The sequence below is a fragment of the Tachyglossus aculeatus genome, chromosome 15 (assembly GCF_015852505.1).
Source record: "Tachyglossus aculeatus isolate mTacAcu1 chromosome 15, mTacAcu1.pri, whole genome shotgun sequence".
NCBI lineage: Eukaryota > Metazoa > Chordata > Mammalia > Monotremata > Tachyglossidae > Tachyglossus > Tachyglossus aculeatus.
The window spans coordinates 7,840,056-7,912,144 of record NC_052080.1 but is presented as its reverse complement, the minus strand read 5'-3'; the positions used below and the strand labels follow the sequence as shown (position 1 = coordinate 7,912,144).

Here is a 72,089-nt window from a genome sequence, read left to right as displayed (position 1 = left end):
GAGAAAACGCACTGTTCAGGATATACTGGTTTTTTGAACTGGAACTCCAGGCCCCTGATCCTCCCAGGTATAGAAGACCTGACTTCTGAGCGAGGCTGAAAAAACTTAAGTTTCCATGCAGGGCTGAAAAATCACAAGATGGGGTCTGATCTGCAAGTTCTTTGAAGCTGGTCTTTCACTCCCAGACCAACTCCGTTCCCATCCCACATTCCAAATGAAAAGATGTCCCCTGTATCCCTCAACTTTTCCAAGACCAGATTTCTCCCCACTTTCTGGACACAAAGTTTCAGTTTGCTATCAGTTTCATTCTCAAAGAAGACTCCGCCATCTCTGGAAGTCCGGTGATTTTTTTTCCTAAATAAACCTGGTGTTTTCTTTTTCAATGAAACACTTGCTGCCTTTCTTCCACCTTCAGCTCAAAACAGTTCTACTTTCCTCTTCTGGGCCCAAAACACTAAATTTTACCTATCAAAGTCCATGATAAGTCTGTAGGAGCAGAGAGGATTTTTTTTTTTTTGGCGTGTGTGTATTTCTTAAATGCTTACTATGTGCGGGCACTGTAATAATAATGATGGCATTTATTAAGTGCTTAGTATGTGCACTGCTTTGCACATAGTAAGCGCTTAACAAATACCATCATTATTATTATTATTATTATTATTATTATTATGTGCAAAGCACTGTACTAAATGCTGGGGAAGGTACAGAGTTGGACACAATCCATATCCCACATGGGGCTCACAGTCTCAATCCCCATTCTACAGATGAGGTAGCTGAGGCATAGACAAATTAAGTGACTTGCTCAAGGTCACACAGCAGACAAATGGCAGAGCTGGAGTTAGAAACCAGTGCTCTGTCCACTGAGACACAGTGAAGATCCTAATAATAATAGTTCATAATAGTTAATAGTTCATAATAGTTCATAATCATAATAGTTAATATTAATTAAGGACGACTGTGTGCCCAGCACTGTATGAATGGAGCCTTATGGATCTTGTGGGACGCCCACTGAATATTCAGATGGTCAGTGGTCTAAGTTTGAGAAGACCTTCAGTAGAAGCCAAAGGAAATACCCTAGATACATTAAAGGATTTTTCTGTACCTGAAGGAGGAAGCTCGTGTGTGTTCACTGGTAGAATAGGTTACTATTTCAGTGAATTATGTTTACCTGAGGAATAATGTTTGTCTGAAACTGAAGAGAGATAACAGAAAGAATTTTTTTGACTCCTAAGATTCTGAACAACTGCATGGGCCTGAATTTGAATATAGTGTAAAGCACTGATATTTCCATTAATCATGTCCCTTTCCTACCTTGGCCATTTGAATGGGCCTTTGGAAATGACTTCTTTCCAGTTAAAGTGGTTTATCTGAAAGTGCGCTGAGCAGTTCTGAGGAAAGACATCAAAAATTGGAGACTCTCTCCCTCTTTTTTATTGCCCGTGCTCACATTCAAGCCCAGAGGAAGATTCAGAGCCTTACTATATAGGGTTTCATCTCAAAATATCTGAAAATGGAACAGAGTCGCAATTTCCTGCATCCACACAATAGGTCGAACAAATCCACTCAAACGAAAATTCTGCCACTTGTGCTAATGAGGATCAACCAGGAGGGGAACCCGGAGCCTGGTATCATTAACTGTGGTATTTTATTAAGTGCTTACTATGTGTAGAGTACTGAACTAAGCGCTTAGTACAGTGCTCTGCGCACAGTAAGCACTCAATAAATACGATTGAATGAATGAATGAACTAAGCACTTGGGAGAGTAGGATACAAAGTTATGAACCAATTACTGCCTCTTCTTCTCCAGCCTTTTACCACGGCCTCGGTTACCCATTCAACTTTAAGTCTCAAAATGAAGACCGACAAGGTCATACCTCTGCCGAGACCAAGGGGCTTCATGGCCCAATTAGAGCTCAGATTTGCTTGGATAGACAATTCCCTATTGACTTTGAGACCAAAGGACTTGTTCTTGAACAAAGGAGTATTCTCAAGACTTTTAAAAGGTACTTAGGCAATGTAGATTTTTTTTTATGGTATTTGTTACTAAGTGCCAGGTTGGACTCATTCCCTGTCCTAAATGGGGCTCACAGTCTTAATCCCCATTTTGTAGATGAGGTAACTGTGGCTCAGAGAAGTTAAGTGACTTGCCCAAGGTCACACAGCAGACAAGTGGTGGCGGTGGGATTAGAACCCAAGTCCTTCTGAATCCCAGGCCTGTTCTCTATTCACTAGGCAATGCTGCTGTTTGGGGAGTATAATGCATTAAATGCTAAATATTAGAATCCTTAAATCTATCCCCATATTACCCGGATTTCCCTGTCCTGCTCCAAGTGGATAAACAAGAGCATGCTGTTCTTGGATTTACCTTCGTATCTCTCCAATATTGACCAAACCTATTATAGGCCATAGTTCAATTACTCAGGATTGAACATAAATTAACTAGGGTATTCTAGGGAGATAGAAACTGAAGGACCATTTATAGCTTAGTTAATTGAGCTAGGCCTTTAAACTGCAGGACCTCACTATACCTTTTTTTATGAGCCTGAAGGCTCACATTTTTCCTTTTCATAAAGGGATACGGGAGCGCTTGGTAACTCTTGGACATTCTGTACTTCCGCATCTCTCAGAAGCACTCTCTTTGGTCAACAATATGCTTCAGGATGCATGCAATCTGCTTCATGATTCACTCTCAGCTACTTCACTTCGGCAGTGAATGTTTGTTCTGTGCTAGTTAAAAATAGCTTCTCTTTCTGACAGCGTATTGCTAAATAATCCCTCTCAATGAACAGCTCAGGTCCCTCTAAAATGCCTCTCTCCAGGGTGGCCTTTTCAGACACGGTCTGCCGGGGTTCACTGACGCTGTACCTGAAGCTTGAGGCATTGGATGGGGCATCGAATCAGTATGGCCCAGTGCCCGGTAACCTTGCCAACACGTTTTGGAAAAGGGGCTGCCCAGGCGAAAGGACGCGGTGACAACATTCAACGCTATGTAAGGTCCCTGAGGGCAGGCGACATGTGTCATACTTCTGATGTGTTTCATTCTCGCCTAGAAAGCTCAGTTCGCTGTTAATAATTGTAGTATTTGTGTTAAGTGCTTACTATGTGCCAGGCACTGTACTAAGCACTGGGGTGGATACAAGCAAACTGGGTTGGTCACAGTCCCTGTCCCAGTGGGGCTCACAGTCTTAATCCCCATTTTCCAAATGAGGTAACTGAGGCCCAAAGAAGTGAAGTGACTTACCCAAGGTCACACAGCAGACAAGCGGCTGAGCTGGGATTAGAGCCCATGACTTTCTGACTCCCAAGCCCGGGCTCTAGCCCCTAGGCTTGTGTGCCCTCAGCAGGCACACACAAGATGACAATGCATGAGTGAAGAACCTGAGAATTATACAGGGTGGCACCAAACCATGGTTGTCTTCAGACTAATTGCCGGTCTATAAAGCTCGGGAATCCTTAGAAGCCACTCAAAATCACCAGCGAGTCTCCCTGGCGCTTGGTTCCAGAACACAGTCATCAGTGGAATCTGGGGATAATGTTGATGTTACGGTGTTGACAGCACTGACATTACAGATAGATAGGACAGATAGATAGAAACCAACTGATTATTTCAAAGGAAATAATGGAAGGTGCAAATAATGAAACCAGCCCTAGGTTTTGTCCAGAGCTGAATTTGGGATTATTATCAGGCACCGAAGCAGTGAGGCGATGGAGCTCAGTGGCCTGAATGAAGGTGCAAATAACGAAACCAGCCCTAGGTTTTTTCCAGAGCTGAATTTGGGATTATTATCAGGCACCGAAGCAGTGAGGCGATGGAGCTCAGTGGCCTGAATGAAGGGCAGAGGCCTGGAATAAGAAGTGGTCTAGCCTGGCTACAGGTGAAGGAGACAGAGGTTGAGGCAGATGGACAACTAAAGCAGTGTGGCTCAGTGGAAAGAGCCCGGGCTTTGGAGTCAGAGGTCATGGGTTCAAATCCCAGCTCCGCCTCTTGTCAGCTGTGTGACTTTGGGCAAGTCACTTAACTTATCCGGGCCTCAGTTACCTCAACTGTAAAATGGGGATGAAGACTGTGAGCCCCCCGGGGGACAACCTGATCACCTTGTAACCTCCCCAGAGCTTAGAACAGTGCTTTGCACATAGTAAGCGCTTAATAAATGCCATTATTATTATTATTATTATTATTCTCTAGGCCTCAGTTACCTCATCTGTAAAATGGGGATTAAGACTGTGAGCCCCCAGTGGAACAACCTCATCACCTTGTAAACTCCCCAGCACTTGGAACAGTGCTTTGCACATAGTAAGCGCTTAATAAATGCTATTATTTTTATTATTAAAGAAGATTCTCGACATGCTGATGGGGACTCGGAATAGGTAACTAGGATTTAGCAGATGGGTTAGACTCGAGAAAACCTCAATCATCTGCCCTCCAAAACAGTACTTTTATAGGGCTGCACGGAGAACTGCCCGAAGGTGGGAAGTCTGCCCTATGTTGGGTGTGTTCTATAATGGCTGGGTGCTTTTTGTGTACATATTATACGGAACCATTGGGTAGCCAGCAAGTTAAATTCCCACCCCACCCCAACTTTTTTTTTTTATTAGTTTTGTTAAGTGCTTACTATAAGCCTGACACTGGACTAGGTTCTGGGGGTAGAGACAAGCAAACCACGTTGGACGAAGTTCATGTCCCACACGGGGCTCACAGTCTTAATCCCCACTTTACAGATGAGGTAACTGACACACTGAAAAATTAAGTGATTTGCCCAAGATCACACAGCAAATAAGTGGTAGAGCAGGGATTAGAACCCAAGTCCTTTAGCCCCTCTGCTGGGTCTGGGGAAAACTTGGGAGGAGATTCCACTGCCCTCCCTTCCCCATTCCCATATCCTCCAAAACCTCAAGACTTTTGGGGTCTTGCATGGCCTGTGTTGCAAGGTAGCCACACGGCAGAGAAGAACTAGAACCACCCACGGCAGGACAAGATTTGTTTCGTTTCAAAGGCACTTGGGGTCGATTTAGAATTGGGGCAGCAGGAACAGGCACAGGCTCTAAGTTTCATAGCCTGGCTCACACTGGCAGATCCATGGGAACAGACATTTGGAGTAGTAAAAGCAGTGGATGGGGCAATTAAGAATGGGACAGGAGGAGGAGAGCATTGGACGAGTAAAGAAAAAGCTGGATTAACAGAGTGACAGAATGAACAACAGCGGGCTTGTCTATGACAGCAAATAAGATTCACCCATTAGGTGCAGAAACTAGGCTTCATACCCCAGAAAATAATGAGACGTTACTTGTTCCCTTCCATTTTATCCTTTGGCAGGGAACGTATTTATGGATATTGTACTCTCCGAAGCGCTTACCAGAGGTGCTCTGCACGAGTAAGCACTCAAAAATATGACTAATTGATTAATATCCCTTGTTTTGTTGAAAAATATCTGGTACCTAGCTTCTGATGAATAAATTACTGCGAATTCTTCCCCACAACTTATTTTTCAGGTGATTGGTAGGTAAATGCTTAAGATAAACAGTTCAGCCTGAATTTGAAATCATTTAGCTCCTGAGTATTCTTAATTCATTTAGAACAGGGTTCCCAATACCAAAAAACACAAGACGGAAGAAGTCAATGAACAGTAGTCCTACCAGAAAACTCTAGGTGAGACATCTGCCTGTTAATTAGTCTTTCCTGTTTCTCTAAATAAAACATTTTTTGAGGCCAAATAAAAGAGTGTGTTTGGTTTGGTTTTTTGTGTATGTTTTGTGTATGTTTGGTTTTGTTCTCTGTCTCCCCCTTTTAGACCGTGAGCCCACTGTTGGGTAGGGACTGTCTCTATATGTTTCCAATTTGTACTTCCCAAGCGCTTAGTACAATGCTCTGCACATAGTAAGCACTCCATAAATACGATTGATGATGATGATGATGAAGAGTGGAGAAACAGTCTTTCCCTGACAGTTAAAGAAGTGTTCTCAGTGCCTCAATAACAGTTAAATAACAATGAAAAGTTGTACTATTTTTCAAAGACAAATTCCTCCCAAGCAAAATCAGAGACATAGTTTTGTTCATATCCTAAAACATCACACCCCTTTTCACCTCTTTTCACTATCAAAGCCCCTTTCATGTATATTAGAATATGGTCAATTTCCAAAGTTACCTAGAAGGGCACAGATCACTTTAGATATATTTACAATCGAGCAGTGAGCGTCAAACTAGAGCCTCAGATTACTTTCAAAAGGTTAAACATACAACTGAACACAGATTGACTCAAGTGTCCTATATGTGTCTACTGTTAGTTGGAGACAATAGGGAGAGTTTTAATGATCACAGAAACGAGTGAAAATTTGGGCCACTGGAAAAAAGGCTTTTCAGACAGGTACCAACAAATTAACCAGTGTGTTTTGGGGCCTGGAATAAAAATTAATTTAGAAAAATGCTGTTGCACTTTTATGCTTCATTAACCTAAAAGGGCATGACATAAGGCGAGTCTGACAGGCTACTTAACAAGCCTGTATAAAATGAATGCAAAAGCCACAAGGTAAATAGAAGGTAATTATCTCTCTTAACTAGTTTTCCTGTTAACCATTTACAATTCGTTTCCTCTAAGGAGGATGAGTCATTCTCCAGTGTGGTTTACCAGCACAATACTCTCTGTAATCACCTTTTTCACTGAACACTCCTTTCACCTGATTGGGCAAAGTTGAAACCAACCACAGGCTGACATGTGGCACCATAAAGAGCCACCAGTGTCATTAACAAACCTAAGAGGCTAAATAAAAGAGTGGAGAAACAGTGCCAGAGAGGCAGGACACTGAAATAAGTATGTTTCTTTAGATGCAGAAATAAAATTCCCACCGTCATCCACTTTGAATTTTAAAAGCTCCATAAAGACCATATTGTAGGGAGGAAAGCACTTTTCAGGGGGCTTGCTTAGGACATGATATTCATGCCAAATCGTCCGGACGTAGGACTGGTGCATGCTGTCATAACACACTGGGCCGATAACAACATCTGCACAAACCACAAGCAGCCTTTCATATCACACACTATTGTCTCCAAAAGGTCTACATAAAAATGAGCGTAACAGGCTTAATAGTCAAACTTCCAATAACGATGCTGTATCCCTTCCGACATATACTGCCAGAGTACACAGGCACATGACCATGACAAGCAGTGTGGCCTAGTGGATAGAGCACGGCCTGGGTGTCAGAAGGACCTGGGTTCTAATACGCTGTGTGACCGTGGGCAAGTCACTTCCCTTCTCTGGGCCTTAGTTACCTCGAGAAATAATAACAATTTTGGTATTTGTTAAGCGCTTACTATGTGCACAGTCTTTTAGACTGTGAGCCCACTGTTGGGTAGGGACTGTCTCTATATGTTGCCAATTTGTACTTCCCAAGAGCTTAGTACAGTGCTCTGCACATAGTAAGCGCTCAATAAATACGATTGATGATGATGATGATGCAAAGCACTAATCTAAGCAATGGGGAGGATACCAGGTTATCAGGTTGTCCCAGGCGGGGCTCACAATCTTAATCCCCATTTTACAGATGAGGTAACTGAGGCACAGAGAAGTAAAGTGACTTGCCCAAAGTCACACAGCTGACAAGCGGCAGAGCCAGGATTTGAACCCATGACCTCTGACTCCCAAGCCCATGCTCTTAACACTGAGCCACGCTGCTTTTCATCTGACAAATGGGGATTAAGTCTGAGAGCCCTACATGGGAAAGGAACTGCATCCAAACCAATTACCTTGTTTCTACCCCAATGCTTAGAACAGTGCTTGGCACATAGTAAGTACATAACAAATACCAAAAGTATTTTTATTATTACCAGCGTTTCTGCGGTGAATATATAAATTTACAATGAAGAGGGAAAGTATTTTGAGTCCCCTCCTCCTTTTTCCTAATTGGAGGTGTGCTATGCTCTCTGACATTTACAAGAAAAATGGTTTTCTGGAATCCAAAAAGTGATTTCTTTTCCAGAAAATGCTGACATCTGTTTTGCAGTTAGCATGAGCTAGGGAGCAGCATCTGCCATCCATTAGAAAGTATGCACTGATCTGAAGACTGAAGGATCTTTGCTGCAATGAAGGTGAAGTTCATCTGAATTTTGTATTCTCCTCATTCTCACAGAAAAGAGGGGAGGAGTAAAAGAAAAATAAACTACATATGAACCCATTCTTCATCTCTCCAGTCAGTTAAAAGCAAATGTCACAAGAGAAATAAAATCTGTAGGGTTGGTAATTATGGCGCAGTCTTTGAAGTCCTAGGGCAATTCTCTAGGGTTCCATATGTTGAAGAATAGTCTGTGCAGATGTCTAAGCATCAACGATTTGCTTTGCTTTCAGATGACTTGAAGGAGTGCGTTTGGCACTTAGTCGGTTTTCATGGTTTTGACAGTGGTGGTGACTTCCGCAAAAGTCAGAGGTAAGGCAACTCTCTTTTCAAGACCTTGTTTGTTATTTTGACTCTTGTTTCCAATTTTCTAAAATAAATAGAAAATTGAAAACAAAAAGACCACAGACCGATTTGATCTTTCAGGGAGTTATTGTTTGACGGTCACACCTGATGACTGGGATTTTAAAAGTCCATCACACTGCCTCATTTCTCATATTTCAAAGGAGCCCGAGGGCTATAGAAATACACAGAAGAACAATAATAGTGCCCAATCGTGGATGCTAATTTCCAGGTTTTTAGGCTGATTCTCTAATGGCTGAGAGTAATGACAGAAAAGGCAAACTATGCATCGAAATCTTTTGGAACACTTTTTAAAAAAATCACACCCAATCGACACTCTGAGCCATGAATAATGAAATATGATTTCATCAAGTTATGGCAGAAAACATAATTTGCAAAGTGAATTTTTCCACTGAATGTCATCTCTTTTTAGAGAATGGATGGTTTAAAATATTGCTAATGGGAAATATTCAAACTGGTTCATTTCTATTTTAGACCAGAGTGCTAGAAATCGTCACACACTCAATTCTTCAAAAAATGGTTAATGCATATTTTAAAACAAGCAAAAAAAAAAAATCAGCAATGGTCGGTGTGTTAAACTCAAACACTTGTCAGGTGTTTCTTGCCCACCCGCATTTTAATAAACTCAAGTTTAAAGACAGGACCTTACAATGTTCTTGTAAAGTCAACTACACTATTACTCATGAGCTTGCTTAAAGACAACATCATTCCTGAGACAGGCCTCTTTCCCAACCCCGCTACTGCAAGAAGCGGAAATTTGGATGGAAATCATAATAATAACAACACAATAATAACAATAATATTTGTTAAGTGCCTACCAAAGGCCAAGCACTGGTGGATGCAAAATAATCAGGTTGGACACAGTCCCTGTCCCACATAGGACTCACAGCCTAAGGGAGAGAGAGAGAAAAGGTGTTGAATCCCTATTTTACAGATGAGGGAACTGAGACACAGAAAACTGGAGTGACGTGCCCATGGTCACATAGCCAGAAAGTGGCAGACACAAGATAAGGAGCACGGCTCAGTGGAAAGAGCCTGGGCTTTGGAGTCGGAGGTCGTGCGTTCAAATCCTGGTTCCACCACTTCTCAGCTGTGTGGCTTTGGGCAAGTCACTTAACTTCTCTGGGCCTCAGTTACCTCATCTGTAAAATGGGGATTAAGACTGTGAGCCCCCCGTGGGACAACCTGAGCTCCTTGTAACCTCCCCAGTGCTTAGAACAGTGCTTTGCACATGGTAAGCGCTTAACAAATGCCATCATCATTATTATTATAAGGACCCATATCCTCTGATTTCCAGACCCTTGTTCTTTCCACTAGTTCATGGTGTTTTCCAGACGGCATGCTGCATGCATACACTTAAATTCAACGTCAGCCTGGACATTAAATTAGAGGCAGTTTGGCTTAGGTGAAAGTGGATGAGACTAGTTGTCAGGAGACTGCTTCTAATCCCAGCTCTGCCAATGACCTTGGACAAGTCAACAGCTCAGAGCTTCGGTTTCACCTTCTACAAGATAAGTCTCCTGCTCTCCTTACATCAAATTGGGACCACTATATCCTCCTCCGAACTTCACGCCTAACTCGGTTCTTAATACTACGATATAATAATTAAGCATTTTGTCCTTTTGCATTACCTTCCCAGAACTGCCCTCTCTCTGGCAAAGTTTGCACCATTCATCCATCACAGACTAAGACACTCTCCTTGGCCCCTCGAAACTAAGTCTTTAGTCTTACATGGGAGGACGCTGATTAAATTATGCTCTCTCCATCTTCAAAGCCCTTCTAAATCACATCTCCTTCAGCAATCCCCAAGCTTTACACACCCCATAGCCCATGAGCACTGCCTCTCCATCTTCGTGTGTCACCTTAGTATTTACAACCTCCTGTGGCTCTTACTCTATTACTGCACTCTTCTAAGTGCTTAGTACAATGCTCCACATACAGTACGCACTCAATAAATACTGTCGAATGACTTGGCAGTATTGAAATGAACAGAGATAATGACTTCCATTATGGTGGTGTAGCTGCTAGCTAGGTATACAGTAGAAGCAGTTTGGTCTATTGGAAAGAACACAGGCTAGGAGTCAGGGGACCTGGGTTCTAAACCTGGCTCCACCACTTGCCTGCTGTGGGACCTTGGACAAGTCATTTAACTTCTCTGTGACTCAGTTTTCTCATCTAATGGGGATTAGATACCTGTTTTCCCTTCCATTTAGAAGGTGAGCCCCATGTGGGACTGCATCCAACTCGATTTGCTCGTAACCACCCCAGTGCTTAGTATAGTGAATGGCATATAGTAAGTATTTAACAAATAACATGTTTTAAAAAAATTAAAGTAGTTCAATTTGCTGTGGAAATCTTACAGGGTTTTTTATCATTAAAAGCACAAATTGGAGGAGAAAAGAGGAATGCTTACAATATACAAACACAGAAGTTTATAAGTAACAGACAGTTCTTGACTCAAGACATCTTGAGTTAAGAGGATGGGCACTTACGGTCTTCATAAATTTAAATCCTGTTTCAGTTTTACAACTCATCGGCTTCACTTTACAACACCAGCCTCCCGTAGAGCCCTAGGTCCAGGAGAGCGGCCAGAGGGAGGAAGTCACAGGAAAATGAGAAACTATTTTCACAGCTGGGATTTGGAGAGAGGAAGAAGGGCACGGAATAGAAGAGGTCAGGAGATGGGGAGGTGAAGGGATATCTGATCACGAGGTGGGCCCACCAGGGAGGGTCAACGGGTCCATCTTCCTTCCGAGGAAGGATGGTCAGTGACAATGTAAAATATATTTATGTAGCTATATTTCTCCACTCAGGTTAATTTTATATATAATTAATTTCCATGTATCCACAAAGACAAACAGAAATATTTAAGAGACCAATTAATTCACCTCTTGTTCACCCACTTGCCTTTCATCTACTTCATCTACATCTACTTTTCTTCACTGAAGGTCCTTCTGTGGGTCCAAAGGAAAGAACGCTGCTCTAGGAATCAAGATGTTCTAGTTCTGGTTTTACCATCAGCTGATGAATGTGGTCAAGACCTCACATGAACCTCGTAATGTGCTGCACTCCTGTTTGTCTACTTGCTTTTTGCACTTCTTTTCTCAGCAGGAACATGACTGTCCACATCAGTTACAATTTCCGATTCAGATGGTTAGGAACAGTTAAGGATCTCCTGTTCTTGATGTCCACTCTGACAATACAATTATTCAGGAAGGAATTCTGCAGGTAGCAAATTCCTCTTGCCTGCTCCCTACTTGCTTATCTCACCTCTTGACCTCATTACTTCTACTACTACTACTATCAAGAGTGCTGGCGGTGGAAGGAAAAAGAAACAAAACTCATTGCCAACAATTTCATCTTCGAATTTCTGTCTTATCAGTTAACACTGCCACCCTGAATATTTGGATCCACTAGAGTATTTAGAATCAACTTAGAATAATAAGAAAAGACTTACTGGAATTTTTCTATGTTTCTACCGTACTACAACTAAAGTTTTTCTATTGTGCTGTGCAAAAGTTCAAATAATTACTTCAAATGTCACCAATTACATTTTCTAAATACATGGGTTCTCCAGCACTCGGGGATTTAAGTAAAGAGTAAAAATGACCTGCAGGCTCACCATCATCAAATCTGTACAAAGAAGCATGACTTCTAGTAACTCATGAATTCCTGTTTCTCCTATTCCTTCAAATAATCAGGATTTGACAGTGTGGAATTGCTCAAAAGACAGCACAAATATATAATGCTTGATATAACTCTGAATTTATCAAGAGAAGGGGGATTGATTATCCGAATAAGGGGAGAGTGAGAAAGTTAGGTCTCTTCATCATCATCTAAAATATTTACAGGATGCCACTGATGCAAAAAAACTCAGTCCTAGGCACTTGGGGATTTCTAAGAAAGACATTCTCCGCCAAAAACGAGTTCCCAGTTCAAGAAGGAGAGAGGAGAGAGAAGAACAAATAACAATAGAATGTCTCAACGTTGAACAAGTGTCTCCGTATGGATAATTCAGAGTGGCATAATTTAGTAAGCAGAACGGTGAACAGAGTAACAAGTGGGGCCAAAGACTCAAATAAGTGGGCCTGCTCACATACAGGCCAGTGGGTGGGCTTCCAGCCACCTTGGGACCTGGGCCTACCTGGGTCACCTAGCAGGGCAAAGTCAAGGCAGAGGCATTGACCGATCGGAATTATTTTGATAGGTTATCAAAATAATAGTTATCCTGTCACACTTTCTCAGATGGACAGGAGTCCACAGACACATTCCAGGCACAAATGTCCTTTGCGGATAAATCCTTGGGCGTCTACCTCCCCCCTCCTGCTGGAATTCCGCTCATGTCCTGTGCTCTTCAACAACCTTCACGGGCAATATGCTGAATATTTTCAGACGGCACAACCCAGCTGAATACTTGAGAATTAAAATAAGGGAGAGGTAGAACTAGGAATGGAAAACAGCAGAGGTTTTATAACAATTCTCAGTTTCATGAAGAAGGCTGGGACTGAAATTACCATCAAGCCTCCTCCCTCAAAAGGAGAGTTATGTTGTTGAAGAACAAGAGTGGATTACTCAATGTTTTATTTTGCTGGAATAAGAGCCCACTGCAAGTGAACATTTTTGAACAAGAGCTCATTTTGGGAAGAAAACAAAATCGCTTGTAAGCTCCCTTTGGTCTAGTTTGAGAAAAAGCACATCCCTCCAAGTTATTGTTTCACAACGTGCAGTTCTTTATTACCCTAGACGCCTACACAGGATATTTTTAAACCTTGAGAATTACATCTAGCACCAGGAAAAAGGGATCCACATTTGCTTTCCCAGGCCTCTTTCAAAGGAGCTTGAGAGCAAAGCAGACCTGCCAGGTAATCCTCTGGAGTCAGCTCCACCCTTAGGGGTGACTTTGCACCACAGTGGTCGATCTGTTGTGGCTTGACAGTTTCGAAGGGTCTGTTCATTTTGTCTCATGTCATAATTTGTTCAGCCCATTTATCCAGGGACAAACAGCCAGATGGTTAATTCCCTTTTTAAAAAAAACTACGCTGAACAAAAAAAAAACCCCAAAAACAAAACAAAACAAAAATCCCATAGCCCTGAAAAGGGAGCGGGGGAGACGCCATGGAAGCTGTGCTTCTCACACAGCAGGCTGAGTCGCTGGGCAGGAGTTGGGATTGTTGACCCAGTGAATGTGTCCAAAGATCCCTTTCAGCAACACAAAACTTGCAGTTGCTCCATTAACATATCAGAAGTGAAACCGTGGTGGGAAATGTTGCCGGCAACAAAGGACGTGACTCGGTGGCATTGTCTGATTGGAGCTCATGGACGCAGAAAAAATGATAATTGGCCAGGAGCAACCCAGTGACAGACAGATGTTGACATTTTTTCTTGGGTGACCAACGTCTTTAAACCACCCCCCCCCACACACACACACACACTGCTGCCTCCACCCTCAAGCCTGTCCATCTCAGTATAAAATGATTTTATGGCATGAGATTTCAAATTTAGATGTGAAGAGTAAAAGCCTCGCTCCTTATACAAATGGTGGTTTCAGATTTCACTTGAAACAGTTTTAAATGATCTGTAGACACAGAAATTCTGAACCTTAAAACTGAGCACAGTATTAAGAAATTTGAAAATCAGGGTCCGGCCTTTCCACACATTTAGAGTTGTTCAATACTTATTTGCAATACAATGAACACTTGCACTATATCTTCCAGGGACTCAACGAGTTTTATATTCAATGGTGGAAACTGCTTTGCATTATTTGTGTACTATCTCAGTACACAGTATTTTTGTTGGGCCAATATTTTTGGTATCATAACCTATTGGCAAGCAAATTCAAAGTCTCCTAATGCATATTCACCCATTTCTACAGTTAAAGAATCCAGTAAACCTGTATTTGAAACACCAAGCACAGTTTTGATAGTGTGAAAGAGTAAGAGAGGAATTAGAATTTTCTAACCCATGGAACCTTTAAAAAAGGTATTAATCTGGTGTCAAAATGGGGATGAAACTTCATAAAATCAGTCGTGCTAAACACAGACCCTCAATGATCAATTTCAGCTGAAGTTGAATGTTGTAACTGGATTTTTTTATACCTGAGATTTTTTAAATACACCCTTGATCAACTCCTACATCTAATCAAAATAGCTTAATAGCAAGATAATTTATCTGTATTTTTGTATTTAAAAGAATATAGCTATATGCATATATTTATCCAAAAAGGCTCCAAAGAATTTAGATTATATGTGATTGAACACTGGACACCAAAAAGTGAGTGATAATGTTTTTCATTTGATGATGCTGATTCTTAGGAGCCCCATATGCCATTCACCTGTTTACCTACCGAAGAAAATGTACAAGCCTCAATAAATCAGAGCACAGTTGAACCTGGACATTGAAATGTTCTCTAGGATAGCGATTTTTGATCCTACAGATCTGAAAAAAAGATAAAGGCAACTTGCCACTCACTCTTTCCGTTTCAGCTTGGCCCAGGATTGGCAGTATCCCAGCTGCTTCGGGGTCTCTGTCACTGTCAATTTCATCTGTCACCAAATTCGAAAGTTGTCAGGTCTGGATCCCAGGGGTACAAAGGGTGCAGGCTGTCCACCTAGGTAAACAGAATTCAAAGCTGAAATGGCCTTCTAATATCCCTGCCAGGAGCCTAAATGTCTCCAGGTTGTATACGAGTATAATAATAATAATAATAGTATTTGTTAAGTGTTTACTATGTGCAAAGCACTGTTCTAGGCGCTGGGGGAATACAGGGTGATCAGGTTGTCCCACATGGGGTTCACAGTCTTCATCCCCATTTGACAGATGAGGGAACTGAGGCACAGAGAAGTTAAGTGACGTGGATTTGAACCCACGACTTCTGACTCCAAAGCCCGTGCCCTTTCCACTGAACCCGCTGTTTCTCTGTATGACAGAGTATCTGTCTTACAGATTCAAGAAACATGTTATTGGTGGTAAGACTGTGCATGTGAGCGGTAATGTAGATGTAACCAAAAAGATCTATACAATCAATTCTCCAAAAGCACAGAGGGTTGCATACTGGAAGAGCACTGTGTTAAGCAGCTGACAGTGTAGTACACAAACTCAGACCAACTCTACACGCATGCGCATAACTGTGACTTCCAACATCACAATGCATTCTATTCAGACCCACTGCATGTTGTTGGAAGAACATTCCCTGATTCCCTAACCATGATGGCTCCAGAGTGCACAGTGATAGCATGTACTAAGGGAAAACTGGTGGCACCTGATTGCTCCAGGATGCCCATAAAGATTGTCTTCTATTGCGCTACTGCATTTATCATCTGCAGTGCCAGGAGCTCTTTCACGTCTCCGTCTTGCAACTGGGACCTCTCCAAAGTCTCCGCTTTGAAAAATACCACCCATTCCTAGTCTTCCTGTACATATTTATTACATATGTACACATTGTACATATTTATTACTCTATTTATTTATTTATTTTACTTGTACAATAAATATGTACACATTGTACACATTTATTACTCTATTTATTTATTTATTTTACTTGTACATATCTATTCTATTTATTTTATTTTGTTAGTATGTTTGGTTTTGTTCTCTGTCTCCCCCTTTTAGACTGTGAGCCCACTGTCAGGTAGGGACTGTCTCTATGTGTTGCCAATTTGTACTTCCCAAGCGCTTAGTACAGTGCTCTGCACATAGTAAGTGCTCAATACGATTGATTGATTGATTGATTCCTGCTCCTACTGTCTCTGAGGAGTCCTCCAGTTGTGTCACATAATTGTAGGTTTCGTCAGTCCTCCTACCTTATAGGAGCTCACCACAGAGCACCTGGGGTCTTCATTCTCTTCACGGCTGCTGACCGTTCAACGAAACTGTGTTGCTGGGAGGGTCAGTTAGATGCTGGTATAGTACCGTGATTCAGAGCCTCCAGTAGCCACTACAAATGAGTCTGCCCAAAGATCCTGAAACACAAAAGAGAGAGTGCTCTTATAGCATTCAAATCATGCGTGCCTATTAGTAATCGGGTCAAAACTGATGCTTTGCAATTTGCTGTAAATGGGAAATGTGACCCTGATGAAAAGAGGCCTTCTCCCACCACAGAGGCCATTGGGAATCCCTTCAGCCCCTGCTTCTCTAGCCAGGGTGGTGAGGAAGCAGTGGCAGCATGAGACACCGTCCAACTTTCAAAACGTGGAGAAAGTTGTGGCTGCTGCCCTGACTGTGGCTGGTGAACGGTCAGCTGTGAAGACCCCAAAAGTCTTTTCTAACTCCAGTGCCTTTGCCCTCTTCTATTTATTACTGTCCTTGACTTGCATGGTGTTCTGGGCTTTTTACTGTTTCATTCTTCCTTATGTGCCCAGGGCCCGTCCCCTCTCCCATCCCTTTTTCTCAGATGGTGAGCCCTTTGAGGGTCAGGAAGTGTTTTCACTTGTGCATTTTTTTCCCCAGTGCTTAGTACAGCACTCTGAATGCAGTAGGGATGTAATAAATATCATTTCTACTACACTGATGAAAATGCTCTGGCAATTGGGGTGATGGCAGTGTCCACCTATATCTCAGAGTTTTAAAGGAGGTTGAATACGCCAATGGTGCCATGGTCTTTGTTTGGCCTGAAGCCTGCTGATAAACCACCAGTGTTCTGGCTTAGGCCTAAGCCACCAACAGATTTTCCTCTAGCTTTGACAACGTCAAATTTTGGGTCCCAAGAACATGAAGTCAGAACTAACAAACTGAATAGAGCGTGGGCCTGGGAGTTAGAAGGTCATGAGTCATAACCCCGGCTCTGCCACTTGTCTGCTGTGTGACCTTGGGCAAGTCACTTCACTTCTCTGGGCCTCAATTACCTCATCTGTAAAATGGGGATTAAGACTGTGAGTCCCACGTGGGACAACCTACCTTAAATCTACCCCAGCACTTAGAACAGTGCCTGGCACATGGTAAGCACTTAACAAATACCATAATTATTATTATTACTATTAATGAGAGTACTGTGTACTGACAATCTCAAGGTCAATTTGAGGAGGAGAGTGGAATCCCCCCAAAATGAGTCTGCCCAAAGATTGTGAAAATATGACAGAGCTTTAAAAGCATACACATTAGGACTTTCTGGCCAACTATACTTAGCAATCAAGTCAGAACCAATGCATAACGGCATTACTATAGCATCAGAAAAATAGAGCAGGGCCACCTATATTCGTAGAGTTCCATTTGATAGGTAACTGTAGGCAAATTCAAATCCTCACACATTAAAATCTGCAGGTGGAACTGCCTAGAATATCACTGAAAGAATTATACAAGTATAATTAAGAGAGCAGACATGATTGGCAAAAGGACATTTCTTCAATTTTCAATCACCTAACCCAAACCGAGATTCTTGGAAAATAAGTTCAGGGGAAAACTAAGGAGAGCATACCAAGAAGTGGCTTAGATGGTAAATGCCTTTGAACTACCCTTTTGAGAATGTAAATAGGAGCCAGAAGCAGGAATTATGCAGTACGATTGCAAGCGGCCGCTGGTGGGGTTTGGATAGCTCAAAAAAAAATTATACAAGTAGATTGCAGAAGTCCTTTGGACAAATTCAGATTTGCCCACTCTTCTTTATAGAAGACTGATGTGTTAACTCATAGACTTTTCAAGCTTCTTCAGACAAGTACAGAAGTATAAGGATATGATACATCCTGGTAGTCATGAAGCTAATTCACATCACTGACCTTATAATTCAAAGACGACGCAACAAACATCATTACCTCGTGGGCCTGACTAAAGACGCCTGACACGTATGAGCAGAAAAGTACACTTATGGAAAGCACGGAGGTAAGAATGATCTGTCTAGACATGCTTCTACTGTGTATGGGCCCTGGAAAATTTTATTCATAGACTGTTGTAAAATAGATGGGATTATAAACAGCATGTCCACTAAGAAGTACAGGGCAAAATTATCAAGTGTGCAAACTTTTTCACCCTGAGCTCTAAGTTTATCCACTTTCTTCAGCAATTGGATTATACCCTCATCTAGGGTCAGCTATAGACAATACAACTTGTACCCTTTACCCCAAGGCAGCCACTAAAACTTTCCTCTGATACTTCAGCAGCTATCATATCTGACATATTTCTCTCTTTTTCCTCCTTGACTTTTCTTTCCTTTCCCCCTGCCTTTCTTGCCTTGCCTTCTTTCTCCCTCACTCACTGTCTTAAATGCCAACCACACTGGGGATGACCACAATACCTATCTTTGAGAGAGGCCAGAGCCCCAGGCCCTATGCAGACAGCACACCATAGTGGCTAGAGCATGGGCCCGGGAGTCCGAAGGCCATGGATTCTAATCCTGGCTCCATCATTTGTCTAATGTGTGACCTTAGACAAGTCACTTCACTTCTCTGTGCCTCTGTTACTTCATCGGTAAAATGGGGATTGAGACTGTGAGCCCCATGTGAGACAGGGACTGTGTCCAACTTGATTTGCTGGTATCCAACCCCATGCTTAGTACAGTGCCGGCGCCTAGTAAGTGCTTAACAAAGACCACAGTTATTATTATTACAACTACACTAGCATCGCTCTACTCAGATGAGAACTTGCTGCTGTTCCACAATGGGTAAAGAGTTTAGGAAATACTGTCACCCAGCATTTTTTAGCTACTCTGAGGCCTCTGGCAGAATACGTATATCCCATCTTTCCACTCTAGCAACCCAGTAGTGCCTTCCAATTGCAGGGAGGCAGAGCAACATGCGGATTTTATGCTTGCAACCCAGGTTAAACAAATGCCATTTATTTAGGAGACAAAAAAGGTAACTTCCTCATTCACACAAAGCAAATGTTCTATCAAATGAAAGGATTTGGCATTTGGATGTTCTTTTCCCAAAGCACTGGAGACCAGATTCTTCCATTACAATGAATTTCCTGGTTTATCCATCTCCTCATCTCATCTTTACCAATCAGTGTATCATTATGGAGCATTATACTAAAGTAGCAGGATTTAGAACACCCATGAAAATCCTCAGGTGTGCGGAGGGAAGCTCAGGGGCTGGTTGAGTCAAGCTTCAGTGATCTTCAGATGTATACTAAAACCTATAGGTAGAGCACTAAAAAAATTCGCTAAAAAATGTCTGCACTGATCGGTTGATGTCTTTGCGTGTGCAGTTCCAGGGCCATATTTTATGGGACCATCTGTAGGTCTGACTGAAAGATATGCAGTGGTCCTTGAATCCTAGGCCTCCTCCAAGTGATCTGAGAAGCTCTTCTCATCTTAAAAAGGGGGAAGTGGCACGGTACCTTAGTGTTCATCTGGATGTAGATTATTTTAATCATGAAACTGGCTTTAGAAAAATACTGTAGAGAAAAATTCTAAAAGAAGAGCACCATCTTTTGCAAGCTGGGTGATAAAGAGAAAGCTGACTGGACTTAAGATGTCCAGATATGGCTTTTCAAGTCTCTCCTGATACGGTGCAGTGTTCAAGTAAAATGTCTTCTAAGCATGCTGATAACATTGCTGTTACACTCCCAAAATACCCAGTGCCTACATTCCCATTCTTCAAAGCGTACTTTGCCAGGAAACAGAATTCTAGACAGAGCTTAATTTCCAGGAAAAAGAAAGCAAAGAACAAGTAAAAAAATGTTATCTAGACTTCTAGGACTGGGTTACTAGAGTCCCTTGAGAATCAACTTCTAAAGGAAATATTTTCATTTCGCTCCCCAAGCCAACTCCCAAACTTCTGAAAGAATAAACAAGAATTGAACTTGTGAGCTTAAAACTTTTCAGCATCAGGAACAGGGGAGAATAGGCACTGCAACTTTAAAGGAACTGGAAACACTGATTTGAGGGGACCAGGAATATTTAAATGGCTGGGAAAGTGCACAATGGAGAACAACGGAAATGCTGTGAGTAGTGCGTGTTTGGAACAGGCGCTGGCTGAAGGGCCAGAAATCTCTAAAGGAAATGGCTTGGAAGATAGGAGGATATTCATTAATTTATTCAATCGTATTTATTGAGTGCTTACTGTGTGCAGAGCACTGTACTAAGCGCTTGGGATGTACAAGTTGGCAACATATAGAGACGGTCCCTACCCAACAGTGGGCTCACAGTCTAGGATATGCTTAGAATCTGACGGTGACAAGATGATCGGCTAAGACTTGTCCACCAAATTCAAGATTTGAATAGCTCTTGGGATGAAAAATTGTCCTACGGAAGGCTCCAAAGCCGCTCAAGGTCCTAAGTTGGCAGGAACCACAACCACACTACGAAACAAGCTGACAAACTCAGGAATTAGACTGCAGACTTGTTAAAAGCAGGGAATAGATGTTGGGTTCCTTGATGTCTCTACTGTATTCTCCAAAGTGCTTAGTACAGTGCTTTACACTAAGTTGAATCTCAATAAATACCACGGATTTTTTTATGGTACTTTTTAAGCACTTGCTATACATCAAGCACTGTTCTAAACACCAAGATGGATACAAGTTAATCACTGTCTGAATCACTGATTGAAAGAGACAATTATCCTGTTAATTTACTGAGGTCAAAATGTGGGGTTCGAGGCCCAAATGAGCGTGCTTCATTGTCTCCACATCCCCAATTTACTAATTGCTTAGGTCTCAAATTTACTCTAAGCAAATCTGGGGCCCTCAAAATTGGGAAGGCAAGAGGGAGAAGGAAACAAATTCAGGGTTAAAGATGCAAGGAGCCAAGAAGGGAATTCCAGCTGCTGGGAACCTTGAGTGGAGGGGATGCACAGTGGAAAAATGACAGCAGCAAAGCACACAGGTGCTCTAAGTGTCACAATGCTGAGGTCTGGGAAGAAAATTCAAGTAAGATTTTTCTCCACGGAAATGATGAAAGATCCTCCATACACAAAGGTCTTCGTTTTTTTCCAGATTATGCCTCGCCTCTTCTGAGAACAGATTCAGAAGTTGGGCTGAGCAAGATCTTCTGTATCCTCCCCTAAAGAAAGCAATCGCCCCCGGCCCCACTCAGCTTCTCCTCCCTGGTGAAAAGAGATCTACAGTGTTGCACATGTGCTCGTCATTAGAGTCTCTTTGTTCCCTTTGGAAATTCCTCAAGGATTTGAACTGAAACTTTAATAGGCTTTCCTCATCCCTGGCCCCACCTCTAGAGGAGTCTTCTTGGAAGCCATGAGGCTGTGAAGATATTTTATCATTAGTTTGGGATTGCTAAGTCGTTGGGAAATTAGAAGAAGACGGTTTGCTCTTTTATCCATCCCAACTCCTCAACCATAAGCATGTGTGTGGGGAGGAACTCCTATTCAAGAACAGAGCCTTTGGTTTACAACTCTATTACTCCCAGCTTGCATCTGTCTGTGCGGTTACAGAGAAAGAGGGGGTGGGGGGCGTCCAGCAGACAGAAATTCGCTTGTCTTTCCACAGTACCCAAGTGTGAAATTCTCTGGCGGTTCCAGCACAGCATAGATTGGTGACTGTTCACTGGATAATTCACAGATGTGATCAAATCAGTGAACACCCAGTTAAGGTAGTCAGATTATTTTGTCCTCTGGGGCTTGAAAAGGAACTTTTCTTTCATTTTTTTACTTTCTCTGGTACTAGCTGAAAAACGAGGGCTCCAGAAAACCCCAGAAGACAGGTTGCCAGTGTTATTTGCGAAGGTCCATGCCCATTACAAGATGCTACTTGGCATCTGCACCCATTAAATTCATAGCTGCATCCACAAGGAAGTAGAACGAGAGAGAGAGACAGAGAGAGAGAGAAGGAGTAAACTAATGCTGTGCCTGTTTGTTTCATGTGGTACAGTTACTGCTCCTTACTGCTCTAACAGCTGTGGGTTTTCTCTCACCAGATGGTAAAGCTGGTTTTCTCCATTCTCTGTATTTTCTCAATTGCAGCCACAACTTCACTGGTCATTGGCTTTTGGGGTTCACTTGACTTTAAGTCAAGCCTTCTCCCCTCCTCTTTCTCTTGCTCCCTACAAACTCTTGAAAAAGCTTTGGCAAGGCAAGAAGCACAGGAGTAGATTGAATCCCTTCTCACTTCCTCAATTCCTCAAGAGTTTTGGAAAATGTCTTTCGCTGGGTCAAGGATTAAACAACTTTGGGAGCAAAGTGTGGGAAAGCTCATGTCTTCATGGAAAGCCACTTAAGATGACTCACTTGTGTCAGCAAGCAGAAGGCTTTTCTCATATACTGCCCAAGAATCAGAGTTCAAATTTGCTAAAATGTTATCCTCAAAAGGCTCAGAATCCTTAGCGAGGATGTCAAAGAGAGGGGTGAGAAAGCAGAGACACCCTTGTTTCTCTATCTCATTCCTTCCTACCCCACCAAACCAAAGCATAATTGTCTATGAAGGAAAGGAATTTCACCAGAATCAGTAGATGTGGCTTCTACAGGTCATCTGTACCCATTTTCCTTTGGAGTATTTGTGTTTACCGGTTTTCCCTTTGTGCTTACCTGTGGAGTCCTTTCCCTCTTCTTTCCTAGCCACCCCAGGCCAACCAGAAGCTTGCGTCACAGCTGGAAAAGGCTCCAAAATTCTGGTTTGCTCTCCGTTTGCTCTCACTGACTGCCCACATTTACTCTTCCTCTTCGCATTAGCTCAAAAGCAATGTTCTTTTCTGTAGAAGACAAGAAAGATTTTGTCAGGCTTAATCTGTATATCAAGGAAATGTTGGTGTACAGACTTCAGAAGGCTTTAAGACCTTTTTCCTGAAACATTTCAATTTGGTGTAGGCACAGCTGGTTAGAAAGAGAAAGGGAAGAGAAAGAGACAATGAGAATTCCCACCGAAGATGATGCTACTGGCAGTGAGATTTATCCGTGTGTATCGCTATAGCTGATAAAAACCAATGGGTGATTGACAATCACTTCTATAGAGTTTGTTCCTTGCTGCACTACTGCACTTTTACTTGTAATGCTTGAAGCTGTTTTCTTTTTCTCTTCTCGGCATCACAATCTTCCTAAAGCCTCAGTTCTAAGGCATTTACCCCATTTCTGACTGCTACGGTTTAACTGTCTTTTATAGATGTCTTTCAACGGATAACTGCTATTTATTTCTTTGGGTCTTCAGAGTATTCTTTTGGTGATGTTGCTTGAATGCTGATGAGAACACTCAAAAAGCTAATTGTAGCTTATACTTTTGTTTTCTTTTGTGGTATCTGTTAAGCGCTTAATATGTGCCAGGCACTATACTGAGCACTGGGATAGATACAAACTAATCAGGATGGACACAACCGATGTCCCACGTGCGGCTCACAGTCTTAATCCCCATTTGACAGAGGAGGTAACTGAGGCGCAGAGAAGTTTTTTGGGTTTTTTAATGGCATTTATTAAGCCCTTACTATGTGCCAAGCACTTTTCTAAGCACTGGGGAGGTTACAAGGTAATCAGGTTGTCCCACAGGGGGCTCACAGTCTTCATCCCCATTTTACAGATGAGGGAACTGACGCCCAGAGAAGTTAAGTGACTTGCCCAAAATCACAGAGCTGACAATTGGCAGAGCTGGGATTCGAACCCATGATCTCTGACTCCAAAGCCCGTGCTCTTTCCACTGAGCCACGCTGCTTCTCCAAGTTAAGTGACTTGTTCAACTACATATTTAAGTGGAGGAGCCAGGATTAGAACCCAGGTCCTCTGTGCTATTTCCACTAGGCCACACTATTTCTCATGTTGTGGGTTAACGAGAAATAGATTTCTGAGAAAGAAACAAGTGGTTTAACCCACGGGCCAAAGCTCACCCACAACAAAAACCCTCTAAACTTCATCCTATATGTCATATTAATCACCAGTTACGATTTTAATAAAATTTTCCGACCTTGAAAAACATAAACAGACTTAGGAAAGTACTCCACATACAACAGCTCAATAAATGTTGAGTGAATAAAGTGTCACGTTGCACTCTGAATGCAAAGTATTTAATAATATCCTACAGAAATATTTCCTTTGGCTCACATTTTCCTCCATCCAAAACATGCCCGGGGTTTCATTCCACCACGGAGTTGATTAATGCCAGTATGACATACATTTGGCCAAGTCCTACCCTCAGCCTCGGCCACATGGAGGTTCTCCATGGCACATAATCATGCGGCAGTCACTGACCCAGTCAGAAAATGGAGGCTGGTCTTCAACTGATTTTAGGGGTAATTTTGCAGCTGTGAGGACAAGACAAGCCTTTCACAAGAATCTTTAGGTAACCGTCTTTAGTTAAGAGGGATCAGAGTCCTGCTGACTTCCCATCTCCTTCCCCAAAACGCTAAGAGTGAGCTGGCCCTGCTTTGCAAACTCCACAGAAGAATAATGGTATTAATAAAAGAGTTCCGTGGATTGGAACAGCGTCATAGAGTTCAGAAGGCACACACCGTAAGGGTAAAATAATAATACTGCAGTGATAGTGTCAGGAGATGGTTTGCCCTTCAGAACCTACACGATACACCCACAGACTCAGCAATGAATATTCTAAGGTTATACATCCACAGGGAATTAAACGGGAATAATAATAATAATAATGGCATTTATTAAGCGCTTACTATGTGCAAAGCACTGTTCTAAGCGCTGAACATAAATGGTAAATGTGTTCTAAGGAAGAACCAGGTAGTCTGCTTTTATGGGTACGGCCCACTCACTGGGACAAAGTCTAAAACTGAACCGGCAGCTGCCTGGATGCCGTCATTGTCACCAGTGGTATTTATGAGGCACCAACGGAGAGTAAAGCAGTGGACGGGGTAGATGGAAAAAAATGATTGACTAATAGTAGGAACAGAAGGGAGAATAAGGACCCACGACGGAGCGTGGCAATCCAGGTCACCGGCCTGGCCCACAAACCCTCTGGTTATGCCTCTGCTACCTCGCCATATGCTTACCTCCTCCTACCTTACCTCACTGATTTACTACTACAACCCAGCCCACGTCCTCTGCTCCTCTAACACCAACCTACTCACTGTATTATGATCTCACCACTGATCTCTAGACTGTACCCTCGTCGTGGGCAGGGAATGTGTCTGCTTATTGCCACACTGTACTCTCCCAAGTGCTTAGTACAGTGCTCTGCACACAATACATGCTCAATAAATAGGGTTGACTGACTGATGAGCCCTTGGCTCCATGTATACATAAGTGCCGTGGGGCTGAGAGGGGGGTGAATAAATGGTGCAAATCCAGGTGCAAGTGCCTTCTCCAGTCCCTGCAGAAGGTAAGACACCTGCAAGGTGGAGAGGGGACACAGAAGGCCACTACCAACTTGGCCTGTGGGCTGTCCCCTTCTCCTGCCCCTGCCTTAGTACTGGAAGACAACTGAAAGACCACTGCTGATATCCACCGGAGATCTCACAGATCTTTGCCAAAGATCTCGCAGAAACAGCAGGGATCAGACCGTTTCTAACCCGTGACGCAGGAAATCCGACTCTGTAACTGATTTATTATATCTGCTATTTATTTATTTATTTAATGTCTGCTTCCCCTTCTAGACTGCAAGCTCGGTGGGGCCAGGAAACATGTCTACCGACTCTGTTGTATTCCCAAAAGCACTTAGTACAATGCTCTGCAAATAGTAACTGCTCAATAAATCCTACGTAATAGGTGAAGTACAGGACAGTTGCTAAGGTTACAGTTAGCAATGGGGCTAAGATTAGACTGATGCTTAATCACTTGTGATTTGATTGCGGAAGGTTGATTCTGGTACCTCTTAGAGAAGGAGAAAGTGCTAGTGAAATGTACAGCTTGGGATGGGTTTTGTTGAAGGCAAGTACCAGCAGTGCTCATGCTGAATAATGCAAAGCCTTTTAGTACAGTGATTTGCACACAGTGAGCACTCAATAAATATGACTGAATGAAAAAGAATGCCGGGTACAAAATATCTGTTCTCGTACTGAGTTCATATGGTTTAAAATTATAAAACAAAAAGGATGACCAGTGTGATCTCCCACAATCAGTCAATATTCAGGACATGGCACACATGAACTCCCTCACCTGTAAGACGGGGATGAAGACTGTGAGCCCCCCGTGGGACATCCTGATCACCTTGTAACCTCCCCAGCGCTTAGAACAGTGCTTTGCACATAGTAAGCGCTTAATAAATGCTATCATTATTATTATTATTTGTTTGCTAGGCACTTACCACGTGCCAGGCACCATTCTAAGAGCTGGGGTGGAAACCAGCAAATTGGGTTGGACCCTCTCCCTATCCCACATGGGGCTCACAGTCTCCATCCCCATTTTGCAGATGGGGGAACTGAGGCACAGAGGAGGTGAGTGACTCGCCCAAGGTCACGCAGCAGACAAATGGCAGCAAACATTGTGACTCCCAGGCCCATGCCCGATCTGCATGCCATACTGCTTATCTAGCGATGGTTATCGATTGATCTCTGCTATGTACTGAGCGCTCGCTTGCTTTGCGGAGAGCCCCGTACCAAACGCTCGGGAGGGTACACTCCAACAGAGTCGGTAGATGGGACCCCTGCCCGCAAGGAGTTTAGAGGAGGAGTGGGGCGTTAGAAACAGATTATTGGATTGGTTTCATCACACCCCACAGACAAACGTTTTCAGTCAACGCCTGCCAATGACAAAGGAAGAAATCATCTTTAGGAGGCGTGAAGCTGGAGCCATCTAGTCTCGGCTTGCTACCGCTTCAGCAGAACCCTTTCATTTTGGCCTCATGCTGGCTTCTGCTTAGTTACTCGGTTTTATGAAGAAAAATTGGATCTCGCACCGTCATCATCATCATCATCATCACCATCAATTGTATTTATTGAGCGCTTACTGTGTGCAGACCACTGTACTAAGCGCTTGGGAAGTACAAATTGGCAACATATAGAGACAGTCCCTACCCAACAGTGGGGCAGCAAACCTTGTGATTCCCAGGCCCGTGCCCTATCCCTATGCAGCAGACAAATGGCAGCAAACCTTGGGACTCCCAGGCCCGTGCCCTATCCCTGTGCAGCAGACAAATCATCAGCATCATCAATTGTATTTATTGAGAGCTTACTGTGTGCAGAGCACTGTACTAAGCGCTTGTACAAATTGGCAACATATAGAGACAGTCTCTACCCAACAGTGGGGCAGCAAACCTTGTGACTCCCAGGCCCGTGCCCTAACCCTATGCAGCAAACAAATCATCAGCATCATCAATTGTATTTATTGAGCGCTTACTGTGTGCAGAGCACTGTACTAAGCGCTTGGGAAGTACAAATTGGCAACATAGAGAGACAGTCCCTAACCAACAGTGGGGCAGGAAACCTTGTGATTCCCAGGCCCGTGCCCTATCCCTATGCAGCAGACAAATGGCAGCAAACCTTGGGACTCCCAGGCCCGTGCCCTAACCCTATGCAGCAGACAAATCAACAGCATCATCAATTGTATTTATTGAGCGCTTACTGTGTGCAGAGCACTGTACTAAGTGCTTGTACAAATTGGCAACATATAGAGACAGTCTCTACCCAACAGTGGGGCAGCAAACCTTGTGACTCCCAGGCCCGTGCCCTATCCCTATGCAGGAGACGAATGGCAGCAAACCTTGTGACTCCCAGGCCCATGCCCTATCCCCATGCCATACTGCTTATGTAGCGATGGTTATCGATTGATCTCTGCTATGTACTGAGCGCTCGCTTGCTTTGCGGAGAGCCCCGTACAAAACGCTCGGGAGGGTCCACTCCAACAGAGTTGGTAGATGGGACCCCTGCCTGCAAGGAGTTTAGAGGAGGAGTTGGGCGTTCAAAACAGATTATTGGATTGGCTTCATCACACCCCACAGACAAACGTTTTCAGTCAATGCCTGCCAATGACAAAGGAAGAAATCGTCTTTAGGAGGCATCTAGTATCTAGTATCGGGTTGCTACCGCTTCAGCAGAACCCTTTTATTTTTGCCTCATGCTGGCTTCTGCTTAGTTACTCGGTTTTATGAAGAAAAATTGGATCTCGCACCGTCATCATCATCACCATCAATTGTATTTATTGAGCGCTTACTGTGTGCAGAGCACTGTACTAACCGCTTGGGAAGTACAAATTGGCAACATATAGAGACGGTCCGTACCCAACAGTGGGGCAGCAAACCTTGTGACTCCCAGGCCCGTGCCCTATCCCTATGCAGCAGACAAATGGCAGCAAACCTTGTTGACTCCCAGGCCCGTGCCCTAACCCTATGCAGCAGACAAATCATCAGCATCATCAATTGTATTTATTGAGTGCTTACTGTGTGCAGAGCACTGTACTAAGCGCTTGTACAAATTGGCAACATATAGAGACAGTCCCTACCCAACAGTGGGGCAGCAAACCTTGTGACTCCCAGGCCCGTGCCCTATCCCTATGCAGCAGACAAATGGCAGCAATCCTTGTGACTCCCAGGCCCGTGCCCTATCCCTATGCCATACCGCTTATGTAGCGATGGTTATCGATTGATCTCTGCTATGTACTGAGCGCTCGCTTGCTTTGCGGAGAGCCCCGTACCAAACGCTCGGGAGGGTCCACTCCAACAGAGTCGGTAGATGGGACCCCTGCCCGCAAGGAGTTTAGAGGAGGAGTTGGGCGTTCGAAACAGATTATTGGACTGGCTTCCTCACACGCCACAGACAAACGTTTTGAGTCAATGCCTGCCAATGACAAAGGAAGAAATCGTCTTTAGGAGGCATGAAGATGGAGCCATCTAGTATCTAGTATCGGGTTGCTACCGCTTCAGCAGAACCCTTTCATTTTTGCCTCATGCTGGCTTCTGCTTAGTTACTCGGTTTTATGAAGAAAAATTGGATCTCACACCGTCATCATCATCATCATCATCATCACCATCAATTGTATTTATTGAGCGCTTACTGTGTGCAGAGCACTGTACTAAGCGCTTGGAAAGTACAAATTGGCAACATATAGAGACAGTCCCTACCCAACAGTGGGGCAGCAAACCTTGTGACTCCCAGGCCCATGCCCTGTCCCTATGCAGAAGACAAATGGCAGCAAACCTTGGGACTCCCAGGCCTGTGCCCTAACCCTATGCAGCAGACAAATCATCAGCATCATCATTTGTATTTATTGAGTGCTTACTGTGTGCAGAGCACTGTACTAAGCGCTTGTACAAATTGGCAACATATAGAGACAGTCCCTACCCAACAGTGGGGCAGCAAACCTTGTGACTCCCAGGCCCGTGCCCTATCCCTATGCAACAGACAAATGGCAGCAAACCTTCTGACTCCCAGGCCCGTGCCCTATCCCCATGCCATACTGCTTATGTAGCGATGGTTATCGATTGATCTCTGCTATGTACTGAGCGCTCGCTTGCTTTGCGGAGAGCCCCGTACCAAACGCTCGGGAGGGTCCACTCCAACAGAGTCGGTAGATGGGACCCCTGCCCGCAAGGAGTTTAGAGGAGGAGTTGGGCGTTCGAAACAGATTATTGGATTGGTTTCATCACACCCCACAGACAAACGTTTTCAGTCAATGCCTGACAATGACAAAGGTAGAAATCGTCTTTAGGAGGCATGAAGATAGAGCCATCTAGTATCTAGTATCGGGTTGCTACCGCTTCAGCAGAACCCTTTCATTTTTGCCTCATGCTGGCTTCTGCTTAGTTACTTGGTTTTATGAAGAAAAATTGGATCTCGCACCGTCATCATCATCATCATCATCAATTGTATTTCTTGAGCGCTTACTGTGTGCAGAGCACTGTACTAAGCGCTTGGGAAGTACAAATTGGCAACATATAGAGACAGTCCCTACCCAACAGCGGGGCAGCAAACCTGGTGACTCCCAGGCCTGTCCCCTGTCCCTATGCAGCAGACAAATGGCAGCAAACCTTGTGACTCCCAGGCCCGTGCCCTAACCCTATGCAGCAGACAAATCATCAGCATCATCAATTGTATTTATTGAGTGCTTACTGTGTGCAGAGCACTGTACTAAGCGCTTGTACTAACTGACAACATATAGAGACAGTCCCTACCCAACAGTGGGGCAGCAAACCTTGTGACTCCCAGGCCCGTGCCCTATCCCTATGCAGCAAACAAATGGCAGCAAACCTTGTGACTCCCAGGCCCGTGCCCTATCCCCATGCCATACTGCTTATGTAGCGATGGTTATCGATTGATCTCTGCTATGTACTGAGCGCTCGCTTGCTTTGCGGAGAGCCCCGTACAAAACACTCGGGAGGGTCCACTCCAACAGAGTTGGTAGATGGGACCCCTGCCCGCAAGGAGTTTAGAGGAGGAGTTGGGCGTTCAAAAGAGATTATTGGATTGGCTTCATCACACCCCACAGACAAACGTTTTCAGTCAATGCCTGCCAATGACAAAGGAAGAAATCGTCTTAAGGAGGCATGAAGATGGAGCCATCTAGTATCGGGCTGCTACTGCTTCAGCAGAACCCTTTCATTTTTGCCTCATGCTGGCTTCTGCTTAGTTACTCGGTTTTATGAAGAAAAATTGGATCTCGCACCGTCATCATCATTCATTCATTTATTCATTCAATTGTATTTATTGAGCGCTTACTGTGTGCAGAGCACTGTACTAAGCGCTTGGGAAGTACAAACTGGCAACATTTAGAGGCAGTCCCTACCCAACAGTGGGGCAGCAAACCTTGGGACTCCCAGGCCCGTGCCCTAACCCTATGCAGCAGACAAATCATCAGCATCATCATTTGTATTTATTGAGCGCTTACTGTGTGCAGAGCACTGTACTAAGCGCTTGTACTAATTGGCAACATATAGAGACAGTCCCGACCCAACAGTGGGGCAGCAAACCTTGTGACTCCCAGGCCCGTGCCCTAACCCTATGCAGCAAATAATCAGCATCATCAATTGTATTTATTGAGCGCTTACTGTGTGCAGAGCACTGTACTAAGCACTTAGGAAGTACAAATTGGCAACATATAGAGACAGTCCCTACCCAACAGTGGGGCAGCAAACCTTGTGACTCCCAGGCCCGTGCCCTATCCCCATGCCATACTGCTTATGTAGCGATGGTTATCGATTGATCTCTGCTATGTACTGAGCGCTCGCTTGCTTTGCGGAGAGCCCCGTACAAAACGCTCGGGAGGGTCCACTCCAACAGAGTCGGTAGATGGGACCCCTGCCCGCAAGGAGTTTAGAGGAGGAGTTGAGCGTTAGAAACAGATTATTGAATTGGTTTCATCACACCCCACAGACAAACATTTTCAGTCAACGCCTGCCAATGACAAAGGAAGAAATCGTCTTTAGGAGGCATGAAGATGGAGCCATCTAGTATCTAGTATCGGGTTGCTACCGCTTCAGCAGAACCCTTTCATTTTTGCCTCATGCTGGCTTCTGCTTAGTTACTCGGTTTTATGAAGAAAAATTGGATCTCGCACCGTCATCATCATCATCATCATCACCATCAATTGTATTTATTGAGCGCTTACTGTGTGCAGACCACTGTACTAAGCGCTTGGGAAGTACAAATTGGCAACATATAGAGACAGTCCCTACCCAACAGTGGGGCAGCAAACCTTGTGACTCCCAGGCCTGTGCCCTGTCCCTATGCAGCAGACAAATGGCAGCAAACCTTGGGACTCCCAGGCCCGTGCCCTATCCCTGTGCAGCAGACAAATCATCAGCATCATCAATTGTATTTATTGAGAGCTTACTGTGTGCAGAGCACTGTACTAAGCGCTTGTACAAATTGGCAACATATAGAGACAGTCCCTACCCAACAGTGGGGCAGCAAACCTTGTGACTCCCAGGCCCGTGCCCTATCCCTATGCAGGAGACGAATGGCAGCAAACCTTGTGACTCCCAGGCCCATGCCCTATCCCCATGCCATACTGCTTATGTAGCGATGGTTATCGATTGATCTCTGCTATGTACTGAGCGCTCGCTTGCTTTGCGGAGAGCCCCGTACAAAACGCTCGGGAGGGTCCACTCCAACAGAGTTGGTAGATGGGACCCCTGCCCGCAAGGAGTTTAGAGGAGGAGTTGGGCATTCAAAACAGATTATTGGATTGGTTTCATCACACCCCACAGACAAACGTTTTCAGTCAATGCCTGCCAATGACAAAGGAAGAAATCATCTTTAGGAGGCGTGAAGCTGGAGCCATCTAGTCTCGGCTGGCTACCGCTTCAGCAGAACCCTTTCATTTTGCCTCATGCTGGCTTCTGCTTAGTTACTCGGTTTTATGAAGAAAAATTGGATCTCGCACCGTCATCATCATCATCATCATCATCAATTGTATTTATTGAGCGCTTACTGTGTGCAGAGCACTGTACTAAGCGCTTGGGAAGTACAAATTGGCAACATATAGAGACAGTCCCTACCCAACAGCGGGGCAGCAAACCTTGTGACTCCCAGGCCCGTGCTCTGTCCCTATGCAGCAGACAAATGGCAGCAAACCTTGTGACTCCCAGGCCCGTGCCCTAACCCTATGCAGCAGACAAATCATCAGCATCATCAATTGTATTTATTGAGCGCTTACTGTGTGCAGAGCACTGTACTAAGCGCTTGTACTAATTGGCAACATATAGAGACAGTCCCTACCCAACAGTGGGGCAGCAAACCTTGTGACTCCCAGGCCCGTGCCCTATCCCCATGCCATACTGCTTATGTAGCGATGGTTATCGATTGATCTCTGCTATGTACTGAGCGCTCGCTTGCTTTGCGGAGAGCCCCGTACCAAACGCTCGGGAGGGTCCACTCCAACAGAGTCGGTAGATGGGACCCCTGCCCGCAAGGAGTTTAGAGGAGGAGTTGGGCGTTAGAAACAGATTATTGGATTGGTTTCATCACACCCCACAGACAAACGTTTTCAGTCAATGCCTGCCAATGACAAAGGAAGAAATCATCTTTAGGAGGCATGAAGATGGAGCCATCTAGTCTCGGCTGGCTACCGCTTCAGCAGAACCCTTTCATTTTTGCCTCATGCTGGCTTCTGCTTAGTTACTCGGTTTTATGAAGAAAAATTGGATCTCGCACCGTCATCATCATCATCATCATCATCATCAATTGTATTTACTGAGCGCTTACTGTGTGCAGAGCACTGTACTAAGCGCTTGGGAAGTACAAATTGGCAACATAGAGAGACAGTCCCTACCCAACAGTGGGGCAGCAAACCTTGTGACTCCCAGGTCCGTGCCCTATCCCTATGCAGCAGACAAATGGCAGCAAACCTTGTTGACTCCCAGGCCCGTGCCCTAACCCTATGCAGCAGACAAATCATCAGCATCATCAATTGTATTTATTGAGTGCTTACTGTGTGCAGAGCACTGTACTAAGCACTTGTACAAATTGGCAACATATAGAGACAGTCCCTACCCAACAGTGGGGCAGCAAACCTTGTGACTCCCAGGCCCTTGCCCTATCCCTATGCAGCAGACAAATCATCAGCATCATCAATTGTATTTATTGAGCGCTTACTGTGTGCAGAGCACTGTACTAAGCGCTTGTACTAATTGACAACATATAGAGACAGTCCCTACCCAACAGTGGGGCAGCAAACCTTGTGACTCCCAGGCCCTTGCCCTATCCCTATGCAGCAAACAAATGGTAGCAAACCTTGTGACTCCCAGGCCCGTGCCCTATCCCCATGCCATACTGCTTATGTAGCGATGGTTATCGATTGATCTCTGCTATGTACTGAGCGCTCGCTTGCTTTGCGGAGAGCCCCGTACAAAACGCTTGGGAGGGTCTACTCCAACAGAGTCGGTAGATGGGACCCCTGCCCGCAAGGAGTTTAGAGGAGGAGTTGGGCGTTAGAAACAGATTATTGGATTGGTTTCATCACACCCCACAGACAAACGTTTTAAGTCAATGCCTGACAATGACAAAGGAAGAAATCATCTTTAGGAGGCATGAAGATGGAGCCATCTAGTATCTAGTATCAGGCTGCTATCGCTTCAGCAAAACCCTTTCATTTTTGCCTCATGCTGGCTTCTGCTTAGTTACTCAGTTTTATGAAGAAAAATTGGATCTCGCACCGTCATCATCATCATCATCATCATCATCATCATCATCAATTGTATTTATTGAGCGCTTACTGTGTGCAGAGCACTGTACTAAGCGCTTGGGAAGTACAAATTGGTAACATAGAGAGACAGTCCCTAACCAACAGTGGGGCAGCAAACCTTGTGACTCCCAGGCCCGTGCCCTAACCCTATGCAGCAGACAAATGGCAGCAAACCTTGGGACTCCCAGGCCCGTGCCCTAACCCTATGCAGCAGACAAATCATCAGCATCATCAACTGTATTTATTGAGCGCTTACTGTGTGCAGAGCACTGTACTAAGCGCTTGGGAAGTACAAATTGGCAACATAGAGAGACAGTCCCTAACCAACAGTGGGGCAGCAAACCTTGTGACTCCCAGGCCCGTGCCCTATCCCTATGCAGCAGACAAATGGCAGCAATCCTTGTGACTCCCAGGCCCGTGCCCTATCCCTCTGCCATACTGCTTATGTAGCGATGGTTATCGATTGATCTCTGCTATGTACTGAGCGCTCGCTTGCTTTGCGGAGAGCCCCGTACCAAACGCTCGGGAGGGTCCACTCCAACAGAGTCGGTAGATGGGACCCCTGCCCGCAAGGAGTTTAGAGGAGGAGTTGGGCATTCAAAACAGATTATTGGATTGGTTTCATCACACCCCACAGACAAACGTTTTCAGTCAATGCCTGCCAATGACAAAGGAAGAAATCATCTTTAGGAGGCGTGAAGCTGGAGCCATCTAGTCTCGGCTGGCTACCGCTTCAGCAGAACCCTTTCATTTTGCCTCATGCTGGCTTCTGCTTAGTTACTCGGTTTTATGAAGAAAAATTGGATCTCGCACCGTCATCATCATCATCATCATCATCAATTGTATTTATTGAGCGCTTACTGTGTGCAGAGCACTGTACTAACCGCTTGGGAAGTACAAATTGGCAACATATAGAGACAGTCCCTACCCAACAGCGGGGCAGCAAACCTTGTGACTCCCAGGCCCGTGCTCTGTCCCTATGCAGCAGACAAATGGCAGCAAACCTTGTGACTCCCAGGCCCGTGCCCTAACCCTATGCAGCAGACAAATCATCAGCATCATCAATTGCATTTATTGAGCGCTTACTGTGTGCAGAGCACTGTACTAAGCGCTTGTACTAATTGGCAACATATAGAGACAGTCCCTACCCAACAGTGGGGCAGCAAACCTTGTGACTCCCAGGCCCGTGCTCTATCCCCATGCCATACTGCTTATGTAGCGATGGTTATCGATTGATCTCTGCTATGTACTGAGCGCTCGCTTGCTTTGCGGAGAGTCCCGTACCAAACGCTCGGGAGGGTCCACTCCAACAGAGTCGGTAGATGGGACCCATGCCCGCAAGGAGTTTAGAGGAGGAGTTGGGCGTTAGAAACAGATTATTGGATTGGTTTCATCACACCCCACAGACAAACGTTTTCAGTCAATGCCTGACAATGACAAAGGAAGAAATCATCTTTAGGAGGCATGAAGATGGAGCCATCTAGTCTCGGCTGGCTACCGCTTCAGCAGAACCCTTTCATTTTGGCCTCATGCTGGCTTCTGCTTAGTTACTCGGTTTTATGAAGAAAAATTGGATCTCGCACCGTCATCATCATCATCATCATCATCATCAATTGTATTTACTGAGCGCTTACTGTGTGCAGAGCACTGTACTAAGCTCTTGGGAAGTACAAATTGGCAACATAGAGAGACAGTCCCTAACCAACAGTGGGGCAGCAAACCTTGTGACTCCCAGGCCTGTGCCCTAACCCTATGCAGCAGACAAATGGCAGCAAACCTTGGGACTCCCAGGCCCGTGCCCTAACCCTATGCAGCAGACAAATCATCAGCATCATCAACTGTATTTATTGAGCGCTTACTGTGTGCAGAGCACTGTACTAAGCGCTTGGGAAGTACAAATTGGCAACATAGAGAGACAGTCCCTAACCAACAGTGGGGCAGCAAACCTTGTGACTCCCAGGCCCGTGCCCTATCCCTATGCAGCAGACAAATGGCAGCAATCCTTGTGACTCCCAGGCCCGTGCCCTATCCCTCTGCCATACTGCTTATGTAGCGATGGTTATCGATTGATCTCTGCTATGTACTGAGCGCTCGCTTGCTTTGCGGAGAGCCCCGTACCAAACGCTCGGGAGGGTCCACTCCAACAGAGTCGGTCGATGGGACCCCTGCCCGCAAGGAGTTTAGAGGAGGAGTTGGGCGTTAGAAACAGATTATTGGATTGGTTTCATCACACCCCACAGACAAACGTTTTCAGTCAACGCCTGCCAATGACAAAGGAAGAAATCATCTTTAGGAGGCGTGAAGCTGGAGCCATCTAGTCTCGGCTTGCTACCGCTTCAGCAGAACCCTTTCATTTTGGCCTCATGCTGGCTTCTGCTTAGTTACTCGGTTTTATGAAGAAAAATTGGATCTCGCACCTGCAGTATTGGGGAACATCCAGCTCCTCAATTTTACTCGCTTTTGGCCCGCTGCACATCTGCCATACACCCCCTGGCCTGGAATGCCCCCCCTCCCCACATCCGCCAAGCTAGCTCTCTTCCTCAATTGTACAATTACAAATTGTACAGAAGTGCTGTGGGCCTGGGGGTAGGGGATGAATAAAGGGAGCAAGTCAGGGCGACGAAGAAGGGAGTGGGAGAAGAGGAAAGGAGGGCTTAGTCAGGGAAGGCCTCTATGAGGTTGGTGAGGGGAAAATCAGGCTCTGTTAACTGCTTCAAGACCTAGAAATTATATATAAACAACATTACTACCGAATACTTATTGTGTTTTAATTTAAATGTGTACCTGTTACTTTTTAGTCACCAACATGGAAACTTCAGTTCTAGATAAGACACTGATATAGGTTCCAGCGCTTAGAACAGTGCTTGGCACATAGTAAGCACTTAAAAAATACCATCATCATCAATAACAAGGCTCCCTCTTCAGCATTTAGAGAGAAATATAGGCTTTTGGAGGACAAGTCAAGCAACATGAACATGTTGGTACTTTATAAACACTCGTCATGAAAATAAAATTCCATCATCTACAAGCTCCATGGCATTCGTCTTCCCTAACAAGTGTGGTATGTTGGGTTTTCAGTACACTGCTTGTATTTACCTTCTTTAAGATGGGAAAAAAATTTCACGGAGCCATGAGATAAAAGGGTTAAGTTGTTTTCTGCAGCCAGCCTAATTTTCTCGCTCAGAGCTGCAAAACCAAACGCAGTCACCTGTGGAATTATTCATGGCTATCTGGACATTCTGATTCTGCTGCGCCTGATTTATGAATAAAAGACAGCAACAGAACTCTCATATTTATGTACTCCTAAGAAGTCATCAACCATCTGACCTTCCCTTCTCATTCATTCATTCAATCGTATCTGTTGAATGTTTACCGTGTGCAGAGCACCGTACTAAGCGCTTGGGAAGTACAAGTTGGCAACACATAGAGACGGTCCCTACCCAACAATGGGCTCACAGTCTAGAAGGGGGAGACAGACAACAAAACAAAATATGTGGACAGGTGTCAAGTCGTCAGAACAAATAGAATTAAAGCTAAATGCACAATCGAAAACCTTCTTGATTCCGGAAGGTATGGGTGCCCAGGGAATCTTGTCCTATCCTCAACGAGGCTTGCTTCACCTGCATTTACAGAAAGTTTTAGCTAGATAATGAGGAGCTTCGATGGCAAGTTCTTAAAAAACAGCTCCTAATCCCGAGGCTTCATTTCCAATTTCCAAAGCATCAAGTGAGAACGGAGTTTGACGGAGATCCAATACCACGTTATGGCTGCCCCAGGGGGAGAAAATTGGAGGGTGGCCTCTGGATTTCTATCTGCTACTCCCTCTTCCATCATCTCCTAAATGTTCTCCAGTAAGTTAAGGCCGATCATAATCAAAACTAAACGTAGTCTCACAGATAGAGCAGTCTAGATTTTCCGGCTTTGTAGATCAATCCATAGGATCTCTTACTGTGTGCGGAGCAGTGTATTAAGTTTAATGGACTCTCCCAAGCAATCTGTAGACATGAACCTTGTCTTCCGGGAGCTTGCAAGCTCCGAAGAGTAAAATGTAAGCATCTTGTAAAATTCCTCTGACCCTCAAATTGTCTAATCTTCAGGCTTGCTGTATTAATAATGGGACATAAGTGCAAATCTACTAACACTCAGCATTTCTGTTTGTCGATAACACACACACCAGTTTCACGTGTTGTGAAAAAGTTCCAGACAGAAGCCAAAGCATGAGCTGTGTCTCACATGGTTAATGTTCACAGGCAACTCACAGTGTAAGAGGTGGTCTCCTGCACACATTAAAGAGATCTTATCCTGTGGCTGTAATTTTATGCATTCTTGGAAAGGGAGAATTCCAGGGCTTCTGAATGAATTATCCCGGCTCTTTTGTGGATTGAAAATCTGCAAGAGCCTAAGGTAACTCAAACAAGGTCATTTTTCATCCTTTGACTATCTCAAAAAGAATTGCATGTCATCATTAAATATTCCTCTTTCTGGGTATATAATAGTTCTGCCCAGATTTAATTCATGGCCCAGAGTAAAACGCCAAATTCTGCTACCTTAATAGAGAACTATGATCTTCACAGATTCACAACTGAAAGAAGTGATGCAGAGGGCAAGGGCAACATTTTGAAAACTAACAGGTATCAGTTGGCAGCTACACTACTTCAAAACAGAGATAATAATCAACGTCCATAAGAGTGGCCCAGTCTCCATCAGAGATCTAGGCATATTCAGCCATTACCATGAATGCGCTTTGCTCAGAGCCAAATGGCAGATGAGACCCTGTAGCAAATCCAAGCTGAGGAAGCTTGGATAATATGAAGTCGGCTCAAGCGTTAAAATAGGAGTGCACATGGCACTCCAATGAAAGGCTTCACTTCAGTGGGTATCAGTGGAGACAGCTGGGAAGCCACCTTGGCTGTTGGACCCTACTAGCCTCCAGATGTCAGGAAGAGGGCGAGCCAGGCTCTAGCGAACCAATGTGACTCCATGGAAACAAACTGGCACAAACAACCCTTCCAAGTGGAGGTTCAGAGCAAAGGAAAAAAATCACCTGAACCAGAGGGTTTGAGTTACAATGGACTCCATTTGGGGTTGCCAAAGATTGTGTTTCCACCAGCATCGAACAGTTTCACTCCCATTAGCACTATTCAATTACTTCCCCCAGAAAGGACTTCAGTATGTTTCCTACCTGTCTACATTAACATGTACTTGTTCAAATTAGGTTTTGTACTGGGTGCTATTCCTTGAATCGAGTTCAGCACTGCTACAGTGAAAACACAGATGACCAAAAGACAATTTGGAATCATCTGAGGGATCAAGAATTCAGCAAAGTCTGTCGAGAACAGCCATAATAGCGTCGTGAAGTTTCTTGCCAAAGTGAATTTTTTTCTTTTGATACAGTTCAACACACTAACAATTCTTGAATCTTCTTGCTCTGGGGAACACAGATGCACATAAAATCCTTCTGAAAGTCGATAGAGTCAAGCAGTGTCACTTCCTAGAGGGTACAGGGCCCAAGATTGGCTCACTTATGGGCTGCCAGTTCTACAATTCCATATCCCAGAAACACGTGGAGAGAAAGAAAGGTGGGGAGGGGAGTGGACTTAGACCTCAGTATCAGTATTCATGATGCAGAGGAGGGGTACTGAGTCCTGCATCTGTTTTAGAATAGCAGAAACCTCCCTGCAGCAGGGGGAAGAGAACTTAATGGAGACAGCTCAGAACCGGGTGTCAGGAGACCTGCCCTCTAATCCCACTTCTGCCACTTGCCTGGGCTAGTCACTTAACTTTTCTGGTCCTCAGTTTCCTCAACTGTAAAATGGTGATCCAATATCTGCTCTATGCCTTCAGATTGGAAGTCTTGTTTGGGAATGGGGACTGTTTCTGATCTATCTGTACTGTATCTAAGAGCCTAGCACAGTACTTGACAACAGTAAGTGCTTAATAAACATCATTATTATCATTATTATTATTATCATTATTACCAGCAAGCTGGTAATATCAGCCATACCACAGCAGGGAGATTGACGATGGCTCCCAAATTAAGTGTAAACTGGGTGCAGTACTGGATTAGTTATTTAACCTCAAATTAGAGAAAGCAGGATAGGGACCTATATGGTTGGGCCACGTAATTCCAGGTCAGGTCTAATCAAATCACTTTACAAACACAGACTTGGCCGAAACTTGAGTGAGATGCTCTCTTGTTAGGTCAACGTAGAACACGCTTTAAAGGATGTGACAGGCCAGTGCTTGCCAAGAAACGGAAAGGAGATAGATTTGTTTCTTGGCTCAAAGCCAGAAGTAGTGCTTATTTAAATGGCATCCAGGAATTCAGTTAATCAGGTATAATGCAGTCCCATCAGTGCCAGGTTCCGTTGTAGAAATTACTGGGCTTAACTACAAGTAAAAAAAGGCGACATTAAAATGTTATGGAACTGCTCTTTTGTGATGAAAATCACTCTCACGAATTTCCAATCAAGGCAGGATTCTTTAGATTTGCTGAATCTAATAGTCAAATGTAATGTTCAACCAGCAATTTCTCCTGAACACAAGGAAGCTGAAAATAAGGATACCAAAAATTTCCTGGTGTAAGCAAAGAGTCTTTAACTTATTTCCCAAGAGAACTGGTTTTCTTCTCACTTCATTTGGTTATCAACATGACAGCTTTATAATACCAAGTTATCAGGGTGAATCCTCAAAAGAACAAAGGTAAGAGCATAAAATAGTGTAACAAATGGGCACTAATCTATTTGGTACTTAAGACATCAAAGCATCAGGATGTCATTCGGCTTCAAAACTTTATCAACAAGAAAACTTCACAGATGGAGAAAATTTTACAAGTAGTCGAATCATAGAGAGCGCAAAGGGATTCTGAAATATCATCTGGTCCAGTTGTCTGCCTCCAGGCAAGTGAATTAAATTAGATACTCCAGGGCAGTGTTGTCTATTCAGTGGGAAACTCCACAATTCATTCATTCAATCATATCTATTGAGTGTTTACTGTGTGCAGAGCACTGTACTAAGTGCTTGGGAAGTACAAGTCGGCAACATATAGAGACGGTCCATATCCAACAACGGGCTCACAGTCTAGAAGGGGGAGAATCTTAGCTTTTCAGCAGAAGGGCCCACCTTTCCTGCCAATTCTTCCAAACCACCTTCCTGCCAATTCAATATGCTCACCTAGATGAGGTTACTTGCTGCCTCATTCTCTAGGCAGAGGGAACACCCAGCTCCTTGAGGAGGGAGACAATGTTTACTATTTTTATTGTAAGTTCCCAAGTGCCAAGGACAGGACTCTGCAAAAAGACCCTCAATAAATATTTATGGTTAATTTGAAGAATCCAAACAACTTGAAAGGGCCCTTTTCAGATATGCCTGGAATTATTTGAGAAGCACTGCATTTCATGACACTGAGTACAATGAAGGGGCAAAGAAAATTGACACATAATTTTTCTCTCATTCAAACTCCATTTGCTCTATTTTTAATGATATTTGGTAAGCACTCCTAATCCTCCTCGACCTCTCAGCTGCCTTCGACACTGTGGACCGCCCCCTTCTCCTCAACACACTATCCAACCTTGGCTTCACAGACTCTGTCCTCTCCTGGTTCTCCTCTTATCTCTCCGGCCATTCATTCTCAGTCTCTTTTGCGGGTTCCTCCTCCCCCTCCCATCCCCTTACTGTAGGGGTTCCTCAAGGGTCAGTTCTTGGTCCCCTTCTGTTCTCGATCTACACTCACTCCCTTGGTGACCTCACTCGCTCCCACAGCTTCAACTATTATCTCTACGCTGATGAAACCCAAATCTACATCTCTGCCTCTGCTCTCTTCCCCTCCCTCCAGGCTAGCACCTTCTCCTGCCTTCAGGACATCTCCATCTGGATGTCCGCCCGCCACCTAAAACTCAACAGGTCCAAGACTGAACTCCTTGTCTTCCCTCCCAAACCCTGCCCTCTCCCTGACTTTCCCATCACTGTTGATGACACTACCATCCTTCCTGTCTCACAAGTCCGTAACCTTGGTGTCATCCTAGACTCCGCTCTCTCGTTCACCCCTCACATCCAATCCGTCACCAAAACCTGCCAGTCTCACCTCCGCAACATTGCCAAGATCCGCCTTTTCCTCTCCATCCAAACCGCTACCCTGCTCGTTCAAGCTCTCATCCTATCCCACCTGGACTACTGTATCAGCCTCCTCTCCGATCTCCCATCCTCCTGTCTCTCCCCACTTCAATCCATACTTCACGCCGCTGCCTGGATTGTCTTTGTCCAGAAATGCTCTGGGCATGTTACTCCCTTCCTCAAAAATCTCCAGTGGCTACCAATCCCCTAAGCATCAAAGCAAAAACTCCTCACCCACGGCTTCAAGGCTGGCCATCACCTCGCCCCCTCCTACCTCACCTCCCTTCTCTCCTTCTCCAGCTCACCCCACACCCTCCTTCTCTGCCGCTGATCTCCTCACCGTGCCTTGTTCTCACCTGTCCCACCGTCGACCCCCAGCCCAGGTCATCCCCCTGGCCTGGAATGCCCTCCCTCCGCAAATCCGCCAAGCTAGCCAAGTGCTTGCAAAGTACAATTCAGCAATAGAGACAATCCCTGCCCACACCAGGCTTACAGTCTAGAAGGGGGGAAGGGGCAATTCACCAGCGCATGATGTAAAAGGGATTGCCACCCATGTGTTGGTTTGATCAATTAATCAATCACTCGATCGCATTTACTGAGCGCTTACTGGGTGCGGAGCACTGTAATAATAATAATAATTATAGTATTTATTAAGCACTTAATTTGTGCCAAGCACTGTTCTAAGTGCTGGGTGCGTGAGAGAGTAACAATGATAACAGTTGTGGCAGTTGTTAAGCACTTACTTAGAGCCAAGCACCGTACTAAGCACTGGGTGGATACAAGCAAATTGGGATGGACACAATCCCTGATTCACGTGGGGCTCGTAGTCTTAATCCCCACATTGCAGATGAGGTAACTAAGGAACAGAGAAGTTGTGTGACTTGCCCAAGATCACACAGCAGAAAAGTGGCAGAGCTGGGATTAGAACCCATGTCCTACTGACTCCTTGGCTTAGGTTCTACCACTACACCACACTTCTCTATTCTAACAGAGTTGATAGACACATTCCCTGCTCACAATGAGCTTGATCAGCCGATCAGTCACTGCTATTTATTGAGCACTTACTGCGTGCACAGCACTGTACTAAGTGCTTGGGAGAGTACAGTGCAAAAGAGTCACAAGGAGCTTACGGTATAGATGGTTGGTAAGACTGTTGTTCCACAAATACTGCATAACAATCTTACCATCAGTAGCATCATCAAATCCAGAACGCATCCCGGGGGTCAACTTCAGTTATAAAAGTCTTAGACCTCCGAGTCAGTCACATCCAAAGAAAAACCCTGTTTGCAGCTCAACCCTGGCAAAGAGCACGAAACACTAAACTACATGGTAATAATAATGTTGAAATTTGTTAAGCGCTTACTATGTGCCAAGCACTGTTCTAAGTGCTGGGGGGGATACAAGGTAAATCAAGGTTGTCCCACGTAGGGCTTGCAGTCTTGATCCCCATTTTACAGAGGAGAGAACTGAGGCACAGAGAAGTTAAGTCACACAGCGGACAAGTGGTGGAGCTGGGATTCAAACCCATGACCTCTGACTCCCAAGCCCGGGCTCTTTCCATTGAGCCATGCTGCTTCTCTACATGGTAGTACATGCAAGATAATGAATATATTGAATCAATTGACATTTTGTCTCCTACTAAGAGGCATAAGTAAAATAACTAATCCTCAGGCGTAATTGAAATCATGGGGTCTTTTTTGTCTTTTGTTTTAACGGTATTTTTTAAGCACCTAAGTGCCAAGCATTGTAGTTAACCCTGGGGTACATACACACTAATCAGACTGGACACAATTCATGTCCCACATGGGGCTCACACTCTTAATTCCCATTTTACAGAGGAGGTCACAACTGAGGTGCAGATATGTTAAGTGACTTGTCCAAGGTCACACAGCAGACAAGTGGGGGAGCTGGGATTAGAACCCAGGTCCTTCCGACTCCCACGTCCATGCTCTATTCCCTGGACCACACTGTTTTCTCACCTACCTGAGGATTGCATACTTGTTCGCCCTCTGTGAGCTCCACGTGGGACAGAGATACTGTCTGACCTGATTTTCTCATATCTACCTCAGAGCATAGTATAGTATTTGGCACAGAGTAAGCACTTCACATATATTGTTATCATCCTTATCTGGCTTTTCCAGGATAGCATAGGCGTCCCTATAGGGTCACTGCATTAAAACTTCCCTTATACCTTTTTGCAGTATGAAGAACAGAGTCATGATTTGCATCGACTTCTCGGAGGAATAGGGAAGTTTCCCGCCAGAATGCGAAAGTCAAATGGTTTCAAGACTCCATGAAGTACTCAGCTGGTACCTTCAAGAACAGCTGCAATTTTTCACGTAAGCAAGTCCAGTTATTCTGCCCTACATGCCTTTCAACATAGCAATATGTTATTCGTTAAAACGCTCTCAGGAAATAAGCAAGAGCTTTTCCCTTTCAGACTTCACTCTGCCATTTAATCACCTGAATTGGCTGGCACACCCCAGGCTCTCCTTCACTAAAGAAGCAACAAAGAAAAGCAATTAAATCCCCCAGTACCCCAGCTTCATTAAGGGGGCCACTTTTTAAGAAGGAGACTCAGTTGAAAGATGTGAGCCTTCCCTTCTTCAATCCTTTAATCTGTTACATGCAAATCGAGAGGCAAATGGCCTCTTTGTTTCAAAGAGAAAATCAAGTTTCAATGAATGCATGAACAATCAATTCAGGCTTAAGGAAATGAGGGAACTCTAGGATCGTCTCTCTTCGGTGACCTCTTCCATCAGGAAGAATTGTCTCACCCTCCCCTCCTGGAGCAAAAGCGTAACTACCCAACATAAACTGACTTAACTACTTTTATAAACTAGTCAGAGTTCGGCACCAATATATCTTTGTTCCTGTTTTTCCATGCTGAGTGTGCCCTTCCCTCAGGAAAATTATTATCCCATGACAACGGCTGAAATGGGCTCTCACAAGCCATGCTGTTCTACAGTGACTGCAGTAGCTGGTTCTCTCTGACAGGTGCCAACATCATTATTTCTACAAAATTCCATCTCCTGAAAAACGGGATTAGAGTGCAATGACAGCTGGGTTGGACTTGGATTGATTTTTCACTGCTTTGGATTGCAGGTCCCAAAGGATATCACTTCTACATTTCAAACTGCTCAAATAGATTTTATCAGAGAAGGGAAATTTTAGGGAAGCAGTAATCTCTGACTTCTGTCCCCTTTGGGATGCCTGAGGAAGTAGGTTAGTTAGAAAGTGGGAAAACTGCTGACTGTTTCCTAGAAAATCTTGCTATGGACAACTCTGTAAGAACAAATGATCACTTCTTCAGGAAAAGGCATTTGACTGGTGACACTATTAAGGAAGTCTCTTGCCCAGCTTGGACTGAAATTGCATTATAATCCACTACATTGCTCGTCTTCCTAACTCTGTAATATAGGCCTAGATTCATTCATTCATTCAACAGTATTTATTGAGCGCTTACTGTGTACAGAGCACTGTACTAAGCACTTGCGAAGTACAAGTTGCCAACAGATGTTAAATTCAGCAGTGTGTAGCCCCTTTAGAGTAAGATTCATTATGGCGCCCCACTGTAAGAAATCCACATAACTTTCATATCACATATAAAGATAAAAGAGCAGATCACTTGATATTATTACTACACAACACACAGTTCTGGATAACAGAGAAGCAGCCTGGGGGATGGAGGAGTGGGGAGGAGAGAATGAATAATAATAATAATGAGCCCGTTGTTGGACCGTCTCTATATGTTGCCGGCTTGTCCTTCCCAAGCGCTTAGCGCAGTGCGCTGTGAAGAATAAGCGCGCAATACGATTGAATGAGTGAATGAATATCAATAAATATGATGGAATGAATGAATAAATAATAACAATAATAATAATAATGAGCCCGTTAGTTGGACCATCTCTGTATGTTTCCAGCTTGTCCTTCCCAAGCGCTTGGTACAGTGCTCTGCACAGAATAAGCGCTCAATAAATGCGATTCAACGAATGAATAATAATAATAACAATGAGGCTGTTGTTGGACCGTCTCTGCATGTTGCGGGCTTGTCCTCCCCAAGTGCTTAGTACAGTGCTCTGCACAGAAGAAGTGCTCAATAAATACGATTGAATGAATGAATGATAATAATAATAATAATAATGAGCCCGTTGTTGGACCGTCTGTGTATGTTGCCGTCTTATCCTTCCCCAGTGCTTAGCACAGTGCTCTGCGCAGAATAGATGACTGAGGCACAGAGGAGTTGAGTGACTCGCCCGGGGTCACGCAGCAGACAAATGGCAGCAAACGTTGTGACTCCCAGGCCCGTGCTCTATCCCTGTGCAGCCGACAAATGGCAGCAAACCTTGTGACTCCCAGTCCCGTGCCTTATCCCTATGCAGTGACTCCCAGGCCCGTGCCCTATCCCCATGCCATACTGCTTATGTAGCGATGGTTATCGATTGATCTCTGCTATGTACTGAGCACTCGCTTGCTTTGCGGAGAGCCCCGTACCAAACGCCCGGGAGGGTCCACTCCAACAGAGTCGGTAGATGGGACCCCTGCCCGCAAGGAGTTTAGAGGAGGAGTTGGGCGTTAGAAACAGATTATTGGATTGGTTTCATCACACCCCGCAGACAAACATTTTCAGTCAATGCCTGCCAATGACAAAGGAAGAAATCATCTTTCGGAGGCGTGAAGCTGGAGCCATCTAGTCTCGGCTTGCTACCGCTTCAGCAGAACCCTGTAATTTTGGCCTCTTGATGGCTTCTGCTTAGTTACTAGGTTTTATGCAGAAAAATTGGATCTCGCACCTGCAGTACTGGGGAACATCCAGCTCCTCAATTTTACTCACTTTTGGCCCGCTACACATCCGCCATACACCCCCTGGCCCGGAATGCCCTCCCTCCCCACATCTGCCAAGCTCGCTCTCTTCCTCCCTTCAAGGCCCTACTGAGAGCTCACCTCCTCCAGGAGGCCTTCCCACACTGAGCCCCCTCCTTCCTCTCCGCCTCCTCCCGCTCTCCATCCCTCCCGCCTTACCTCCTTCCCTTCCCCACAGCATCTGTATATATGTATATATGTTTATACGGATTTATTACTTTATTTATTTTACTTGTACATATTTATTCTATTGTATGGATTCATTACTCTATTTATTTTACTTGGAGATATGTATTCTATTTATTTTATTTTGTTAATATGTTTGGTTTTGTTCTGTCACCCCCTTCTAGACTGTGAGCCCGCTGTTGGGTAGGGACCGTCTCTATGTGTTGCCAACATGTACTTCCCAAGTGCTTAGTACAGTGCTCTGCACAAAGTAAGCGCTCAATAAATACGATTGATTGATAGATTGATTGACTGAGAGGGAGAAGGGAGAGAGAAGAGGAATGGCCTGAACCACTTGCTTGAGGATTTCTGAAGCTAACTGCTCTCACCCACAAAACTTTTCTGGCTGGACTCCCATTTTCACTCACATCAGGTCTCAAACAAACAAGATTTTTTTCGGCCTGCAGCCTCTGAAGAATAATAATAACAACAACAACAACAATAGCAAATGGTATTTGTTAAGCACTTACCATGTGCCAAGCATTATACTAAGCGCTGGGGTAGAGACAAGACAATCGGATACGACACAATCCCACACGGGTTTCTCAGTAAGGGGAAGGGAGAACAAGTACTGATACCCCATTTTACAGATGAGGAAACTGATGCAAAGAGAATAAAGTGGCTTGCCCAAGGTCACACAGGGAGTGGCAGAGCCAGAATTGGAACCTTAGTCTTCTAACTCTCAGGCCCAAGCTCTTTCCAACAGGTCACACTTTAAAAGCCTCTATGCCACTCAACACCTACCACTTTGCCTCTCCCCTTATTTTGCTGTTAAGAATGCCACAAGGATGGTCAAGGTTGTCAAAAATAAATTTACACCAACAATGACATATGGAGAGGAGCAAGAGGAAAGTGGAGGCCTCATAACGGCTTCCTGAATTTTATACACACACACACACACACACACACACACACACACACACACTCACAATTGCAGGGGAAGGGAGATGGAAGGGGAGACATAGTGAAAGTGGGTCCCTGGTTCTGCGTATATGGAGAAAGCCACAAATTATTAATCCAAACAGTGCAGTGAGTCAGCAGAGTCTTTTGAACAGCTGCAGAAGAGATGTTTCCTCCAGGGGACTTCATTTATTTGGTTGCTACAAAATATCGTAGATTAATTAGGAGAGGAAATGAACGAAACTATTTGGCAAAAAAATAGGTACAAGCCATCACCATTCCCCTAAGCAGAGAAAGAAATAGTCAAATCCTAAAAAAATCATGTCTTAAAATACTAGAAATAAAATATAATGCTACTGGGAATACTGTCTTATTGTTTGGCATTCTGGGGCCAGGAAATTAACAGAAGCAAAGAGTTAGCAGGTGCTAAGATCTTGACATCTAAGGCAGGTCCAAGGTGAAGGAAATGACTCCTCTCCTTCCCTGTTCACCCCTTCGCCAGCCCCATGGGTCGGCTGGAGCTCCATTGAGGCCACCCACAGTTTGAGGAGTGGGGAGGGGAGGTGGGAAAAATCCTCAGTGAGGAACTGGGCCCAGATTTCTCATGGATGCAAAGGATTTTTTCCTCTCTCTGATTACTCTTCAATCACACCACAGAAATAAACACTGCAGTTATTATTAAATACTGCAGTTCTGAGTCAAAGTAAAGATTTTTAGAAACAGATACAGTGATATGGAGTTAAGTACAGCAGGTTGCTTTTTGGAGATACAACTAATCACGAGTGAGGTAAGTATATCCAGACAGTAACCATTCATTTTATTTCTTTAAGTGCTTTGATTTTCAAACACGCATTCACTGAGGCTCTCAGCCGAGATGCACTATTTTCGTTTTTAAAAAGGCTAGCACAATCACTCCAGTGACTTAGAAAGGCTAGCACAAGTGGAATCCCCCCAAGGAATAGAGTTAGGCATCCCCCTCCAACACCGAGTTCAGTCACAAGCTTCCGGAAATAGAAGTCGGAACACACTGAACTCTCAAGATCCATAGGCAAAGTGACCACTTCATTCCAGGCCAGCCACATCCCAAAATACAGGTGACTGGGCTAATGCCCTTTCTAGCAGCAAGTCGATGACTGAGGTAAACGGGTACTGAACTTGGTCGATGACTGAGGTAAACAGGTACTGAACTTCGTCTCTGAAACTGAAGAGGTCACGCAGAGAAGCTGGGCTCCCTCTTCGTATCTGCTCATGGCTGTGTGACTCTGCCGGAATGGCAACCCTAGGCCTAAGCTTCTCACTAGTCCTTGCTGCCTTCTACCAAGATCAGTTCATGGGGAAACACCTGCTTCTCTCATTCATTCATTCATTCATTCTTGATTTTAAAGCACAGACCCAATCATTAGCTCCGCCAGAATGACTGAGAGGAAAAGATTACAATAGTAAACATTTTAAACCTTCGTTCTTTGCTGTCCAACTTAGAGCTGCTCCAAAAACACTGCAGTAAGGAGAACGCCTAGTCTTAAATGCATTATATCTCAAAGGAGAAAGACAAATTTAAATGTAATTTTGCAGAAACAAAACCTGAAAGCAGGCACCTCTACTTCCACTGATTTTGTGCTTTTAAATTATCCTGAAAACCAAGTACAACACACTGAATTTTAATGGAGCTGCCGATGACAGTCTCTTTCTAACTGGTAACCGCCCTGCTGAGGCTGTTGCAAGGATGCACTGTTCTTGCCAAGAGACACATATCCGCCCGCAAAACCCAAACTCAGGACCTGTCAGTAGAGCTATTCTCTCCATGTCTGTTTTCATTTTCTGACATTAAGACTCTGAAATTGCCAACCACTTATAACACAAGAGAATTGTATGCAGCCACCCCTGACTTTGCTGAAGGTTAATACAAGTAAGCTTCTAAAAACAGGAAAATTTAGGTTGTTCTGCTGTCACTGTGGTGTTGAGAAAAAGTGAGGCCTAGTAGAAAGAGCACAAGATTCAGACACAGGAGACCTGGGTTCTAGTCTCAAGCTCTGCTATTTGCCTCTTCCGTGACCTTAGGCAAGTTATAACTTCTCTGTGCCTCTGTAGCTCATTAAAATGGGGCTGTTCTCCCTTCTTCATAGATTATAAACCCTGGACAGGCTAGGGGCTATGTCCACTCTGATTATCCTGTATTTCCTCAATGCTTAACACAGCACACGATCCACAGTAAGTGCTTAATAAATACTGTTATTGTTAACGATGATTTTAACCCACCATTTCAAATACAGGGCTGTTTTACTATTCCATACCTCACTACCTACTAGGAGATGATCTATTCCTAGATCTTTTATTTACACCAAAGCCTGTGCAATTTTATTTTAAACCAAGAAATTTCTCTTGGCTCCAGTCAGGTCATTTCTACGGTGGCTAGTTGCTTGGGTAGGACTACTGTTTGGAGAAAGGAAGAGAGGAGAAGACTTAAAATGCGCATCTACTTGCTGATGTCTTGGTTCCATTCTTAAATTACACCCTCCCAGAATGTGTCCCTAGAGTCATCAGTTTCAGCATCGCTTTTGTGGCCTGCTAGAAGGAGCAGGATTTCCTGTGGCCCCAGAGCCCTAGGAAATGGCCCTGATCTGCTCTAGTGAAAGGACTACCTTCCTCAAATCAGGGAGAGTTGGTCAGGGAGAAAGGAGAAGGAGGTGAAGGAGGGATGGGGGAGGAGGTGAAGGGGATGGTTTCATGGGTGGATAAGCCCTGTTGTACAATAATCCAGGCTCCAAGCTTCCATATATTCCAAATTTAAAGCTTTGAGTATCGGAGATAGTTAAAAGGCACAGTTTAGAGCAAAAGAGAGTATTTCTAACATCGAATCCATGGTCCTCATTCTCTAAGTCTTTTGACTTAGATAGCTCTATTTTATTTAAAGACTGCAGGTTGAGAAGATCTTTTAAGTTATGTAAAAGGGAATTAGTTGAAGAGAGGACGAGTCCATGAACCCTACAGAAATGTTTTTCCCCACCTTCTGCCGAAGGCCTGCTGAGGAATGTCCACCCTCATTATTTCAATTCAAGTTCTGCAGTCTTTTTACTCCTACGCTAGGGGAGAGAGATGGCAAAATCAAGATGTTCCAGATGAACTGCATATCACCTAAAAATGAAAAGTGTAAGAGGATGTGGATTGCCGAGTCAAACACTGTGTCCAGTGAGGAATGGTGCAGGTCAAACAGGTTTTTTTACATCATCTCTACGATTAGGACAATTATATTGTTCTCAAAAAAAACAAAATACAGACCTCACTTGCACTGGAGTATGTCTTATGATCCTTTTCACCTGATGGAGCTGTCACTGAAAACACTGCCAGTAAACTGGACAAAAATTACACTATATGCTTTTCCAACTGGTTCACGCTTCAGATTGCTATGGGAATCTCAAACTAATTTGACTTTTCAGAGACCTTAAAATTTAGGAAAAAAGGACATGTCCATTACTTCTGTGAAATTAACCACAAAAATCATCTAAATGGTCTCAAGGGAAGTGACTGAGAGCCTGTCAGGCCTTAAATTCCTTGAGTGGAGGAACTGTATCTTTTTCCTCTATTGTACTCTCCCAAATGCTTAATACACTGCAGTGCTTAAATGCAGAGCACTGCTTAATGCAGTGCAGAGCCTGTCGGGCCTTAAATTCCTTGAGTGGAGGAATTGTATCTTTTTCCTCTATTGTACTCTCCCTAATGCTTAATACGGTGCTTAATACACACAGAAAGCTTAATAAATACTCCCTCCTGAGACTGTGAGTCCTATGTGGGACAGGGATTGTGTCCAATCTAATTATCTTTTAATCCCAGGGTTTGGCACAGAATAGGGCTTACTACCATTATTCTTATCTGCCTAGCACAGTGCTTGGGAAATCTTAATAAGTACTATAAACATCATTATTATTGATAAAAGGAGGAAAAGAACATACTTTCATATGTATTCTGCTCCATCCTAATTCAGCTGTCCAGGGGACCCTAGGTTCTGGTGGTTAATCTTTGCTCCAAAGTGGCATTAACTTTGAATTTTTCAGCAGGAAGGGGTGAGGCTGATTTGCTTCAGTTGCTGCTCTTGTGACTTTCATCACTGAGGGCAAACCAGAATTCACTTGTCCCCAACTGCCTCTTTTCTGGAACTTCAGAGCACCAGTACTTATTGAGGGGAAAAAGTGTGGATGGTGGGAGTGGAGGGAGAGCCTGTGGACTTTCCAAGCTGGTGCTGGAGCTTTGAAGTTCAAACTGCCTCTGCCATCTCGCTGTTCACCTGAAACGCTGCTTCTTTCCCTCCAACAATCCCAGCACTCGGGCACATCAGCCTTAGGGACAAACATCTGTCAGCCTAAAAGCTGTTTCGCTCACAGGACCTCAAAGGAGATGGGGATGAGGTACAGTCTCTAAAGTGCTGCTGAAATCAAGCAGAATAAATATCAGAGCAACGCCTGGACCAAGCAAAGAACATGTCACTGGCAACCTTGGAAAGTGCAGTTTCAGCGCAGAGGGAAGACAGATGCCTGAGATCTTTTCACCATTTATAAAGCCCGAAAGAAGGAGTGAAAGAGCGAGATGAAAGATCGCGTATGGCAAGCACTGGGAGCAGAGTGAGGGAAGGGAGAGAGAAGGAGGAACAGGGAATGATCGGAGAGAGAAGAAGGATCGGGGGAGGGTTTTTCTTAGAATTAAGATCTGGGTATTTTGGAATGAAAGGGTAAAGTAACTCAAAAAAGAAAGATTGATGATTTGGATGGAGATGCCATAGAAAGAGAAGATAGAAAATAAAAATGCATACGATCCCGAAAGCATGAGACAGGTTGTACAGAGAGAGCAAAATGCTCAAGTCAGAATCAAGAAAAAGGGAGAGAATGAAAGACACAAAGGGAGAAAAAACTTTTTTTTCTTATTTAATAACCCAGACCTTCATTGTCCTTGTCACTTTACTTCAGGGCTATAAACACTCTGCAAGGAAAAGCTACTGTGCAATTTTCTGGAGAAGCTATTTTGCAATTTTCCATTTTAAATCAATCATGTTGACCTTTATTAGCTTTAACTAACATTTTGATTCTGGTGTCATTAGTAGAGGACTGTGAGAAGGGAGAGAAGATTAAGAAATTCTTTATTAGCAACACATCCAATAAGCTGCATAAAAGGTTCGAAGGTTGAGAAGACGTGACCTTTTTCCTTCATGCTAATGTTGAGGTTTCTCAATCCTTTTTTGGAAAATATAGAAGTGAAAAATTACCTGGTCAAATTGAGCTAATTACACCCTTTTGTAGCGATTCTATACATTTCCATATATTTCTATCCATGCTCCTCTTGAATGGATGAGCATCATGGCCTTGTGGAAAAAGAATGGTCCTGGATTCTAACCCTCGGTCTGCTAGCTGTGCTGTGTGACCTTAGGCAAGTCACTTAACTTCTCTGTGCCTCAGTTTCCTCTTAGGTAACATAGGGATTCAATGCCCATTCTTCCTGCTTCCCAGACTGAGTCCCATGTGGGGTCGGGACTGTGTTCTACCTGATTATCTTGTATCTATTGTATCTTGTATCTTATTCCCCCCTTTTAGACTGTGAGCCCACAGTTGGGTAGGGACTGTCTCTATATGTTGCCAACTTGTACTTCCCAAGCACTTAGTACAGTGCTCTGCACATAGTAAGCGCTCAATAAATATGATTGATTGATTGATCTACCCAGAGCCTTAGAATAGTGCTGGACACATAGCAAGCCCTTAAAAACAGACAATTTCTGAAAGAAAGCTGAGTATTAAAACTATGGGAACCCAACCATAATATCTAAAAATCTTGTTCCCTCTGGAATTTCCAAATAAAAAAAAGAGAAACCATGTGATCTTGATCATTTGCAACTAAATTAATTTATGTTGATAAATCTGATTGTTCCTCAGAAGAATTAGAAATGTATGCCAGTAAAATTCATGAGTATATTTTACATTAACTATGAAAATGAAAAACAGGAAAGCTCTATTTCCACACGTGGTTACAAGTGTCTTTAGCACATCTGGGACATTCTCCAAGAGGAGAGAGGGGATGGAAGACATTTTGTGAAGACCACAGGATCTCTCTTGGAAGACCGAACTAATACGTTCCTGTCTTGTGGCAGCGGGCAGTGGGCTTCAGCTAAGATGGAAACGATCTGGCAGGGGCTCAAAGACCTGGATATCATATTCAGGAATGTAAGCCACCAAACCCAGATGGGATACATCTCTGCCATGACACTGCAGGAGACGAAAATGGAGTTCTGCTATTTCCAGAGTAGCTCTCTGTGGACATTTTCTTCCCTTCCTAAATGTCACTTGGCAAGAGCTGGAAGTCGAACAACAAACAACAGTGTAGCATCAGATTCCATTGTTCAGAAGCCTGGGACAGAATGAAGACAGCTTCTGAAAGTATATCTCCAGACTGTATTTTCCCCACCTAGTTCGGTGCTCTTGTTGGATTATTACTCTTTTAAAGGTATGGAGGGACTATGGCCAAGAGAAGAAGACACTGAGTTAGAACAATATTAATGAGCCAAACAGATGTTTTAACCCTCTGCCAAACTGGGTGTTGAGGTTTTCCAAATCAGTTGCCTACTACAATACAACTACAATACAATAGTGTTGGTAGGACATGATTCCCACCCTTAAAGGAGTTTACAATCGAATGAGGGAGACAGATATTCAAATACATTATGAACAGGAGAAATGGTACAATATTAGAGTAAAAAGAATGATGATGATGACGACGGTATTTGTTAAGCACTTACGACGTGCCAAGCACTGTTCTAAGAGCTGGGGCAGATAGAAGGTTATCAGGTTATCCCACATGGTTCTCACAGTCTCAATCCCCACTTTATAGCTGAGGAAACTGAAGCCCAGAGAATAAAGTGACTTGCCTAATGTCACACAGCAGGCAAGTGGCGGAGGCGGCATTAGAACCCATAACCTTCTGATTCCCAGGCCCGTGATCTAGCCATTACACCATGCTGCTTCTCCAAATATGTACATAAGTGCAGTAGGACTCAGATGGGGTGAGGTTCAAAATGCTTAGTCTTTTCCATGTACTTTTGAGCAGTGCAGATATTCTCAAACAGCTTGCTATCACTGGGGCAAGCTAAGAGCTCAGTGCACATCTCATGATATTTCATCCTCCAAAAAATATATTTCTCAATATCCCATTCATATTTCATAAGTTATTTCATAGGTTACAACCCATTTGACCAAAAGTGCATATTTTTCTAAATCCAATTATTTTGCTTGATAAAAAAGAAAACGAATGATTCCCTTTCCCAGAGCTATTATTATAGTGTTCATTCTAACTAGTTTATTGCACTGCTGAAACTTATTATGCATTACATTACGCATCAGTCAATCACAAGGTGGCAAATGAGGCTGTCAGGGGAAGAATGATGATCTTAGAGACTCCTGGGCCTGCACTCAAGCTAGATGCTCAAAGAAGCTGGCCCCAAGCTTCTCTTAAATAAAATCAGTCAGTGGTATTTATTGAGCAGAGCACTGTACTAAGAGTTTGGGAAAGAGCACTATAGTGGAGTTGGTAAACAAGATCCCTGCCCATGAGGATCTTACAATCTACAAGGGGAGAGGGACACTAAAATACTTTCTACCAATGAAGCTTAGAATTCCCACATGAAATAGAATTTATGGTTCCGCTGCCAAAATGATTATAAATTTCAGGGAAATTCATCATTTACTGGGTACTGTATAGATCCCTTGATTCAGTTTCTCCATTACTATAGGCCTTAATGTAGGTAACAGCTAGAGGAATTACTGCTGCTTAAAGATAATCCTGTGTGTCGATGGATTTGAAGTAGAGGGCAATGGAAATGAAACGTTAGCTAGAAGGGGGCTCTAGGGTAATAAAAATACAGGGAAGAGTGAAATCTCCTCCTTTGTTCAGTCTGAAAAAGAGCAAAGGAAGAACAAGAAATGTCTGCCCATGATGTCAAATTTACCAGTGTCATGAAAAAGCACCTAATTTATGAACATCATGTTTTATAATTAGTTCTCTACATTGCTTGCTCTCTCTCTCTCTCTCTCTCTCTCTCTCTCTCTCTCTCATACACTCAACAGCTTGTCTCCTCCAAACCACTCGCACTTACCCTCATGGAGAACCAATATCCCAGTAACTTGAATTTTTCCCAATCACCTCTGAAGCTCCCCATGGGGTAAAATGAGGGAAGGGAATAGAAGGGGCAGGAGGGAAGATTTGAGGACTGGGAGTTTAGACCAGGAAGCAGGCAAGTGGGGTCTTCCTGAGCAGCAGTGACAGACCGGAGAAATGATGGTAACATAGGTTGCCACAAAATTTCCCTTCTCTTATAATGGACTGCTCTAAACTATGATTTTGTTGACCTGTACAACAGTCAGCCACTTACATTCCTGCCGGCAGTTTCACTAAGCCTTTCTATCGATGGCATTGCAGCGTATTTGAGGAGGTTCAAGTGAAACTGTTGCATTATTGAAGGGGCAGCTGCCAGCATGGCTTAAATGAAGTAATGTGAAAGGGTGAAACTTCATCTAGCATCATCTAGAGCCCACAAATCTTTTGGGTATTCCCCAGTTCCATCAATGTAAAGATGAAAACACCATATGTTCTGTAGATGTGAATTACTGGAAGGTTCATAAGCCACAGGACAAGGCTTGCAATTTCAATTATGTGGCTTCTGATGGACACCAGGCTACTTGAATCAACCAAGGCAGCTGTTTCAGGATCAACACAGTTGTTAGAAATTTCTTACTAGGGTCAAGGTTTTGTCTGCCACTCTGGCTTCCTTTTTCACAGGAATGCCATTAGTCAGGCTTTAGCCCACAGAGGCACAGAGATTGGCAGAGACCTTGGCTTGCACATGTTGAGTCACGATCTGGACACTTCTGTGAGATGCCAACATTACCTGCATGCTATCAGGATTGAAAAACATCGAAAATTCTGCCAGAGAACAGAAAGCCTGAAGACGTCTTCTTCCCTGATAACTATACTGGAATATACTCCAGTTTTATAGTGCGTCTTCTATTCAAGTGATAAATACTGACTTCTCCAAGGGTAAGACGCATAAAAGAAGCTTTAAAAAAACCCCACAACCCTGAAGTGTATTGAAATGGCCAAAACACGAATAGAAGTCACTTTCATCTGGTGGGGCAAAGGAGGGGAAAAAAAAAATTAAATCCAGAAATACTGAACATAGAAAACACTGGTTTTATAAAATCTACAGCTATTTCAAATATAAAAGGTACTAGGCTTCCTCTTATAACAGTCAGTACCCAGCTGTTCAACCCTTCAGGGATTATGTCCATCTTCAGAAAACAGAAAATCTATGAAGTCTATTTTATGAATTTCAAAGGGGTGGATAGTATCAGGATTTTTTTTTAATTCTAGTAAATGAATGAGTGTTGAGGTATGTTTGAGCAGTTTCACCAAAGTGATTTATGAACTGACATCCAATGACAAGACAAGATCACTAATTGGGGGGGGGGGGTTCATAAAACAAGGCTCACCATCACTTTCGCCAAGCTCACGGAGCAATACGGTTTGGCTGGCAAGCTACGGGAGAAGAATGAATGACAGTAAGACCCCCAAGCAGCTGCTACATGGTGAACTGGAAGCTCACCAAACCTGGGATGGCAGACTAAAAGCTTTCTAGACATAAAGGACACAGTTTCAGATAGCAATGGACTGGTGGGAAACCACTGCAGCAGAAAGAAAAAGCACCTCACTAACAGATTTCTACTGGAATGCCATTTGAGCCAGGTGCTTTTCCGTTTTTCAGAGCTTTGTCTGCAGAGGTTACTTTGTTTTGCCTTTTCAAATGTGTTCAGTTTTCTACAGTTCAGAGGGACTCCTCGATGATGGCAGGACACTGACTATCATTTGGTCCATCTGATGACATTTTACACTGTGGGTGCATCCATTTAATGTTTACTATTTTGCGGGAAGCTAAAGATAATGTTGAGGGTTATAAGACAATGTTGGGCATATTTAGTAATAGTTGCTATTGCAGTGGACAATTTCCTAGAGCAGAAGACTTTTTCCATGTTATGGTATCACTATTCACCCACGCACACAGCATCTACATGGCAACTTATGTACACATCTGTAATTTATTTATATTAATGTTTGCCTCTCCCTCTAGACTACCATGTTGGTTGTTCTTTCGGATGCCTCTGTCATAGCAGAAGTGCCTAGCACAATCCTGGGGGTGCGGGCAGGGTACGTGTCTGTTTATTATTATATTGTACTCTCCCATGTGCTTAGGACAGTGCTCTGCATACAGTAAGTGTTCAGTAAATACGATCAAATTAATTAATTAGTGAACTGGTTTTCCCAGTAGTATTACCCCTTTCTGCCATTTGCAGATTGATTGCTTGGTTTGCAAACGACACAAATGGCTAAACGAATGCTCAACATATCAACTATCTTTTGGCACACAAAGTAGTATGGCGGCAACCTTGCTAAATTCAGGATGTTGGACACGAGCATCAAGCCAAAATTTAACATCATCAAAAGCTTGGTTTTGGTAGGCAGGCTGTATGGTGGAGAAGAAGAATGATGACAGCTGCACAAGAGACGGACAAAAACCAGTCACAGGTGCCAGTTATATAAGGAAACCTCAGACTCTTTCCAGAGTGGGGAGGAGGGAACAGAACAAAAACGTATTTTAAACGTGACTAAAACCTTCCAGATATTCCAATTCCAGAGTATGTTTATTTGATCGACAAGAGTGAGACCTTGAGATACTGATGATCACTCAATTGAGTTACATCAATGTGTCAACCACAGCAGAATTAGGAAAACAACAATGATGGTATTTGTTAATAAAGGTATTTGGTAAATGCTTAACGCTCTTTCCACTTGACAGTGGTTGGATCCATATGTCAACTCAAGTCTATTCTGGCCATTTGGTTCCTGAGGCCATATCATGAGCCATGTCCCCCCGACTAAGTCCAAGAGCCAAATCTTTCCTGCTAATTCCCATCACAGTTGTCCCTGGGTCCCTGCTATAACTTCTACCTGCTGTCATTTCCAGGCTGGGAACGCGTGGTGAGGCAGATGGCTGCATCAGCACCACAAATTTCCCTGTGAATGCCAGAGAGGCCACTGGTGATAGGGAATCTGGCATCACACCTAAGGGACCGCTCTCAACCCCTGGTTCAAATCCTCCAGCTGAGCCACCCTACCCATGGCTTTGCCCTCAGCACGTTCTGCAAAGCCAAAAATCCCAGGATTGTGCCAGGAGCTACTGCTACGGCAAAAGCATCGGACAGAACAACAAGCATGACAGAAAATTCCAGGTAATTGTTTTCCCACCCATGTTGCTTCTGGATTCTTCAATTGGGTGGGCTATTGTATTTTTAAACTTAAAACTTTCATTAAGTGCCATATTTAGACAGAACAAACTGTAATACAACACATCATCTGTTATTCCTTTCTGTGAGCACTTTGAAGGTAAAAGTGCCCTAAGCATTAAGGTTATCATTAATTTACCCTCTTTCAAAGACCACCTGAATACACAATTATGGCCTGCCTTTCAAAAGTTGGAAGGCTCACACTAAAAAACAAAAAAAGAAACAAACAAAAAAGGAATTTCTCTCCAAGAGATTTCACCACCTTCTCGCCAAATTCACATTTGAAAGGCATTGCTTATGAGACTGCCTGAATGCCTTTGGGATAAGAAGAATTTTCTGTATGTAACACTGAACGGGGCATGTGCACTGCTAAGCTCACATCTCCACCTTAAAGTATTTACAATTCTCCCCTAGTGTTCTGTTAAAACAGTAAATTTGAGTACTTTGAAAAGCCTACTTGCTGTTTGGGATCTTTAAAATTTTGAAGTAAACACTATCAAATCAATGAATCCTTTAGCCACAATTCCTCCTGCACTTGGAAAATTCAGTTTAGGGCTGTTGAGAGTGAAATTGGTTTTAATAATAATGAGCTATAACATTACAGCTTACAATCTCAAACAATGGAATAATAAAAAAAGCCCACGTGAGTCATTTATTCATAAAGCTCTAGCCTGTGCCATTCCAGCTGAAATATATAGACCCCAAACAATCCGGACTTCAAGGAAAAATTTCATTTGTCTAAGGGGTAGGTTTAACATATTCCTTGAAAACTGGCATTCTTTTCCAGTGGTCAACGATAACACCAAGAAATGAAATCCAAACCGTAACAGGACTTTGTGGTAGTAGCGAAATTTCAAACAGACCAATGCTAAATCATTCTTTTATCCAGAAGTGCCCTAGAGACCTGTGTCTGCCGAGATAGACTGATGAAGGAAAGCAAACTCTAACCTATTAGAGCCAGACATTTTACATACAGTCAATACTTAAAGAATCGTCACTGAAAACTGACATTACAACTGCCTTAACCTACATGTATTGATCGCTGAGGTCAGCATTTTAAGCAGCAACATCAGGCCTTCTAATCCATTAGGTCCAAAATATTGAATGTAACCAGGGAAGTGAGTGGGACTATAGAATGCTTTTAAACAATCAAGTGGTCTTCGTCTTCCTGTGACGAGACGCGACTATCGCGCTCTATTTCTGAAGCACCTAAACATCTTGATGGGGAAGGGTGCATTTTTTGCAAGGAAATGAGGCTTCCACCTTGGAGAAGGGTAAAATCGCAAACAAGGGCACTGAATACTCATTGGAAAATATAGGCTAGGAGAAATCCTCGACCATAATAGCGCCCAGGACTGATCCTTCAATCAGTGGTATTTATTTAGCACTTCTTCTGCACAGAGCACTGTGCTGAGCACTTGACAGAATACAACAGTAAGCACACAAGGTCCCTTCTCCCTGGCTTGCTCCCTTTGTTCTTCCCGCCACCCCCGCCACAACCCAAAGCACTTACGTACATAGCTGTCGTTTATTTATTTATATTACTGTCTGCCCCCGCCAGACTGTAAGCTCATGGTGGGCAAGGAAATGCGTCTGCTATATTGTTGTATTGTACTCACCCAAGCACTTAGTACAGTGCTCTGCACAAAGAGTAAGTGCTCAATAAATACGATTGATTGAATGAATGAATGAATGCTCTGAGAAGCCATGCGGCTCAGTGGAAGGAACAAGGGCTTGGGAGCCAGAGACTGTGGGTTCAAATCCCGGCTCTGCCACTTGCCAGCTGTGTGACTCTGGGCAAGGCACTTAACTTCTCTGTGCCTCAGTTACCTCATCTGTAAAATGGGAGTGAAGACTTGTGATCCCCACATGGGACAACCTGATCACCTTGTATCCTCCCCAGCGCTTAGAACAGTGCTTAGCACATAGTAAGCGCTTAACAAATGCCATTATTATTATTATTATTATTATATAAGCTTACAATCTAGTGGGGGAGAATGGGATCCTTTTTTTTTTCTGATGAACGCATCCTTGGCGAATAACAATAAACCCTCCTTACTGCAAGATCTGTGTGCCAAGAGCTGCCCTCACAATAACAATACTTGGGGAATTTGTTAAGTGCTTACTATGTGCCAAACACTGTTCTAGGTGCTGGGGTAAGTACAAGTTAATTAGGTTGAACACAGTCCTTGTCCCACATGGGGCTCCCAGTCTTAGTAGGAGGGAAAACAGGTGTTTAATCCCCATTTTGTAATTGGGGAAACAGAGAAGTGAAGTGACTTGCCCAGGGTCAAACAGGAAGCATTTCGCAGAGCAATTTGCAGAGCCAGGATTAGAACCCAGGTCCTCAAGCATTGGTCACTGACAGAACAAGTGGAATGGGTTGATATAAATGTTGTTACTGACTAATGATTTCAAAATTGATCAGGGTTGGGAAGAGGAGGTGGACTCGCTATCAGGGTTTTGAGGGTTGCATGAGGTGGGGAAATAAGGGCCAGTAAACAGGTGCGGCTTCCTTTCGCTTTTAATACAAAGCCAGAGACTGTAATCCTAACCATTTTCTTAACATTTTCAGAGCAATTTTCTGATCCATTTGACTACTGTTGCTACGGTGAAAGACAAAAGTATTTCTAAGTACAAAACGAAAGTACCTAGAGCAATTTGAAAGTAGATGACTCAGTAACTCCAAGAAAGTTTGGTTATTAAGCTGTCACTGAACAATGAAGCATCATTATATACTAACATACTTTCTTCATTCTGTCATATAAACATACTTTTGAAAGAAAAGCAGTTGGGGCAAATATTTATAAGTTATAAGATCCATAGTACTTTTTAAAAATATTGATGTATTTTCAGGCAACAGATGCTTATGAAAAAAAGCACTAAATAATTAAATGGCCACTGTTACATTCAAAAACTATAGTGAAGCGATAGCTAAATTGCTTCAGCTAGATCTGGATTACTCTTTTCTAGGTGTATTTGGGAAATGTTCATCAGATTTTGATTTGGGGTTTGGCAAAATTTCAAGAGAACACTAGATTCCAAAGATCAATGGCTTATTAACTCATTATTGATACTATTCCAGTAGATTTTTTTTCTAATTTCTCAGCATATAATCAACTGGGATTAAAGGAAATGAATGGTTCTACTCTGTTTGCCACAACTGCCCGGCTACTGTCTCCATAATGACATCTGTATATATGTATATATATTTGTACATATTTATTACTCTATTTATTTATTTATTTATTTTACTTGTACATATCTATCCTATTTACTTTATTTTGTTAGTATGTTTGGTTTTGTTCTCTGTCTCCCCTTTTAGACTGTAAGTCCACTGTTGGGTAGGGACTGTCTCTATATGTTGCCAATTTGTACTTCCCAAGCGCTTAGTACAGTGCTCTGCACATAGTAAGCGCTCAATAAATACGATTGATTGATTGATTGATTGATCTGCATTAATAAAACTGTGAGAAAGATCCTGAATAATAATAATAATATTTGTTAAGCACTTACTATGTGCCAAACACTGTACTAAGTGCTGGGTAGATATGCAATAAGCAGGCCTTCACGGGGCTCGTAGTTTAATTAGGAAGGAGAACAGGCATTGACTCCCCATTCTGCAGATGAGGAAACTGGACACAGAGAAGTTAAGCGACTTGCCCAAGGTCACACAGCAGGTAGATGGCAGAGCCGCGATTAGAAGCCAGGTCCTGCGACACCGAAGTCTGGGCTCTTTCCACTGGGCCACATGGCTCCTCCTAGGAGATGTTCTTCTAGGTATGTTCCCCAACTGCAGGGCTGGCTGCAGATATTTAGTCGTCCCAAAGCAGGGGCAAACATCTCCAAATACCAGTCCCTGGGAAATCATGCCAAAGTCCATTCACCCGATTGAACCTGGGTTTCCGTGGAGCTGGAAAGCCTCTGTATTCCCCTCCCAGGTCCTCTGGTTCACACAGGGAAAATACTAACAAACATTTAGCGGCCACTCTGCTGCAGCTACCTGTCTGCGGTTCCAACCCCTTCAACCTCTCCATCGCCAACGCAGGGCCCTGAGGTGATGGGCTCACTCCATTACCTTCTGGAGTCAGCCCGACCCATAGTCATTTACTATTCTGCACACAGTAGGGGCTCATAAAACCATTTCGATCATGACGAGCAGGGAGTAACTCATCACATATATTAAAGATTTTAATTGGACACATATCCCCTAAATACAAGTTGTTAACGCCTATGGATCTACAGTTACCAGCTCAGCAGTCACAACCAAGCGCTTACTACAGTGCTCTGCACACAGTAAGCACTCAATAAATACGATTGAATGAATGAATGAATATGCAGGCTCATTCCCCCTCTGGTAAACTCCATGGCCTACCGCATAATGAAGCGACAGGCTACACCGAAACTCGGAATATAAAATCGAGAAATTCTGAAATACTCAGAACTGAGGCTGGCAAATGACTGGTCGTTAAAATATTAATTCCTAAGATGATTATTTCTTTTGATGTTTCTATCGTGTAAGGATTAATCCATTCAACCTATCAATGAATGGGGGGTGGTATAAAGTTGTTCTTCAAAATCAAATATGAGACTACTAATTATCAGATTACAGCTATGTGCATGAGTCTGACCAAAAACTCCTTTGTCCACTGTGGACACGTATCAATCCCTAGTTGTAGTACCAGTAGCATTTATTGAGCTCAATGCTCGATATTATTATTATTAATAATAATAATCTTATTTATTGAGTACTTAGAGCATGCAGAGCACTGTACTAAGTGCTTGGGAGAGTACAATACAACACAAACACAATCCCTGCCCACAGTAAGCTCAGGACTTGGGAAGTACAGAACAAGCGACACATTCCCTGAGCAAATGGGGGAGCTTCTGTTCTGACATGGTGTATTGACTATTTATACTCTGCTTTTGATTCCCCCTCTTATCAGTATTTTCCCAAAACCTTTTCTCTAAAAAGCCATCCTATTATTCCCAATTCTGGCAAGTCAGGAGATCTGTCTGCTACTGTGCCTAAATGGCCCAACCGAATCCAAACCATACCCTTAGACCGTCTTTTCGAACCACTGGAACCCTCCATTTTCTGAGGCCATGGGAGTCCAACAACAAGACCAACTGTTACCCTGCCGTCCCCACATTTGGGAGTCCTGGTGTCCCTTGGAGGATGACGGAATGATACATTAGCTCCTAATTGCTCCCTCCCATCTTCTCCATCCTTCTTTGAGTCCCTAGCACCCTCAGAAAGAAGGTGGGTGCTAGATTTTCTTCCCCGAGACAGTGACTAGACCTTACCTAGAGTCCCTCTCTGTAATGGATGGGAGTGAGTGATAGGGTGGACAGGGGAGGGAGAGCAAGAGGAAGAAAAACTTAAAGTGTTTTTTTATTGAGGGAAAATAACTTTCTTTCTGACCCAAAGAGACCCTGAAAAGGCCCTTATGATTTGCTCTTCTTTTTATGGAACTTCATAACCAAGACACAGTTCCTGGAGGCAATAACAAGAAGCTGGAAAATAGTTTAGGAATAATAGAAAACACAGCACTAGCTTCGTCTTCAGTCTCTTCTGCTTAAACTGAAGGAAAGATAAAACTGATTTCCCATTTATGCTGGTGAAGGGGTTTGTAAAGGCGAAAAATATCTTTACTTTCAGATATCTGGAAATTTATTATCTGGACGTTTCTCCTCTATTAGGAGACGGTACTGAAATTTTGATTGGAAACTCTGAGTCTACACCCACTACGTATAAAGGTATGAAGTGAAAACAAACAAAACAAAAACCACTTCAAATGTACTAAAACTCAGCGATCTACATACATAATAGCTTTTCTTGCCTTCTTCAAAAAACATAAACTGCTAGCTTTCCGGAGCCTGCAGCCAGAACAACTGTTTGGATGAGCCAATGGTCATATGCAATACAGCAAAACCACATCAAATTCCCAAAGTGAGGATCAAATGCATAATGCAGGCAACTTGATTTTAGCTACAACACAGGAGATTCAGAACATAACTTTAAAATGACATATGACTGTTAAAGAAGAATTTGACTTCAGTAAAGAAGTCCTTCCCCTAAAAAGAAATGCATACTTTCTTTTCCTTCTGTCGTATTCATATACAAAGACACATACACACTGTCAGATCAACCACGATTGCTTTACATCCCTCTGATTTCTTGACCATTTTCAAACACATGAGAACAATCATGGGGCTGATCTTTCTGGGGTCAAAGAGCATTTACGAACGGCATTATCCAAACAAACTCACCTCAGACTGCCTCTTGGAGTGTGTGTATTTAAAGACTGCTTCTCCTTCATCTTCCTTTGCCAAAACATGTGCAGCACTTGGTAGGCAAACTGGATTAGCAGAGAAATTCTTTCTGCAGTAAAAATGATTCAATAATTCAGAGTGCTCCTCCTCAAAACATAGAAGGATGCCACATGAGGTTCTGTCAAAAATAATTCAATTTCTCCATGCCTAACTCTTAAACAAAGGGACCTGGATTGATGCCATTCGGTCTCATCCTGGCTACGTTTTATTCAATAAAAGACAAGACGATACACCGGTTAGTATAATAGGAAAGTAGTCACTTCTCACCACATGAATTTTCTTAGCTAAATCTGTAACTTCATACACCGAATGGCTGGGTTCCATCAGGAAGGATAATATCAGAGAAGGGTAAGGTGACATCAAGTATAACAACGAGGCTTTATAAATTACTGTCAGATTAAGCTGGCAATGGAAATATCTAAATTTAACTATGGCTGCACTAAAATCTTTCTTTCTGAAAGGAATTCATACTTATATTTTAATGGGCCTTTTTTTTGAGAAGCAGCGTGGTCTAGTGAAAAGAACACGAGCCTGAGACTCAAAGGACCTGGGTTCTAAACCTGGCTCCACGATATCATCATCATCATCATCATCATCAATCGTATTTATTGAGCGCTTACTATGTGCAGAGCAATGTACTAAGCGCTTGGGAAGTACAAATTGGCAACATATAGAGATGCCTGCTGTTTGACCTTGGGCAAGTCATTTAACTTCTCTGTGCCTCAGTTACATCATCAGTAAAATGGGGATTATATCCTACTCCCTACTACTTAAGATCATTATAGGCAGGGAGCATGTCCGCTAATTCTGTTGTATTGTACTCTCCCAAGCGTTTAGTACAGTGCTCCACACATAGTAAGCATTCGATAAATACAATTAGTGTATGAGCTTTGTGTGGGACAGGGACTTTGTCCAACCTGATTAGCCTGTATTTACCCCAGTGCTTAGAACAGTGCATGGTACATAGTAAGCACTTAACAAATACCATAATTAGACTGTGAGCTCATCGTCGGCAGGGAATGTCACCGTTTACTGTTGTATTGTACTTTCCCAAGCACTTAGAACAGTGCTCTGCACACAGTAAGCACACATTGAATCAATGCATGAATGAATATTATCATTTTTTTCATATTAGTGCATTTCGTCCACCACTGCTTTTGTGGAACTCTGGCTCCCTTTATGTGATGCAGCAAAATCAAGCTGTTAGAGCAAATTCTGGAAATAGGCAAGGGGTGGCCTGTGGTGTGCGAAAAGAGGATAGTTGAACTGTACAGTGGTTTTTCATAACCAGTCCAATAGTGAAGCAGCATGGCTTAGTAGCTGAAGCCCAAGACTGGGAGTCAGAGGACCGTGGTTCGAAACTCGGCTCTGACCTTTGTCTGCTGTGTGATCTTGGGCAAGGCATTTAACTTACCTTCTCAGTAAAATGGGCATTAACACTGTGAGCCCCATGAGGGACATGAACTGTGTCCAATCTGATTAGCTTCGATCTACTAAGGCGTTCAGTACACTGCCTGGCACTATTAAGTGCTTCACAAATACCATTAAAAACAATTCCCCATTAAAAAAATGAAGCTCTGATAGGGAATAGTATCATGATATACTTCATCCTCGCCCCTCCTCTATATTAACTTTTTCTAGTTAGTGAATGACACATCATCAGGGTTTTTTGGATAGTCTCACCTCAGAGATGCTTTATCAGTCTATTGAGTCTGAGGGTTTTTTTTTCCCTTACATTATCTTACTGTTCAAATTCTCACCTTGAAAACATTTTCAATGGATCTTCGGATTGGCAAAAAAAATATCACCGGCTATTTCAATACTTGCAGGTGTCCTAATCAGGATGGATCAAATGCACAGCTTACTAGTGACCTAAAGGAATATAAGAAACACTGACTTAAGCTGCATTGTTAGTAAAATGCATTAAAATTCTTCATTGTCCAATATCTTATTTCTCTTATGCCTGGCTTCTTTTCCTCAATCCCTGTGTTGATCACTAAATACAACACACCAAATCAATCAATCAATCGTTTTTATTGAGCACTTACTATGTGCAGAGCACTGTACTAAGCGCTTGGGAAGTACAAGTTGGCAACATATAGAGACGGTCCCTATCCAAAAGTGGGCTCACAGTCTAGAAGGGGGAGACAGAGAATAAAACCAAACATATAAACAGAATAAAATAAATAGAATAGATATGTACAAGGAAGATAAATAGAGTAATAAATATGTACAAACATATATACATATATACAGGTGCTGTGGGGAAGGGAAGGAGGTAAGGCGGGGGGACGGAGAGGGGGAGGAAGGGGAGAGGAAGGAGGGGGCTCAGTCTGGGAAGGCCTCCTGGAGGAGGTGAGCTCTCAGTAGGGCCTTGAAGGGAGGAAGAGAGCTAGCTTGGCGGATGGGCAGAGGGAGGGCATTCCAGGCCAGGGGGAGGACGTGGGCTGGGGGTCGATGGCGGGACAGGTGAGAACGAGAACGAGATTAGCGGCAGAGGAGTGGAGGGTACGGGCTGGGCTGGAGAAGGAGAGAAGGGAGGTGAGGTAGGAGGGGGCAAGGGGATGGAGAGCCTTGAAGCCCAGGGTGAGGAGTTTCTGCCTGATGCATAGGTTGATTGGTAGCCACTTTAGATTTTTGAGGAGGGGAGTAACATGCCCAGAGCATTTCTGGACAAAGACAATCCGGGCAGTGGCGTGAAGTATGGATTGAAGTGGGGAGAGACAGGATAATGGGAGATCGGAGAGGAGGCTGATACAGTAATCCAGACGGGATAGGATGAGAGCTTGAACAAGCAGGGTAGTGGTTTGGATGGAGAGGAAAGGGAGGATCTTGGCAATGTTGTGGAGCTGAGACCGGGAGGTTTTGGTGACGGCTTGGATGTGAGGGGTGAACAAGAGAGCGGAGTCGAGGATGACACCCAGGTTGCGGGCTTGTGAGACAGGAAGGATGGTAGTGCTGTCAACAGTGATGGGAAAGTCAGGGAGAGGGCAGGGTTTGGGAGGGAACACAAGGAGTTCAGTCTTGGACCTGTTGAGTTTTAGGTGGCGGGCAGACATCCAGATGGAGATGTCCTGAAGGCAGGAGGAGATGCGAGCCTGGAGGGAGGGGGAGAGAGCAGGGGCAGAGATGTAGATTTGAGTGTCATCAGCGTAGAGATGATAGTTGAAGCCGTGGGAGCGAATGAGGTCACCAAGGGAGTGAGTGTAGATCAAGAACAGAAGGGGACCAAGCACTGAACCTTGGGGAATCCCCACAGTAAGGGGATGGGAGGGGGAGGAGGAGCCTGCAAAAGAGACTGAGAATGAACGACCGGAGAGATAAGAGGAGAACCAGGAGAGGACGGAGTCTGTGAAGCCAAGGTCGGATAGCGTGTTGAGGAGAAGGGGGTGGTCCACAGTGCCGAAGGCAGCTGAGAGGTCAAGGAGGATTAGGACAGAGTATGAGCCGTTGGATTTGGCAAGCAGGAGGTCATTGGTGACCTTTGAGAGGGCACCAAAGGAAACAATGAAAAGAATGGTAAACCATCTTTAAATTACTTAATTTATAAATTTATTAATATTAATGTCTGTCTTCCCCTCTAAACTGTAAGCTCATTGTCAGTAGGAAGTGAGTCTACCAACTCTGTTATTTTATACTCTCCCAAGGGTTAATGCAGAACTCTGCACACAGTAAGCCCTCAATAAATACTATTGATTGATTGAAATTATCTTGAAATGCTGCCCTTGCCATTAGGCTGTGCACAGTTCTAGGAGCTACCAGCATAATTTTTTATGGCCTGATTGAGAAATAGACCTTTCTATAGACACATTCTACACTTGCCCACAATTTGGATCAATAATGAAATAGCATCAGGTCCAACCATGCACAAAGAGTACAGCGGTACAATTCAGTTGGGTTATTGGCCCCCACAAAATTCATGGAGGGAAAACTTAGCAGTCTAATAGGCTAGTGGCTTCTTTGACTCTGCTTCACTCAGCAAACCAAGGAACCAACTTCTTTCAGAGTCTGCCTAGACCATTACTGTTACAGAAATAACAGTATCTACGAAGCGCTCGTTGATGCATAACACTGTACTAAACACCGTGAATTAAAAACACGGCCAACAATTAAGCAGGTCTTTGCACAGCTATGGGCAAGGAGCCTTCCAGGGGTATAATTTACATTCTTGTGAACACAGTGGCATGATCCTTTCTTTGCAAAGCACTTTCATCAGTGTGGGGAAAAAAATCTACATTTCTTTATCTCAACCACATTCCATAATAATAATGAAGTTTTAGCATAACAGTGAGCTCACAGGACACTGTAAATGAACTTCCCTGATGAGCAAGTTCTAACTTGTGACAAAATTTGGTGAGAACTCTCTCTTAGACTGTTTAATTCTCACTTGTGTATTCTCTTCAGGCATACAGTACAATACTCTGCACACAGTAGAAACTTAATACTGCTACTACTACCACTAAGTTCTTCTCCCGGCATCCTCCTCTTTTCCTTTCTAAGCTCACCAAAGAGCGTGAAATGTAAATCTACACTCTGAACTCTCTTTCTGACTTTTCCCAATATTCTGGCCTTTTCAAGACAAACCAACATGAAACAAAACCAAGAGGAGGGGTGACATGTGTAGAAGGAGAGGGGGAGAAAGAGCAGTGTTGACCTTTTCCATCCCTTTTCTGACCAACACTGGATTTTGGCAGCGATGTATTCATTCCTGCAACCTTTAACAACACTGCCTCTCTCACAAGAACTCAAGTGGAAGGTTAATTGGAAAAGAGGATAATGACAAGATTGTGGAAGACAATTAGGACAATTAATTCCTCTGAAATGGGATTTAAAACCAACCTCGGGAGGTGCGTGTGTTGATTTTATCTGAAGGACTGGGCCGTTAAAGAAAGTTTTCGCCTGAAAATTACTGTGGTGGCCCAAGAATATGTTTTGGGTTTGGAGGAGTTTTTGCTTGCAAAGAATCTTATTCATCTTCAATAAACAACAGAGAGTCTGTGCGATCGCAGGGAAGGGAAGACACTTCAAATGCAGCCACAACAGTCGGTTATTATTTAAGCACGTGAATACAAATAGTATCCACAGCCTGAATCCTTCCTGAATTTTCTAGTGAGAAGCTCCCAATTTCCTGTTTCCTTCAAGCCAGCTTCTTAAAAAGACAGAGCTGTTTTGGTATGATGGAATTGAAAATCGGCCCACAATTCAAAGAGACAGTACAGTTCATTGTTTGGGGAACATTAAAAGACTTTGAGCCAAAAGAAAATGACCTCTTGGACTTGTTCTGCCCGGTACCAGAGGTCAGAGGTCAGAGGTCATTTGATTCAAAGATCAGAGACCAAGGGAAATAACCATACATTTCTTTAGGGGCAACACGAGAGCTTAGGAAATCCCATAATTTATAAGAACGAAATGCACACTTACGAATAAAAAGACAGCCAGCCTATAAAACGCTTGCTGACCTTTGGGTTCAAAATATCCTTAGCGACAATAAGATTTTCAGAGTGTGCGTGTGTGGCCGACAATTCCTTCCATGTTGTGTACTGGGATCGGTCGACCTGTGCTATCCGCAGCCATGGGGTCAACTGCTGTTCGCCTTCTTGGTGCAGCGATTTTTTCAAAGTCTCTGTTCTAAGTGAGCTGAGCTCTAATTGCTGCAGCCCAGGTTGTCTCCCAACTGTCTGTGGCTTTGTCCCTTCATCCGAGATTTTGCTTCAGTGAGTCTTGAAAACCTTTCTTCTGTCCTCCCAGTTTACAATTTTCCTATTCTAAGCCTCAGCTGCAGCAAGAAAACACAGACCCAGGTGGGGAAGTAGTGTCTCACCCGTTCCGGGTTGACAAGCACCAGCAAATGAATGACAACCACGATAACACAATCCCTCACTTCCAGGAGTCTCTTCCTTCTCTGTATCTCTTACATTAAGTAGCTGAAACCTGAAGAAAATTTGCG

The 72,089-nt window shown here is 43.6% G+C and overlaps 1 long non-coding RNA gene across 1 annotated transcript; it reads right to left on the bottom strand.

Moving 5' to 3' along the window:
- Positions 1 to 16,298: 16,298 nt before the first annotated feature.
- Positions 16,299 to 66,147, bottom strand: LOC119937492. The gene is made up of 3 exons (XR_005454129.1): positions 66,080 to 66,147; positions 22,872 to 23,035; positions 16,299 to 16,424 (listed from the first exon to the last, which is right to left on the bottom strand). It is a non-coding gene; the product is annotated as an uncharacterized LOC119937492 (long non-coding RNA).
- Between the last annotated feature and the right edge of the window lie 5,942 nt (positions 66,148 to 72,089).